Genomic DNA, 60,948 nt, shown 5'->3' with positions numbered 1-60,948 from the left:
TTCTCTGCAAGAATACTGGTATGCACTGCCATTTCCTTCTCCAGGGCATCTTCCCAACCTAGGGATCAAACCTGCGTCTCCAGCATTGCAGGTGGGTTCTTTACCGCTGAGCCAGCAGGGAAGATGCCTATAATAGATAAGGAGGCACTATTCCAGTGCTATGTCGGGATGGAAGGAGTACCAGGCAGGTGTGCGTGGAGGGCATCAGGCAGGAGAGTGAAGGGGCTGAACTGCGTGATCTTACCTGCCTTTCCCAGCAGACAAGGAGGCCAATGGGCCCAGCTACCTACACACAGAAAACCTGTAGTAGCTCAACGAGGCCTTGAACATGCGCAATGCGCGACGCACGACATCCCTACGTCACTTGACAGCGCAAGCCTTGGCGCGCGGCAGGCACGCGCTGGCTCAGGCGCGGGGCCGGGAGTGCGGGCCGAAAGGACGGTTGGTGATTGGATGAGGCTTGCGTGAGGCGTCCGCCCCGGTCCTGTGGTGACTCCACGAGGCGGCTTTTGAAAGACGCCCTTCTTGCCGCGTGGCTCTCGGGCCAAGCTGTCTGAAGTGAGAGGTTGAGGCTGGGAGAAAGAAGCAACGGCGTCGTCGGCGGCCGGCCGGCGAGCCCCCGGCCTGCGACCTGGCCTTCGGCTCGGTCAGAGCTGCCCGCCAGCGAAGTCCGGCCCGCCGGGCAAGAAGGACAATACCGGTGGGTGGGAGTTAGGCTGGGGCTCAGGAGGCCGCCAACCGGGTGGCCACTGGAGGGCTCTCAAATTTTTTTTCCTTTTTTTCCCCCTGACCCCCGAGAAAGACTTTTCACCAAAAACCACGTCGTCCCTCCTTTCCTCCTTGTAGAAGTTCTTTGGGGAGGGGTTTGGGAGACAGTTCTGTCACCATATAACTGGTCATAAAGCAGTCATGACATCATGGAAGCGCATGTCATGGGAGTGTGTGTGTGTGAAAAGGCCATGTATGGGAATGTGGTTGTTTTTATTTCAGAGTAAGTATTTTTAGTTTACGTAGTACTTTTTAAATTTTCTGCTAATTTTCTAAACAATTTGTAGGTGAGAAAATGTCTGGCAACAATGACTGGTTTCAGAGTTCTCGGGTCCCTAGCTTTGCCCAGATGCTGAAAAAGAACTTGCCAGTTCAGCCATCAGCCCAGACGGTAACAACACCCACAGGATATTCCTCGGAAAGTTACAGCCTGTCAAACATGGCATCCAAGGTTACGCAAGTGACGGGTACAAACTCTTACATTTGTAATAATGCCTAAGTTCTGTAAGATTCTGGGATGTCCAGTCAGTTTTGATGAGCTTCCGGTTTCACTGTTTCCAGAATATATATCCATTTACCTGTGGCCATGTCCCAACTAAAACTTGGATTTGACCCCCAGCCCAGTAGAAATGCTTCCCCTGGCTGTTCACTTAATTGTTCTTTACCACTTGAGCACAAGACCACTTCCAATATGTCTTGCCTTTTTGAAGTGAGTCTGTGTTTATGCCTTTCAGGAAAGAACTGGATTTATAAGGGGTTGTATTCCACATATCACTTACTGTAGTGTTAAGTGGAAAGCCAGGACACACACAGTAGAAATTCAGTTGAACTCAGTTTAAAAGGTAAAAATAGTGAATTGAAAGCAGACTCTAGGTTCTGGTACCAAATCTAACTACATTCTAGGCCTCAGCGACCTCGTGTAAAAATGACTTAGCCTCTGAAGACCTTGACATCACTGAAATCCTGATTCTTTGATATCACTTTATGCTTTGACAATAACAGCACTTTGCACAATAGCCTTAGTACTCCAGAAGGTATATATATAACAGGTTAAACTTCTTTAGTAGTAGAAGCATTTTTGATGAAAAACACATGTGACTGTGTGTGTGGAATTGTCTTCCATTTTAGGGAAGGGTTTAGTGCTTTTGCTTGTCTTATTACTCTTTTTAATTTAACCAAATTGACAAGCATAAACATTTATTTTTAGGTAATTTTCCAGAACCATTGCTTTCAAAAGGTCTTTCATCTATTTCAAATCCTGTCCTTCCTCCGAAAAAAATACCTAAAGAATTTATAATGAAATACAAACGTGGAGAGATAAATCCTGTATCAGCCTTGCACCAGTTTGCACAAATGCAGCGGGTTCAGCTTGACCTGAAGGAAACAGTGACAACAGGCAAGTAAAAAGTTGTATCTGGTTGTTACAATACTAGAAAATATTTTCCTATTAAAAGGAGAGTATATATGTGGCACTAAATTAAATTATTTTCTTTATTCACCTAATGTCAGGGTTGGATAACTACTAGTATGTTTTGACAAGGATACGTCATAAATGTTTATATTCATACTTTAGCATTTTGAAACTCTAAATTTACTCATACAAAAATTTTAAAATCACTGAATTCTTATTTTTTGTGTATGGCTAGTTAAACGGAAATCTCATCAGCCTTGTAGATTATTTTCAGGTGTAACTAGGTACTCCGTATAGCCTAAACATGCTTTTGTAGGGATGTTAAATATTTGGGCTGATTATTTTTATGAGTATTCTGTGATGATGATGCCTGGCAAGAATTATAGTCAAATTTGGCTTCTGAAATACAAAAGTTAGAAGGGAAAATAGCACTTAGGTGACTGATTCTCTTTGTGAAGACTTGCCCGTGACTTAATTTCTCATTCTCTCTTAAACTGTCCCCCACCAGAAGGTCTATTACCACCTTGGGCCTGTGGAAAGCTACAAGAGTAAAAGATGGAAAGAAGTTTCTGATTTCTTCACCTTATGACTAGTGATTAGGAAAAAAATTAGGAAAGTGAAGGGATGAGAGAATAAAGTGCTCTTAAGAGGCATTGACAGGCTAAAAGCATGTAAAGCAAAGGAGCACAGTCTTTAAAAATCTTCATTATGTGTGCACACATTATCAAGTAGTTTCCTTTCTTTAATTTTCTATTCCTGATACTGTTACCAATAGGGATCTCAGAGCTACTATATGTAGCAGATTGTCATAGTGAAGCCAAATTTCTAGTCATTGATTTGGGTGAAATAGCAGTACATTAACAGGTGACCAAGAAGGGTGGAGTTTTCCTGGTCCTGTCACTGTAGGTTGGATAACGATGTGTTCAATACTATAGACTGAATTTTTCTGTAATTAGTTAGCTTTCTGCCGTTCTGTTAGTCAACTCTTAATACCTCTGCACCACCAGGGAAGCCCTAATTGAACTAAGCAAAACTCAAGAACACAACCCAGTGATTGTTCATAGTGTTCATTTTATGTGCATAGTACTGTCGAATTACCTAATTCTGTAGATTTGATAGAAAAACCACAGTGTCAGTATTTTTAAACCAGCTAGGTAGTATGGATTTAGATGATGGTAAAGTTTGAGAACCTGGGGCAGAAACAAAATGAAGCTTAAAGTCTCATCTCTCTGATTCAGGATACTTATTAACAAATTTCATGCGTAGTATCTCAAACATAAGAATCATCTGGGCCGCTTGTTAAAAATGTGAGTCCCAGGTTTACTTAATTTGGATTGGAACTCAGGTGATCATGAAGGAAGAAATTTGGGAAACTGAGATCATAGATGTTGGGAGGAAAGCAGTTTACCCTGATACAGTCTGGAGTTACTTATAAAATCTTGTTGTACATTTTAAGAACCTAGCAGTTAATGGAGTATGTGAGAAAATAATAATAAAGAGGCTTATGTCGAGTGACAATGTACCTAGCCATTTGTAACCAAAGTAGAGACTTAAGTTTCTTAAAGGCCTCCTATACTTCCCCGGTAGCTCAGACTGTCAAGAATCTGCCCACAAGGCAGGAGACACGGGTTGATCCCTGGGTTGGGAAGATTGCCTGGAGAAGGGCATGGCAACCCACTCCAGTATCCTTATCTAGAGAATTCCATGGAGGGAGGAGCCTTGCTTGGTGCAGACCATGGGGTCACAGTCAGATATGACTGAGCGACTAACACTATTAGAAAGGCTATAGTCTGAATACCAAAAAGTAAAATTAGGAGAGGATTCCATTTCATTTTTCATCAGGAAAATATTAAAACTAGGTAAATATAATTGTGTAAAGATACTTTTTCTGGGAATTTTGGATGATTGAACAGTTTCATTCTTTAGAATATCTTTTTTATTATTGTTTATTTTGGTTTCCCATGTAAATCCCCACTATGCACCCTAAAGCTGTGATGGATTTGGATTGTTTCTGTGACTCTGATAGAAACATAGGATTTCTTCAAAGGAATTCCTTCTGTTCTGGAGCTTATAATAGTATCAGGATACTCAGAGGACAGGAAAAATTCAGCTTCATCCGTACTGAGGTTTGAAAGGAGACATGTTGCCAGACGCTCCGCATTTTCCCTTTCATTGATCATTAGATAGACATTTGAACGCCTACCACTGCCAGGCATTATACAAGACACTGTCTCTCTGTGTGTGACATGTACTCTAAAGTTGGCCCTATTGTTGATGCTGAATCTGAAGCCACACTAGCTGCTTGAAGTTTTCCTCAGAACAAGTTTAGGGGTCCGATTATCAGCTATACTTAAAACTGTATTAGCCCTACAGAAAAACTGTCAAGTTGAGATTGTTTAATGAAGTTGTACTGGAATGTTTTCCTATGTAACAGACATCTTTCGCAAGATCATTCTCTGAAGTATTACAACTTATTCTGAGTTACTTTTCAAGGTAATGTTTTGGGACCATATTTTGCTTTCTGTGCTGTGGTGGATGGTATTCAATACAAGACTGGACTGGGACAAAACAAAAAGGAGTCTAGATCCAATGCAGCAAAATTAGCTCTTGATGAGCTTCTACAGCTGAATGAACCCGAACCAAGAATTTCAGAAACATCAGGTAAATATTTTTTATTATAAAGTAGTGTTGTAAAATGTTTCATTTTCCAAAAGGGTCATCTGAAAGATTTACAGTAATGAAGTTACTTGCCAACTGCACGATAGAAGTAGCAGAATTTGAATTATTTCTTTCCTTTGCTGATTGCTGAGTTATTTGATAGTAGTTAAAATGCTCTTGTATATTTTAGCATCAAAGATATAAACCTGTTGCTGAACTGTCTAGTAACTTTGTTGATGGGTTTGAGTACTGAAACTTAGTTTCTTCTTTAATTTATTGGATTCTTGTTATGTTCCTAAACTATACATTTAACATGGACAGGTTTTTATGCAATTTTTGTGACGTTTGCTTGTGTTAAATTTGATAATGTTAGGATTGCTTGAGAAAATAAGGGCCTAAGGTAACATAGCAAGTAGGCTGAGAGTGTAAACTCCAGAAATAGATTGCTCAGTATTGAGTATTGTCCCTGGACAGATAAGTTGTTTGTCTTCTAAGTCTTAGTTTCATCATTTGAAAAATGGAGACAAGGATAGATACCTCCTATATCTGTCATTTTAGAATTCAATAAATAATGCATGCAAAGCCTTTAACCAGTGCTTGGTGAAGAGTAACATAATCAATTAACAGAGGTTCTTATTAATCAATTTGAAGAATATATGTGTTAGCATAGTAAACAGTAAATAGTATTTTTCAATATTCATTCATTTTGATTTTTTTAATTTATTCATTTTGGTTTTGATTTCATTTAGATTACATTTTGTTTTCCCTATAAATGAAGCAACTTCATTAAAGAAAAACATTTAAATTTGATTTAAACAGTGACAGTTGACTTTTTAAATTCAAATTATCACTTTATTTTATGACTGGACTTTTTTTTGTTTATAACTTGTTAATTGTAATATTTCTTTCATAATACTTCCCTTAAGGTCATTTTGTTCTTTAAGTTCAATCTGTATTTCATATATTTTAATTTTTCTGTTTAAGTATAACAATTATTTAATAATTAAAAGTGATCTATTTTGCCACGTCTCAAATTTGATGTGTCTGTTTCATTGTTTTAAAAATAGTTTGTCATAGTTTGGATTAAATAACTACTTAGAAAGTATTTTGTTAATTTTCATATTTCTGTTCACTATATTTCAGATTTATTAATTTTTTTAGGGCTAGATGTGATTTTGCTGTCTTACATATATTGGTAGCTTATTAATGGAAAATCTCTCTATATGATGATTTTATAAATTATCAACCCACTTAGGTATGTGCCCAGAAATATTTTCCCTGTTTCTTTCCAACCATTGCATGCATTCAAATCACTAATCTGTGGTTTGAAGATCTGCTATGTTTCAGACAGTTTTCCCAGGATCCATCTGCCAATACACAAGATGCAGGAAATGTGGATTCGATCCCTGGGTCAGGAGGATTCCGTGAAGGAGAAAATGGCCACCCACTCCAGTATTCTTGCCTTAATTCCATGGGCAAAGGAGCCTGGTGGGCTATAGCCCATATGGGGGTGCAAAGAGGACACGACTGAGCACACACACATGCATGCATGTTCCAGGGGCTGTGATAAACACTGGGAATCTAGACTCGAATAAGACCCATCTTATACCCTCAAAAAATTAAAATACTTGGTTGAAATCCAGTTAAAACATATCTACAGAATTTTCCAATTTCCAATTACTAGAAAAGGATATTTATAATTGGTTTCTCATGAAAAATGCATTTCCCTAAAAGTTTTCAAAATGTTTATCTAGGGCTAGCAAATCTTTTGCCCTTTGGCTACAACGTTTAGTTTCTAAACATTTTTATTTTCCTTTTTTGTGAACATTAAAGTAGCATTTTCCCATCTCCAGTGATAGCATTTTAATATTCAACATTGTTTTCTCAAAGAATGATAGAAATGCATTAATTATGACTAAACTTTCTTTCAGTTCAGTTCAGTCACTCAGTTGTGTCCCGCTCTTTATGACCCCATGAACTGTAGCACACCAGGCCTCCTGGTCCATCAATAGCTCCTGGAGTCTACCCAAACCCATGTCCACTGAGTTTTGAAAAAGTCCAGTTTGTCAATTTTTTGTTTGTTTCCTGTGCCTTTGACATCATGTCCAAGAAATCATTACCAGATCCAGTGTCATGAAGCTTTTTCCCATATTTTCTTATAAGAATTTTTTAGCTTTAGCTCTGATGTTTGAGTCTTTGATCCATATTGTGTTAATTTTTATATAATAGTGTTTTCTAAGGGATCTGACTTCATTTATTTGCATATGAATATGTAGTTTTTCCAGCATCATTTTTAGAAAAGACTGTTCTTTCCCCTCATTAGACTTATTAGAAAAAAACCCTGATGCTGGGAAAGATTGAAGGCAGGAGGAGGAGGGGATGACAGAGGATGAGGCGGTTGGATGGCGTCACCAACTTGATGGATTTGAGTTTGAGCAAGCTCCGGGAGTTGGTGATGAACAGGGAAGCCTGGCATGCTGCAGTCCATGGGGTCTCAAAGAGTCAGAAACAACTGAGCAACTGAACTGAGCTGTCATTTCCCCTATTGAATGGTAGTGGTGCTCTTGTTGAGAATCATTTGAAGGCCTTTAAAAAAATTTATTTCTGCTCTCTCTATTCTATTTCATTGGCCTATATGACATTACCACAGTTTTGATTACTGTCACTTTAGTATTCAGTTTTGAAATCAGGAAGTGTGAGTCCTTCAACTTTGTTCTTCTTTTTCAAGAATACTTTCCCTGTTTGTTTATGGTGTTTCAAAATGTAGACCAACTTGTACAGTCACATTTTCTTATTTATTGAAAGCATTTGTGCTTGATAAACAAGATTAATATCTTTAGTTTTCATTTCACCCACTGAACAGATGGGAAAAAATCTATCTTCCTCTGAGTTTTTAGAGTTCTGCTTATCTAAAGTTCAGAGTGTATATATCTAACTATAGTCAACATTTACTTAACTAATGTGAACCCCAAGATAACATTGTGAATCCTTCTTTGTTAATTTCTGTGTTTTCAACCAGTTTTTCATTTTACTCAAAGTGAGGTCCAAAGTAGTAGTTCTGTTTACTGTCTTTGTCTTTATGAATGATTCTTGAGAGATGCTAACTACTTTAGTTGAACCTTTGCTCCTGGACTTTTTCCATTTAAACTTTACGATCATTTTTGTCCCTTTGATTTAGTGTCCTGCTTTTTTCTTTTTTTTCCTGGATTCCCTAATTTGGAACCAAATTAGAAAGCTATTGCAAAGAATTGGGTAAAAAACTTAGAAAACTTTTTTTTCATGTCTTTTTTATTGTGCTACTGACACAAAAGAATGAAATTGTTTCTGAATTATGTTTAGACCTTTAAGTTACTCATTTAACAAGTTCATTTAAATAAATAACTTAGAAAACTTTGAATGAAGTATTCCCCTACAAAATGCTCTTGTAAAATAACATTAAAATGATAATTTTTGCTTACTAAATTAAATTTTTGATAGAAGATTAAATACAAATGTCTTACAAATGTTTTACCTGGTATTACTGTGAATATAAAATTATTCATAAGCATTTAAACTAGGGTTTAATTTTAACCGATTTTCAGAATGTTGAATCTGTTACAAAGCAAGCTATATAGTAGCATAAGAATAGGGAACCAGAAATGTATAATTTGGTGTTTGTATAATTGATTTCAGTATAATAAAAACATTTAGAAAGCTGAGCTAATGGATAATTGATGGCCTAGAGTTGACAGAAGTATAAAGAAAAAACAATCATTCTTGGATTGTTGTTTTATTACAGAATAGTATTATACCTGTCCTTTTGAACATTTAGGTTTCATTTTTCCTTATGATTTTGTTTTATTTACAGGTCCTCCTCCTATCCCTGCAGAACCTATTGTTTCACCTGAACCAGTATATGTTTCAAAAGTACATTATGGTAGGAAAGTCCTTTATGATAATTTTTAAAAGAAGATTAACCCAATTAAAATTATAACAGCATACAATTAAAATATGCATAGGTATGAAAATGTGCATTAGTATTTTATTCAAACCTGTCACACTTCTACAAAGATGAGTATTTCCTTCCATACTCTGCTAAAAATTAGACAAACAATAAAATTGGAGAGGAACAATTGAAGAAGTGGCTTTTTTCCTATAAAGAGATGACATCAATATCATGTAACTGCCTTTTTGAAAATTCGATGCTTTGGTGGGCTGGTCATTAATGAAATCCAGTAGCTTTCTGGTGCTTGATGGTTGGGATATTCATTTCAAATAATCTGTTCACTTTCTTTTAATGTTAGTTGTTACTCAAGCTCAAGAAAACTGTAACTGCAATTGAAGTTACTAGTTGTGTGACCTAGAACCACTTACTTTTCTCTGTACACCTTAATTTCTCTACCTGTAAAATGGCTACAACAATAACTGCCTCATAGGGTTATTGTGAGGTTTAAATTAATTTATGCATGTACAAAATCTTGATCAGTGCCTGGCCCACAGTAGGTGCTCACTAAATAGTAACTACTATTATTTTATTGTAGTATTTATTCTATTCAACACTATATGGTGACTGTTGTATTCTTTTCCCATTCGATTGTTAATCTCCTGAAAGGCAGGAAATTATCCTTAATTTCTACATTGCCTACATAGTAGTAACACTTCAGACTTTAAAATTTAGAGTATTTGCAAAAGTAAAATGAAGAAGAGCATTTCTTTCTTTGTCCTTTCCAGGTCTGAGGATTAGGATTTGAAAACACTTTTCAGGCTTGGTTTTCCATGGTCTTTTTGAGACAGAAAAAGCCTGTGTACATTTGTGTGCTTGTTTCAAGTAAAAGGACTAGACCAGGGGAAATAGGCACATTCAAAAGGCAAAATCAACCAAGAGTTAAATATATTCAGTCAAATATTGTCACTTGATCAAATGATCATAGGAATTGATGAACAGAAGGACAGTGAGTGATCATTTCAACAGGAATGATCTCTTAATATTGAAAGGGGCTCTAGTCTTTTCAGCTTCGATGGACATTTTTAATGAATAGTAGAAAGAATCCTAAGTTGATGATGGGCAGATAATACAGATGACTGGTACCCTGAGTATGTGGTTAACAATGTGTTTACAAAAATACATGAGTAGAGTCAGATTTGATAGGCTCAGGTAAGGAGTTAAAAAGTTAAAGATTAACAGTTCTCTGTTAGGAAAGGGAGGGACAAATACCATTCTTCAGGCTTATGTGTAAACATAGGAGTTGAATATTATCACTTTGAAGAACAGATTTGAGATACATAAAAATCTCCTGAACAGCTCCTTTTGGGCCAGTTATGGAAGGTATCATTTTCTCACAGCCTATCTACTTTGCCATATTTTTGCTGGACTGTATCTTCACTTAATATAATGATATTTTGGTTCTGAAGATAGATTCAGGTTCCTTATGATACTAAGGATCACTTGAAATTAGCAACTGGAAATCAAGGAAATGGTGTTAACATCATATATGTAATGCTTTATCTCATCCTTCACGTCCAGTGATTTGTGAGAACATTTTATTTCCTCAGCAAGCAGCACACATGTATAGGAAAAATGGTATTGCTCCTTATTCATATGCATGCTAATTATAGTCACAGGATTCATTATTTCCTTCAACAATCAGTTACAATCAAGAGCTGTATCAGTATGTTGTTAACTTCTAAATGTTCTTTATAATATTTAGGTGCAACCTTTTTATATGCAGTGAAACATTGTCCTGCCACACACATAATTCTTGTTCTGTCAGTATTAATTGCAGTGTATTTTTCTGTTCTGTGTCATTGCACAAAATAATTGCTAACTATATAGTCAAAATCAAAGTCACTGAATCTTGTCCGACTCTTTGCCACCCCATGGACTATACAATCTGTGGAATTCTCTGGGCCAGAATACTGGAGTGGGTAGCCTTTCCTTTCTCCAGGGGATCTTCCCCCACACAGGGATCAAACCCAGGTCTCCCGCACTGCAGGCAGAATCTGTACCAGCTGAGCCACAAGGGAAGCCCAACCATATAGGATGTGATGAAGCAAATTACATTCATTCTTTGGAACCATTAAGAAGGAGGGTAGCACTAATGTCTACCTTTGAATAATGCCCAAGACCAGTTGCAGAGTGGATTTTAGCATGCCCAGTTTTAATTTTTTTAAGTAGTATATGTTTTTATTTATTTATATTTTTGTTCATCAAAATATCCATCCTGATAATAGTGGTTGCATTTGGAGAGGAAGACTTCTGAATGTACGCCTTTTATATTGCTGTTGGAGTGAAAAAAAGGTTTCATTTTAAAATATCATTAAATGAGTATGCTTCTCCTGTTTCATAAGATGTTGGTGATAAACAGAGCCAAGTTGCTGAATGCTTCTCATTCATATTTTTACTATACACTATACACTTTTACTAACATCAAAAACTAATTTTTATGCCGCACAATGGTTTTGCAAAGTTAAATGAAATATATGCTAGCATGCAATTGTAATAACTTGCACCTTCACACTTTGTGGTTAGATAAAAGAATATAACCAGTAGTTCATTCTTCTTTCCCTCAGAATTTCATTTTATGATTGTATTTATGAAGTTCTTTAACTCTTTTTGATGTGACTTTACCTGTTTTTGCTAAGAGAGCATTGACAGTATTAACAAAGAAAAATTCGAGTTTGACAAATATAAATAAACTTGTAAATGGCCTGAGATTAGTTGTACTAAGACTAATTTAAAATTTTTATCATTTGTGTGCCTTTTTAATATATTTATTAAGCAGGTAAGAAGAATTTCTATGAAAGTATGGGTTTCATATATATGCAATGCATGAGAGCAAAATTGTGTCATTACTTTTTTCCTCCGAAGATATCATGGACTGCAAACCATTTGATAAGACTACTTAGCAGCCATCATGCAACATCAGGAACTTTCAGTGGCTTAGTAAACAAGTAAACTTTGAGAAATACTCTATTAAGTGATTCTGCAACCTCTCATTCTCTAGAATAATGATTCTTCCCTGGGGATACACAAGCATATATACACAAAGCAATAGGTGGCCAAGGTCCTATCTCAGAACTTCAAAACTTTCATATTTTTTAAAAAGTCTGTGGGTAAGTTTTGATGTATATTCTTGGTTATAACTATTCTGTAGTAATCCTAATTACTTTAAACTACCTTTATCTCCTTTCAAAGTCTGGGTTTTTCGTTTTGTTTTTTTTTGCTTTTTTTTGGTTTTGTAGGAACATGGAACTATATCAAGAGTTTAAGTGTTTAGTGCTTTTCAGTGGTTCTCAGTGGGGCAAATACTAAGGAGTATATTTTGATTATCACAGTGATTAGGGAAGACTGTTGGTTTTCATTGACATCATGCTTATCAGGCAGTGTGGGACAGTCCCTTATAACAGAGAATTGTCTTTTGTCCTGAATGACTTTTCAATATTATATCAAATACAAATCAGTAATCTAATTTGTAATACTTGCACTTCTTTTTTTTTTTTAACAAAAATCTATCCAACAGCTCAATAACTTGTATACTTTTAGAATGGAATACTTTAAAATCTCAGTCATGACATAAATTGTACATTTGCTTACATACCTCTGAAAATTAACTCATTCAGTTGAAAGGTTATTCTGGCCTCTGGGATAAAGCACAGTGTTCTTCAAATTGATGTTGCATTTGATTTTTTTTTCTAGAAGGGAGACATATTCAGTTTGCAAAGATTTCACAGATTGTTAAAGAAACATTTAGTCAACTAATTTCTAATCAATCAGACTATCTGAAATGTAGCAACTCATTAGCTGCTTTTATAATTGAAAGAGGTAAGTGTGAGTATTTGGTATGTGTTTATAGAAAAACTATTAAGTAACTTAATGATACTGTGGTAGTATATAATTAACTTTCTTTGCCCCTATTGATAGTGGTGCTGCATTAATTTGATATAGCCTTTTCTAGTAGGTGTGGGTTGTTAAACACACGTTCTCAAAGAGAGAAAGTATACTGAACAGGAACCAATAGAGAACTGCAGAATGGTAAAATACTTAACATTTTAATCAGTAACTATGTTGGAATCACTAGAAACTTGAAATCTAAGCTCATTATAACAAACATTGAGGACTCTATAAAAATGAACATTTTCTTCACTATCAAGTAATAAAAGATTAAAAATGAAAAATCATGAATCTGTTTTTTCCTGTAATTATTATAATGTGATTTCAATTACATTTTATTTTTTATCCTTTAATGTTCTATGTTGATATTAAAACCATTTGAGTTTTATATTCATCTCTGAATAAGACACTGTAGATGATACAAAAACAATTTCATATTTGGTTCCTATTCTTAAGGATTTTTTTTAACCTAGGTAGGAAGAGAAGATATATATGATTATTCAAGGGTCAACTTAGTTTGAAATCATGGAGCATGATACCTCCATGCTTGTTTTTTTTTTCCTCTCTCTAGAGATAGCTTTGGTTATTTGGGTGTTTTTATGTTTCCATACAGATTGTACAGTTTGTTCCTGTTCTGTGAAAAATGCTGTTGGTATTTTAATAGGGATTGCACTAAACCTGCAGATTGCCTTGGACAGTAGTATGGTCATTTAAAAAAATGATTTATTTATTTTAATTGGAGGCTAATTACTTTACAATATTGTGGTGGTTTTTGCCATACACTGACATGAATCAGCTTTGGGTGTACATGTGTCACCACGTCCTGAACCCCCTCCCACTTCCTTCCCCATCCCATCCCTCTGGGTTGTACCAGTGCCCCGGCTTAGAGTGCCCTGCTTCATGCATCAAACTTGGACTGGTCATCTGTTTCACATATGGTAATATACATGTTTCAGCGCTGTTCTCTCAAGTCACCCCACCCTCACCTTCTCACACAGAGTTCCAAAGTTTGTTGTTTACATCTGTGCTTCTTTTGCTGTCTTGCATATGGGGTTGTTACCATCTTAATTTCTTCCAGTCTTTGAGCATGGTGGATCTTTCCATTTGTTTGTTATCTTCAGCTCCTTGTCAGTATCTTACAGTTTTCTAAGTACAAGTCTTTTCCAAAACTCCTTGGTTAGATTTATTCCTATGTATTTTATTCATTCTGATATAATTTTAAGTGGTATTGCTTTCTTAATTTGTCTTTTTTGATAGTTCATTATTAGTATATAGAAATGCAGAAAATTTCTGTATATTAGTTTCATATCATGTAACTTTACTGTAACTTTACTGTATTAGTTGCAGTAGTTTTTTGGTGGAGTCTTTAAGAATTTCTGTATATAGTATGTCAGGGTTGGCAATTTTACTTCTTTCCATTCAAATTGTATTCCTTTTACTTATTTTTTAATCTGATTACCATCGCTTGGGCTTCCAGTACTATGTTGAATAAAAGTAGTGAGGGTGAGTATCTTTGTCTTAATCCTCTTAAGAGGACATTGCTTTCGGCTTTTCACCATTGAGTATGATGTTGGCTGTGATATGTCATATATGGCCTTTATTATGTTGAGGTACGTTCTATCTCTACCCACTTTGTTGAGAGTTTTTTGTTTTTAATCATAAAAGCATGTTAAATTTTGCTGAAAGCTTTTTCTGCATCTATTGAGATAATGTACTTTTTAGTTTTCAGTTGTTTATATGGTGTGTCACATTGATTGTGTATATTAAACCATCCTAGCATGCCTCAAATAAATCTCACCTGATTATGGTATATGATCCTTCTGTTAATGTATTGTTGAATTTGGTTTGCTAATAATTTGCTGAAGATTTTTTTACATATGTGTTCTTCAAGCATTTTGGTCTATAATTTTGTTTTGTGGTATTTTTCTATGGTTTTGGTATCAGCATAATGCTGGCCTTGTAAAGTGAGTTTGAAAGTGACCTTTCCTCTTTAATTTTTTGGAATAGTTTAAGAAGGACGGGTATTAACTCTTCTGTAAATGTTTGGTAGAAGTCACCTGTGAAGCCATCTAGTTCTGGACTTTTGTTTGTTGGGAGTTTTTATACTACTGATAAATTTCATTACTGGTGATTAATCTGTTCATATTTTGTTTCTGCCTTGTGCAGTCTTCAGAGATTGTATGTTACTAGGTATTTATTTCTTATTGGTTGTCCGTTTTATTGGCATATTATGGTTCATAGTAATCTGTCATATTTCTTGATATTTCTGTGGCATCAGTTGTAATTTAACCTTTTTCATTTCTGATTTTATGTGGCTCGTGTTTTTTTTAATGTATCTGAGTAAAGGTTATAAATTTTGTTTTTTTTGAAGAACCAACTCTTTTTTCCATTATCTTTTTTTTTTTTTCAGTCTCTGTTTCATTCATTTCCATTGTTATCTTTATGATTTCTACTAACCTTTGTTGTTCCATCGCTCAGTCATGTCCGACTCTGCAGCCCCATGGACTGCAACATGCCAGGCTTCTTGGTTCTTCACAATCTCCTGGAGTTTGCTCAAACTTCTAACTTTAGTTTTTGTTTCTTCTTATATTCTAGTTCCTTTAGGTATAAGGTTGGATGACTTGTTTGAAAATTTTCTTCTTTCCTGAAGTAGACTTATTTATTTTATTTTGGCTGTGCTGCATCTTCATTGCTGCACTGGCTTTCTCTCTAGTTGCTGTGAGAAGGGGCTACTCTCTAGTTTGACCATGTGGTCTCAGTAGTTGCAGTGCACCAGCTTAGCTGCTCCATGGCATGTGAGACCTTCCCAGTCAGTCAGTCAATCAGTTCAGTCACTCAGTCGTGTCCAACTCTTTCCCAGACCAGGGGTCCAACCCTTGTTCTCTGCATTGGCAGGCAGATTCTTAACCACTGGACCACCTGGGAAATCCCTAGACTTGTTTTAATTTCAGTCTTGTATCTGCTTTTGCTACATCCCATAGATTTTGGGTCATTGTATTTGCATTTTCATTTGTATATAGATATTTTTTTAATTTCCTCTTTGATTTCTTCAGAGACCCATTGATTGTTTAGTACCATGTTGTTTAAAATACATGTTTGTGTTTATGCTTCTTTTCTTATAATTGATTTCCACATTCATAGCATTGTGATCAGAAAAGATGTTTTATATTAATATGATTTGTCTTCTTAAATTTATTGAGACTTATTTTGTGGCATAGCATGTGATCTGTCCTGGAGATTGTTTCACATACACTTGAAAAGAACGTGTATTCCGCTATTTTGATGAAATATTCCATATATGTTCAGTTCTGTCCAGTCTGATGTGTCATCTAAGACTAGTGTTTTCAAATTAATTTTATGTCTGGATGGTCTGGCTATTGATGTAATTGGGGTGTAGCCCCCTACTATTATTGTCAAGTTCTCCCATAATGTTTATTAATACATTCTTTATGTATCTGGATACTCCTATGTTGAATGCTTTGCATTTACACTCGCCATGTATTCTTTTCAGATTGATCCCTTTATCATTTTATAGTGCCCTTTTTGATCTTTTTACTGTCTTTCTTTTTCTTCCATTTGCATGGAAAATCTTTTTCCCTTTCACTTTCAACCTGTGTGTGTTTGTAGATGTGAAGTGAGTCTCTTGCAGGCGGTAATGTGTATCTTGTTTTCTATTCATTCAGCCACTTTGTCTTTTTTATTGGAGCTTTTAGTCTATTTACATTTAAAGTAATTACTGATCGGTAAATACTTACTGACATTTTGTTACTTGTTTTCCGCTTATTTTTATAGTTCTCTTTTGTTCCTTTTTTCTCTTGCTCTCTTCTCTTGTGATTTGATGACCATCTGTAGTAGTTGAGTTTGAATTCCTTTCTCTTTTTTGTGTGCGTCTCTATTATAGATTTTTGGTTTATGCCTACCATGAGGTTCATATATTACTATAACTATATATATATATATATATATATATGAGTGATTATTTTAAGTTGATGATCTCAAACTGAGAAGGACTGGGTTATAGAAAGTCCACATAAATAGGAGGTGAAAAGAAAAATGAATGGTATTCTTCTGAGCATAACGTTTCAAAGAAATCTCAAATGGAGTACAGCAAAAAATTATTCTGTTGCCTTTTTTCCTAAAAGGCAAAAATTTAGACAAAGTATAATGTGAAACATCTGCCTTTTAAATTGAGATATTACTGAAGTATTTTAAAACTTTGCTTCTTAAAAGACTCTCAAACTTTTTTTAAACTTTTCATTTTGAACTGTAGTATAGCCAGTTTGACAATGTTGTGATAGTTTCAGGTAAACAGTGAAGGGACTCAGCCGTGCATATACATGTATCCATTCTCCCCCAAACACCCTCCCGTCCAGGCTGCCATATAACATTGAACAGAGTTCCATGTCCTATACAATAAGTCCTTGTTGGTTATCCATTTTAAATATAACATGTGTACCTGACCATCCCCACCTCCCTAACTGTCCCTTCCCTTCAGCAACCATAGTTCGCTTTCTAAGTCTCTGAGACTCTCTCTGTTTTGTAAGTAAGTTCGTTTGTGGAAGACTCTCAAACTCAATTATTGATATTTTTCCATATTTTTGGTCAATGGTTTTTCTAACTTTTAAATGGTAAAATAGAATTTTTCATTGAATTATAAGCCTAATTCACTCATTTAACCTAATCTCTTTTTATATTAATACCTGGCATTTATTGGGTTGGCCAAAAAGTTCCTTTGTTTTTAAGAGACAGATTTTTTTTACTTTCACCAAGAATGTTGATGATGTTGTTCAGTCACTAAGCAATGTCTGACTCTTTGTGACCCCATGGACTGTAGCACACCAGGCTCCTCTGTTCTCCACTATATCATGGAGTTTGCCCAGATTCATGTCAATTGAGTTGGTGATGCTGTCTAACCATATCAAACTCTGCCACCCCCTTCTCTACCTCCTCTCAGTTTTTCCCAGTACCAGAGTCTTTTGCAATGAGTCAACTCTTAGCATCAGGTGACCAGTGTATTAGAGCTTCAGGAACAGTCCTTCCAATGAATATCCAGGGTTGATTTCCTTTAGGATTGACTGGTTTGATCTCCTTGCAGTCTAAGGGACTCTCAAGAGTCTTCTCCAGCATCACAATTCAAAAGGATCAATTCTTTGGAGCTCAGCCTTCTTTATGGTCCAGCTCTCACAGCCATACATGACTACTGGGAAAACCATAGTTTTGACTATACGTACCTTTGTTGGCAACGTGATGTTTCTGCTTTGTAATACACTGTCTAGGTTTGTCATAGCTTTCCTTCCAAGGAAAGGTGTCTTTTAATTTTGTGGCTGCAGTCACCATCCACAGTAATTTTGGAGCCCAAGAAAATAAAATCTGTCACTGTTTCCACTTTTTCTCATCTATTTGCCATGAAGGGATGGGACTGGATACTATGATCTTCGTTTTTTCAATGTTAAGTTTTAAGCCAGCTTTTCACTCTCCTCTTTCACTTTCATCAAGAGGCTCTTTAGTTGCTCTTTACTTTCTGCCATTACACTGGTAACATCTGCATATCTGAGGTTATTGATATTTCTCCCAGCAGTCTTGATCCCAGCTTGCAAATCATCTAGCCTGGCAATCCATGTAATGTACTCTGAATATAAGTTAAATAAACAGGGTGATAGTATACAGCCTTGTTGTACTCCTTTCCCAACTTTGAACCACTCCATTGGTTCCATGGAACAAACCAGTCTGTTTTCCATGTCAAGTTCTGTTACTTCTTGACCCACATACAGGTTTTTTTAGGAGACAGGTGTAAGGTGATTTGGTATTCCTTGGACATCGGACCCTGCCTGGGCTACAGTCCATGAGATAGCAAAAAGTCAGACGTAACTGAGAGACTAACACACAAGGTGGTCTGGTATTCACAGCTATTTAAGAATTTTTCAGTTTGTTGTGATCAACAGTCAAAGGCTTTAGCATAGTCAATGAAGCAGAAGTAGATGATGTTCTAGAATTTGCTTGCTTTCTCCATGATCCAATGAATTTTGGCAGTTTGGTCTCTGGCTCTGCTGCCTCTTTGAAACCCAGCTCATACATCTGGAAGTTCTCGGTTTACACACTGCTAAAGCCTAGCTTGAAGGATTTTGAATAACCACCTTGCTAGCATATGAAATAACCACAATAGTATGGTAGTTTGAACATTCTTTGGCATTGCCCTTCTTTAGGATTGGAATGAAAACTGACCTTTTCCAGTGCTGTGGCCACTGCTGAGTTTTCCAAATTTGCTGACTTATTGAGTGCAGCATTTTATCAGCATCATCTTTTAGGATTTGAACTAGCTCAGTTGGAATTCTGTCACCTCCATTAGCTTTGTTTATAATAATGCTTCCTATGGCCCACTTGACTTTACAATCCAGGATATCTGGATCTAGGTAAGTGACCACATCATGGTTATCTGGATCACTAAGACCTTTTTTGTATAGTAGTTCTGTATATTCTTGCCACCTCTTCTTAATCTATTTTAGGTCCTTACCATTTCTGTCATTTATCATGCCCATTCTTACATGAAATGTTCCCTTGCTATCTGCAGTTTTCTTGAAGAGATCTCTATATATAGTCTTTCCCATTCTATTGTTTTCCTGTTTCTTTCATTGTTTATGTAAGAAGGCCTTCTCTGTCCTTACTATTCTCTGAAACTTTACATTCAGTTGAGTTTTCCCTTTCTCCCTTGCCTTTCATTTGTCTTCTTTCCTCAGCTGTTTATAAAGTCTCCTCAGACAACCACTTTGCCTTCTTGCATTTCTTTTGAGGATAGTTTTGGTGACTGCCTCCTGTACAGTGTTGTGAACCTTCATTCTGTAGTTCTTCAGGCATTCTATCTACCAGATCTGATCTCTTGAATCTATTCATCACCTCTACTGTATAATCATAAGGGATTTTATTTAGGTTGTACCTAAATGGCCTAGAGGTTTTCCCTAGTTTCTTCAGTGTAAGCCTAAATTTTGCATTAAGATGCTTATGATCTAAGCCACAGTCAGCCCTTGTTTTTACTGACTGTATAGAGCATCTCATCTTTGCTACAAACAATATAATCAGTCTGATTTTGGTATTGACCATCTGGTGATGTCCATGTGTAGAGTCATCTCTTGTATTGTTGTTAGAGGGTGTTTGCTATAACCAGTACATTCTCTTGACACAATTCGTCAGCCCTTGCCCTGCTTCATTTTGTTCTTCAAGGCCAAACTTGCCTGTTACTTCAGGTATTTCTTGACATCCTAATTTACACTCTAGTCCCTTATCATGACCTCTTTTTTGGGTATTGGTTCTAGAAGGTGGTGTAGGTCTTCATAGAACTGGTCAGCTTCAGCTTCTTCAGCATCCGTGGTCAGGGCATAGACTTGGATTACTGTGATATTGAATGGTTTGCCTTGGAAACAAACCAAGATCATTCTGTCGTTTTTGAGCTTGCACCCAAGTACTGCATTTCAGACTCTTTTGTTGACTATGAGAACTGCTCTGTGTCTTCTAAGGGATTCTCTCCCATAGTAGTAGATATAATGGTCATATGAATAAAGTTCTCCCATTCCTGTCCATTTTAGTTCACTGATTCTTAAGATGTCAGTGTTCAATCTTGCTGTCTCCTACTTGATCATGTCCAGTTTTCCTTGATTCATAGACATAACATTCCAGATTCCTATACAATATTGTTCTTGACAGCTTCAGACTTTACTTTCACCACTAGACACACAGCTGATCTGCTTTGGCCCACTTGCTTCATTCTTACTAGTTGTTCAGTTCCTCAGTCATGACCAACATTTTGCGACCCAATGAACTGTAGCAAGCCAGGCTTCCATGTCCTTCACCATCTCCCAGACCTTGCTCAAACTCATGTTCATTGAGTCAGTGATGCCATCCAACCATCTCACCCTCTGTCATCCCCTTCTCCTGCCTTCAGTCTTTCCTGGCATCAGGGTATTTTCCAGTGAGTCAGCTCTTCACATCAGGTGGCCAAAGTATTGGAGCTTCAGCTTTAGCATCAGTCCTTCCAATTCAGGGTTGATTTCCATTAGGGTTGACTGGTTTGATCTCCTTGCAGTCCAAGGGACTCTCAAGACTTCTCAAACATCACAGTTCGAAAGCATCAATTCTTTGACTCTCAGCCTTCTTTATGGTCCAACTCTCACATCCATACATGACTACTGGAAAAACCATAGCTTAGACTATACGTTCCTTTGTCAGCAAAGTAATGTCTATGCTTTTTAGTACACTGTCCAGGTTTTTGATAGCTTTGATCCAAGGAGTGAGCATCTTTTAATTTCATGGCTGTGAAATTAAAATCACTGCAGTGATTTTGGAGGCAAAAAAGATAAAAGTTTGTCACTGTTTTCATTGTTTCCCCATCTGTTTGCCATATGTGATGAAACTGGATGTCATGATCTTAATTTTTTGAATGTTGAGTTTTGACCCAGCTTTTTTTCTCTTCTCTTTCACCTTCATCAAGGAGCTCTTTAGCTCCTCTTCACTTTCTGCCATAAAGACGGTGTCATCTGCGTATCTGAGGTTATTAATATTTTTCCCCACAGTCTTGATTCCAGCTTGTGCTTCATCCAGCCTGGCATTTCACATGATGTACTCTGCATATAAGTTAAGTAAGCAGGGTGACAACATACCTAGACATACTCCTTTCCCAATTTGGAACCAGTCTGTTGTTCCATGTACTGTTCTACCTGTTGCTTCTTGACCTGCATACAGGTTTCTCAGGATTGCCCTTCACTCTTCCCCAGTAGCATATCTGACACCTTCCAACCTGTGGTTGGGGGCTCATTTTCCAGTGTCATATCTTTTTACCTTTTCATACTGTCAATGGGGTTCTCCTGACAAGAATACAAGAGTGAATTGCCATTTCTTTTTCCAATGGATCCTGTTTCTTCAGAACTCTTCACTATGACCCATCTGTTTTTTGGTGGCCCTGCATGGCATGGCTCATAGCTTCAGAGTTACACAAGCCCCTTTGCCACAATAAGGCTGTTATCCATGAAGGGCACTAAGAACTTTATTGAGGAAACTATTCATCATTTTGCTATACTACCTTCAGCCATTTTTCAGGCAATTTTATAATTCCATCTTTCCAAAATTGCTTTTTTTTTCTTTTTGAGCAAAGAACTATTCCAGGTGCTATTTACAGTCTTCCAAGGAATTGAAATTTTTTCCATTAAGAGAATTGAAGTTGCAGTATCTTGTAAATACAGTGAGTGAATCAGAACTTCCCAGCCAAGCTGTAACAGTTTTTGCCTGGTCATCAAATAGACAAGTGATCTAGCATTGTCCTGGTGGAAGATAATGCATTTTTCTGTTTATTATTTCTGGATGCTTTTCATCAAGTGTTGCTTTCAGTTGGTTTAGTTGGGAGCAGTACTGTTGGAATTGTTTGGTTTTCTGGAAGGAACTCAGAATAGAGGAATCCCACCATGTTCACAAAATCACTTTCTTTCAATGAAGACCGGCCTTTGGTGGGGTTGGTCATGGTTCACTTCACTTGCCCCATGATTTCTTCTACGTTATTGTATGGTGTCCACTTTTCATTGCCCATCACAATTTGTTTTAAAAATGGAATGTTTTCATTATGTTTAAGTAGAGAATCACATGTAGAAATACTGTCAGGAAGAGCTTCTTAACTTATGCTGACCCAAACATTAGAATGATGACCATAACCAAGCTGGTGCAAATGATTTTCAACACTAGATCTCGATATTTTGAATATTTTGGCTATTTCCCATGTGACATAATGTTGATTTTTCTCAGTTAATGTCTGATTTGATCACTATCATCTTCAACTGGTCTACTTGACCATAGAGAATTGTCCAGCAAAAAATCTTTAGCATGAAACTTTGCAAACCACTTTTGACTTGCTCGACCAGCCACAGCACCTTCTCCATACATGGGAGAAATCATTTTTTACATTTCAGTTGCGTTTTTATCTTTCTTGAAACAATAAAACATAATATGCCAAACATGTTGCTGTTTTTCTTCCATCTTCAGTATTAAAGTGGCTACCCAAAGATTTACCAATTTGGATAAATTTTTTTTTAATGCATGCTGATAGGACAGGTGTCACAATGCAATCTTAACAGTTGTCTCAAATGAAATTAAAGGCAACTAAGTACTGCTAGTGCCACTTTACAGGAAAAAAAAAAAACAACCTTTTGGTCAATCCAGTAAATGCTTAAATAACAGTTTGTTGAATATAAATATAAAAAGATGGTAAAGTAGAGGTGGAGGTTGAACATAGTGAAGAAGGAGGTCAAAATAATCTGCTACTGTTAACCTTTTCTTTTCAGCTGGACAACACGAAGTTGTAGCTATAGGCACAGGTGAATACAATTACAGTCAGTGCATTAAGCCAAATGGAAGAGTGTTGCATGATACTCACGCTGTTGTTACAGCAAGGAGATCTCTCCTTAGGTAAGGTAACATACATTTAATGCCATCAAATATTAATGCTCTTATATTAATATTAGCCTAAAGAATCACATATATATGTTATTATTTACAAGTGGAGTTTTACTCATCACTGAGCCAAGGATACGGTATTGTCTTACTTACCTAAGCTAGAAACCTTATATTAACTGCACTGTTTACTCAATGAATTTTAGTGTCTTCCATTATCACGACCTTATGAACTAAATTTTAAAAGCCATGCAACCTGTTTTTAAAGATAAAATATGTCTTCATTACTGATTAAAGTAATTTGAGAGTATAGCCATAGATGTGGACCAAGTAGGCTTAGTAATACTTCACCCCTGAATTAGCCATACTATCCAAAGGCAGAAATCAATGAGTTTCCACTCATGAAGGCTCTACAGTCTACCATATGGTAGAATATCAATAAAGTATTTTTTATACTGGCAGATCTCAGAGAGAAGGGGGCTGAGGTAAGCATGCCTAGTTTCTTTTTCCAAATTTATGAGTCAGTGCTCCCTATAAAAGGAAGGAGTATCTGATAGTGGAGAAATAAACCAGGAATTTTACTCTTTGGAGTTTCTTTTCTGTGAAAACACAAAAAGTGGGAAATAAGCATTATCTCTGGTAGTATTCAGCTTTTGTTCTCTTACATCACTGAATTTACTTTTCAGAAAACCTTTCTTAATGCAATTTTTCAAACAGGTGAGACTCAGATAATTAATACCTTCATTCAGTTATCAGCATACTGATTCCAGTATCTAATATTCATATCCAATTATTAGTGTATCCTGCTATATTAGGATTTTGTTCTTATTTAATTATGCATTCTCACTTTTTGTTGGTGATGTTTTCTTTAAATCGTAAAAAACATTTAGGCATACTCTCTTTTCTGAAAATCTTATGTATCTCTAATAATATGGAAAGAATCCTATAATCTTAAAAGGAAAGCTATTGGGAAGTCCATGAAAGTAATACAGCTCACTGAAAACTACCTCTTTTGTGTTTATTTCTTCCCATGCTTGGCACTGTCAGATATACTGATGATTAATTTTTATTACATATTTCTGATGATAGGATTACAATTATATTTTTTTGAGTAAGCAAAATAGTATTTGTCCCCTTGAGTTGTCTTTCAGGAAATCTGTTTCACTTCTAATTCAGTTTATGGGCTTCATTATGTTATTCCTATACTCTTAAATTTTTGTCTTCAGAATCACTAGGTAACAGGAACCATAATTGTTTGTCTGTGTGTTTGGGGGAGAGAAAATAGAAATAATGCAGAAAATTGATACTCCTAGGAGGCTGGGAGCAGAGATGTCTTGAGAAAAAGGAGGAATCAATAGAGAAATGGGTCTTTTGCAAGAAATGATAGTTGAGTACTTTTGAGTGGAGTGGTAGTCGAGGAATGATGCTTTAAGGCAGGTCACAGTGTAAACTGGGCTATAGCTGAAGACTTCTCAAGGGACTTACATCTTCATTAAGACAGATTATTTTATAATAAAACTTGATTTATAGGAACATTGCTCATGACATGAGTATGATGTTTAAGATACTTCATTTTTAAACATTCTTACTCAATGAAGCTCTATCTTTTACTTTAGGTACTTTTATAGACAACTTCTACTCTACTATAGCAAAAATCCTGCTATGATGGAAAAATCAATATTTTGTACAGAACCAGCTTCTGATCTACTCACCCTCAAGCAAAATATCAACATTTACCTCTATATGAACCAGTTGCCTAAAGGATCAGCCCAGATTAAGTCACAATTGTAAGTATATGGAAGCTGTTAACAGCAGCTAGGATGACCACTTATACATTCTGAATCCGTATATCAAAAGAACAAGTAAATTCAAATCCATCCATATTTTTCTTCCAGCCTTCAGAGGTTATTTGTAGGCTGCAAGAGACCACAAATTCATTCTCCCTCCCCTGCACTGTCTTACCTATTACTATTACTTAAATAGTCCACATATTTCACCACTTTCTTTTATATGCTGTTGAAAATCTTCTACTCCTTTCTGGTTGTAAGACTTTTTTATAAACTTTAGGAAGTATGGATTATGCACTCTTCACATACTAACACAGGAGTTAAGGAATGCAGTCTATTCCTCTATAGTCAGAACTTCATTGTCTTGATGAATGGGTAGCATCAGTAGCATATTTGAACAACACAGACACAAAAAGAAAGTAAAATTTACTTTAAGTCTGACCATCTAGAGATAATCATGGTTTATAGTTTGTTTAAAAGCCTTCCAGTAACACCTTTGAAAACAAGGGTGAGTGTTCTGTAGAAAAACATCAAGAAAAATAATTTTAGATTTTACTGTTTTTTATATTTTATTTGAAGTGAATCTTAAATATAAATTGTCAGTTTTCTTTTTTCATTCTCTAGTTTTGTCATTATTAAAAATTTTGGAGAAAGGAAATAACTCAAAAATTATGACGGGGCAAAAATCAGATTTTTATTTGATTTTAAGGGACATAAAAAAATGGCAATAATATGAAATTTATCCTTGTGGGAGCTCTAACTATAGGGTTAATTTCCACTTGGTTTTAATCTTGTGCAACAAAGTTATTCCATCCTGGCTTGCTTTGGGTTTGCCTCTATTTCTGTTACTGAAATTAAGTGTAACTGGCAAGTTACAATTCTTAGGTATATGCAGATTTTACTTCATTGGCTTTGATTTTTAAAGGAAGAAACTTTCTTTTCTTCCTCTAGGCGTCTTAATCCACATTCTATATCTGCATTTGAAGCCAATGAAGAACTAAGTCTCCATGTAGCTGTTGAAGGCAAAATTTATCTGACTGTCTACTGTCCTGCAGATGTTGTTAATAGAATAAGCAGTATGTCCTCAAGTGACAAGTTGACAAGATGGGAAGTGCTTGGTGTACAGGGAGCATTGCTCAGTCACTTTATACAGCCAGTTTATATCAATAGTATTCTTGTTGGTGAGTGAGATTTCAGTACCTCTTGGCCTCTTTTACTAAGTAATTATACTTTATTTATCAGTGTAAAATCAAATTTTGCATGCATGAAGCTTTTCTTAAAGTAAAATTCAGATCCACTGTTGTTGAGGTTTTCATTTCATGGTAACTTGTAATCACACTTAGTATAATATGACTTTTATCATCTTGTGAGAAGGCTAAGAATATTTTAAGTTAGGCAGTTATATGTATTCTGGCTTGAACATATGCTTTTGTTTGCACAATATCCAGTGTTTCCCTTTCTTTTGGAAGAAGGTGCTTTTTTGAACTTCTCAGGTAAGCTTATATTTAGTTATTTCTGAAATAAAAAATATTAAATGCCCATTTTGGTTCTTTGCTACTTTTATACTTTTTAAAAATGTGTTTGATTATGAGTTGGATTCTTTTGGTTTGTGAAGTAAGTGGGAAGTAAATAGAATACAAAATAAATGACATGAACTGATAATTAACTTCTTCCTTTGGTATTTATATTTGAATGGGTTTTCAGGTATTATCTCTTGTTTTGTAGTTTTCGCAAAGCCCTGAGAGCTTCAAAGCTTTAGTCACCCTTGAGAATCAATTTAAATTCCACTACTTGACTCTTCTTTGTTTACTGTTAATTTTTGGTAATGATTGCTCACATAAAAACTTTAGCTCATCATATGAGTAATGTTTTGTTTTTAGAAGGTACTGTTTGTTTTATTCTTGTGAGTTTTTTAATTGTTGTTCTGTGTATTTTATATCCATTTCTTTAAGAAGTTCTCTTATGGACTATTTTTTTGTAGTTGTATATATACACAAAATATTGTATTTTCTTGCCATTTTTGTTTGGCTTGACTTTATTAAATTATAAAAAGGAAATAATGATTATATAATTTTCTAATATTAAGCTTATTTTCATTAGTTTGGAAACTTGTTTCACAATTCAAAAGGGTTTTCAGTGAAAAGTCTTAACTTCTATCCTAGTGCCACAGCTGCCGTTTTACCTCTGTGGCATCCATTGTTCCTAGTTTCTTGTTTCCTTTCCAAAGATGATTTCTGCTTATACATTTTTAAAATTTTACACCAATGAGATAATACAGTTCACACTTTTCTGCATCCTACTCTTTTCATTTATTAATGTATCTTGGAAATTTTTCCCTATGAAGACTTTTTTCATTATTATTCATAACTCTCTTATGGTATTTTCTTTGTATAAATGTATTATAATTTATTTAACCAGTTGTGGGTTGATGGAACTTTAGATTGTTTCTAATCTTTTGTGGCTACCAAATGCTACAGTGAACCTTGACCTTTTTATGTTTGTCATTGACACAAAAGTAAAATATATGTAAATGTAAAATGAATTCCTAGAAATAGAATTGCAGGTCAGAAATACATGAATTTGCAGTTTTGAAAATTACTGCCAAGTTATTCTCCAAATTATATTCTCACTAGCAATATATGAGAGTGCCTCTTTGGAGTTACTTCTTATTTTCCAAATATATATTCTTATAGATGATTTATTTCTTAAATTGGATACCAGAATTATTCTTATGTTTTCTTTTAGTCAAAAAACTCTCAGACACTTCAAATTTTTCTCAATCTTCTTGAAGAAAGGCTATTTTCTTGATAAATGTCTACAGAATGGCTAATAAATATCTATGCATTCTCTAGAGTCACAACTTTGAAATGCAAAGCTTTCTTTGACTTTTGTGAAGAAAGATATTTTACAGTTTGTTATTTGTATAACATAACTTCATAATATTTTAGTCTCTTAAAAGGATGGACTCAAATGGATTCTTTTGAAATTATGTACTGTTTAGTGGTTTGGACTGGGGCTTAACAATTAGATCTCATAATTTGACTACCAACTTGTACATGGGAATGGGAACACCAGGAAGCAATAAAAATACTATTAAGACTTTGTAAAATTACTCCTGATCTCTTTCTTTGTGTCTTTATGGGACATATCTAGAGTTAATTAATTGGTGATCAGTCTGAGAAAGCCGAAACAGATTTTAATGTTTGTTAAAAATGCAGATTTCTCAGCCTCTTAAGATCTCTACTCTCTCTCTGGGGGATAGCCCCAGGAATATACATTTGTATAACGGACTTTTGGACTCAGAGGGAGAGGGTGGGATGATTTGGGAGAATGGCATTCTAACATGTATACTATCATGTAAGAATTGAATCGCAAGTCTATGTCTGACGCAGGATACAGCATGCTTGGGGCTGGTCCATGGGGATGACCCAAAGAGATGTTATGGGGAGGGAGGTGGGAGGGGGGTTCATGTTTGGGAACGCATGTAAGAATTAAAGATTTTAAAATTTAAAAAATAAAAAACTATTTAAAAAATTTAAAAAAAGGGCACCACCAGTGATTCTGATACAGATAACATGAATGGCTCATTGAGAAATACTTAAACTGTACATTTAAAAGTATGATATGTACAATTAAATGAATCTTAAGAGTTTATTGAACTAGTAAAGCTTCTCATTTATTATACAAATTCTTTTTATGCTATTTCTGATCATCTAACTCTAGTTTAAAAGGATCCAATAATGTGGGATATAGGATTTAATGACAATCTGTTCCATTAATTGGGTGCTCCAAATGATTTTAAAAATTACTTTTTAGAATTGAAATTTGCTTCCCTTTCACTTTGAACTAAAAGACAGTACAGATTAAATCTTGATTATTTGATGATAATGACCTTGTCCCTTTTTCTCTTGTCTTATTAAATCTTTTGCAGTTCTTTATTTTGATTCTTAAAAACGTAAGTTATTTTATCAATAATATATCAGTTACAGGTGAAAAGAGAATTATATAAAGACTTTTCATTTTACTTTCAAAAAGTTTTCATAGACTAATTTCATACCTTAGATGTTCTCAGATACTCATTTTGTCTTTGTTAATAGTCTTTCTTTTTTAAGAAAAAAATCTTAAACTTGCTTTTTTAAAAGGCACTATTATTTTAATAGAAAATAAAAAGACAAGATGTTTTTTCCTTTATGTATTTTCCTACCTAGCCATCACTTGTGTTACATATGATTTGTTTTTTCCAGATGTTCTGTAATATGTTGGTGATAGTGTCAAAATGTAATGCCTTAGACTAAATACAGTGTTTCAGATATGATATGAGCACTGTATAGTTCTGTAATAATGCTGTATTCCTTGATTTAGATGCTGTTTTTATTAATGCAGCTTCAGTTTCTATGGGCATACCTCAAAGATAGTGTGGGTTCGTTTCTAGGCCACCACAATAAAATGAATATCACAAGGGTGGGTTCAGTTCCAGACCACCACAATAAAGTGAATATCACAATAAAGTGAGTCACACGAATATTTTGGTTTCCCAGTGCATATAAAAGTTGTGTTTAGACTGTCCTATCATCTGTTAAGTGTGCATTAGTATCATGTCTTTAAAAAAAGCAATGTATATACCTTAATTAAAAACTGCTTTATTGCTAAAAAAAAGGCTAAATGTCATCTGACAACATGGGTTGCCAGACTTTCAATTTGCATCTCTGAAGTGCAGTAAAGCAAAGTGCAATAAGGTGAGGTATGCCTGCATTACATACTTCAGCAACTGTTTCTGTTGACTTATATTTGTTTTGTTTGAGTATGTATTTTGTTTTTGCTTTCTAGGTGATGGGAATTGCAGTGATACCAGAGGCTTAGAAATTGCTATAAAGCAACGTGTTGATGATGCACTCACTTCCAAACTTCCAATGTTTTACTTGGTCAACAGACCTCATATTAGTTTAGTACCTTCTGCATATCCATTTCAAACAAACTTGGAATATAAGTTCCTGAGTCTGAATTGGGCACAAGGGGACATTTCTTTGGAGATTGTGGATGGCCTAAGTGGAAAGATTACAGAAAGGTTAGCATTACTGATTTCTTCAAATGTCACATATTACTTAAGCAAAAGAATGTATTTTAGTACAATTTATAAAAACTATTTTAACAGTTTTAAATACAGGTTTTTGAATTTTGAATAATAATGATTATAATAGTTATTGGGTGTGTCTATGTTGCAGACATTATACTAATTTTAAAACTTTTTTTTTCCTGATAAGAAGACAGGCCTAGAGAGGTTATATAACTTATTGAAGTTACTTAGTAAGTGGTGGAACCAGCATTTGAAGTCAGTTTCCAGAACTGACTTTATTTCTCTAGTGATCATTATCATTAGAATTATATAATGTATTTGTTTTAAAATTTTGGTTTTCCCACTGAATCTGAATATCTGAATTTAGGGCTCAGAAATCTGTATTTTTGACAACTCTCCAAAATATTATTTATGTACACTTGAGTGTGAGAACTATTGTACAATCCTATACTGATTTCTTAGAAAAACCCTGTTATTCTTGTTTGTTTGTTTGTTTGTTTCTTTTTACAGATAAAGAGACTGAGATTCAAGCTAGGTTAAATATCTTTCTTAAAGTCACCCAACTATTAAGTTAAACAGCTAGGATTCTGATCTGAGTATTTTATTTCCAAAGTCTTTGTTCTTCTCCATAATACGTTATGCCTCTTACATATACCCTTGTAATATCCCTAACATTGATTATCAAGTAAAACTAAAATCCTTCTTTTATGTGAACATACATTTATAATGGACTAATGAATAATGTTAACAGTTTAAGTGCCTAAATTTGCTTTCTTTGTGAGAGACAGATTTAAATTAAGATCCCATACAAATGTTTCTTCAATCAAGTATGAACTATTGACTATTTTAACTAGTATAAATTATACTGTTTATGCTTTGAATCAGCATAAAGAAGGGTATCTCTGTTAATAACATACAAACAAAGCAGGTGTTCTATGAAAGACACTGAAAACAGTTTACTGAAAACATATTTTTAAACCAAAATTTAAATTAATATGAAATGAGCTTAACTCATTTTTTATAGCCAAATGCTGCTGCTGCTGCAAACACAGAGAAAACAAACACGATCTAATTATTCAACCCCAAAGTAGTACATAAGGCAAAAAACACTTTAGCAATATAATCCACAAGGAAGAACAGTTCTGAGTAATTGTGCAACAAATAACATGACGTGTCAACATTCATAAAGTAGAAATTACAACGAGGATAAATAGGATAATACACTATTAGTTAGTGGAGGCAATAATTCACCTCTTTCAGTTAGTGGTAGATTGAATAGACAGAATAATAAGAATATATCAATCTTAATAATGTAGATTTGATTAATTTCTTTAAAATTCTACACCATAAAAATATAAAATATACCTACTTTTCAGGAACCTACAGAACATTAACAAAAATTGACCATACGTTAGGCCACAAAGAAAAGTCTCAAATTCTGAAAAGTATAAGTGATGTAGACAGTATTCTCTGATTGTGATGCCATAAAAGTATAAATCACATAAAGTCAGAATACTTAGAAACTCCTTTCATTGGGCAAAAGAAGTTCTCTAACTTTTGACTCAAAGAGGGAATATAAAATGAAGCCATAGAATATTTAGAAAACAGGATGTTTAATGCATTGCATTTCAGAACTTTTAACTTATATAGCTAAAGCAAAGCTGAATGGAAAAGCCAGTTCTTTGGATATTTATATCAACAAATAAGGAAAATAGAGTGAAAAAATTTATAATACTAGAAATGTAAAATAAAGAGAGAACAGATGAAGTTAGAAATGATCATAAAAACTGATTCTGTGTGGGGAAAAAAGCACTGTCTAATCTCATATAAAATAATGATAAAGGAGTTATCACAGAGAAAATTTAAAGAAATCATAGGAAACTTCTTTGATCACCATGCAAATATATTTGAAAATATGGGTGAAATGCATACATTTTGAGGAAAAGTTATTTCTAAAATTGGTACACAAGAGGAGAAAATCTTACATTATTTTCTTGAGAAAGCTACCAAGAAGATGCCCTACCTCTTTTTCAAAGAAAGCAACATTTTGAGGTGGTTCAGAGGAATGTTTTAAACCTTTAAATAGCAGAAACTTCCAATGCTATCTGAAAAGATGGAAAAGATTCAAATCCTTTTCTGAAGCATCATTGATCGTGTATACATGCTCAGTCATATCTGCCTCTTTGTGACCCTATGAAGTGTAACCCACCAGGCTCCTATCCATGGTGTTTTTCAGGCAAGAATACTGGAGTGGGTTGCCATTTCCTTCTCCAGGGGATCTTATTGACCCAGGGACTGAACCATGTCTCCTGCATCTCTTGCATTGTCAGGCTTATTCTTTACCTCTGAGCCACCTGGGAAGCCCTATATCATTGGTTCTTAAGCTTGATAGAAGATTTCACGCCCACCCCCAAAAGTTATAGACCAAGCTCAATTTTATATCCAAGCAAAATTGCTAAATAAAATAATAAGAAGCAGAACCTTAGTGTATATTATGCATTACTAAGTGGCAATTTTTCTAGAACTGAGGAAAATAACATAATAAAAATACCAAATTAGAAACTTTTATTAATAAATTTGTTATATTAACTGATGTAGGGAAAAACACCATATTTCATCTTTATAAATTCCAAGAAGACATGCAGTACAGCTCTACAACTATTCTTGACAAAAGATGCCCAATAAGAAAGTAATAGATATTTTTGTTAAGAATAAAATACATCTCTTATTTGTCCAAATTGTCGTCATGATTCATGATGAAATCTCAGAGTCATTTCTACTAGCGTCCAAAACAGGACATTATTATTTACTGTTATTGTTGTTTAAGATGTTGTTTAATGCATTTAACAAAAGAAAGGAAAGACACAAAATATTGGAGAGGAGGAGGTAAAATGACTTTTTCCATATGGTATCGTTTTATACCTGAAAAGTCCAAGAGAATCATCTGAAAAAACACCACCAGAAAAAGGTATCATGGTGGAAAATTAATATATAGAGATTAGTACATTTTGTTAACAAGAGTATGTGTTAACTATTGCTGCATATACTATTGTTTTAGAGGCTTAAAACACCAACCACTTTTTACTGCTCCCAAATCCTTAGGTCAGCTGAGCTAGATTTGGTCAAGCTCTCCCATGTGTGCGGGGTCAGCTGTAGGTCAACTGTAAGGCAGCTTGGCTGATCTTAGAGGGACAGCTGGGCTCTCATCTTCTAGTAGACCAATCTCAGCAAGTTCATATGGTAGAGGAAGGAGTGCCAAGGCATAGAAACAAACTGCTTGCAGCCCAGGCTTGCAACTGGCACAGAGTATTTTATTGACCAAAACAAGTTACAAGGCCAGTCCAAATTCAAGGGGAGGAAGAATAAGCCATTGTTGTTGATGGAAGAATCTGAAAAATTATATTGTAAAGAGCATGCAACAAGAATAAAGGATTTTGGCAGTTTTTGCAATCTATCACAAAAACAACTAAAGAGAATATATAATGGGAGAGAGTTACAGAAGCAAGAAAGCTATGATATGTGAACCTATTTTTATTAGAAACGTAGAAAAATAAATATTTACATGTGTACACATATGCACGTATATATATATGAAGGGTGATGAAGTACATATATTTTACTTTTTAGGGAGTCAAATTGTACATTAAAATGTATAATTTCATGAGTTTATATATACACACACATATATATATTTGTGTATATATGTATACACACCTGTGTAACCATTACCCCAGTCAAAATTCAGGATGCTTTCTTCATCTCAAAAAAGATTTCTATTCCCTCATCTAGTCAATCCCTGGTTCTACTTATCTTAATTTGGATCACTATCTTAATTTGGATCACTATAGATTAATTTTGCCTCAAACAGTAGAAATGTTCCAAATATCCATCTTTTGCTTTAATTCTTAATGTAATACTCTGATAACATACACTAATTTTATAAAAGAAATTAGCTTCAGAAAGCAGTTAAATATTCAGAATAATTTTATATAGAAAATTTCACTATCTTCTCTGTGCATAATTGAGATAAATATACATTTTGTATTGACTGTAATCCCTGTAAGTGCTAACATAAATCATTAAATAATGATTAGTGATTGTTTCATTCTTTTCTACTTTAGTTCCCCATTTAAAAGTGGTGTGTCAATGGCAAGTCGGCTTTGTAAGGCTGCAATGTTAAGTCGATTTAACCTGCTTGCCAAAGAAGCTAAAAAAGAAGACATACTTGAAGCTAGTACATATCATGCAGCTAAGGTAAGTCTTTAAAAGAATGAAATTGATCATTGAAATAAAAATTTTAAGACAATAGTACTGTGGTAATTTGATGATGATACATAGCAAAATAATGGTTAAATAATTCCTGATATTGCCATGTAGTGGTAAAATTAGATTTTAAATGGATATGTTGGAAATTGCATATGTGAATAAGTTTTACCACTTTTAGTAGCTTCCTCAGTATGGTATGTACCAACCTTGGCAATATTGCTAAAAACATGCTGGTCATACCCAGAGAAACAAAAAGGTAATAAAATCTCTTTTGTGTATGATATTAACTATGTTAGCTATAGTATTTCAGTATTCTAAAATAATGCATTACTATATTTACGTAAATTACTTTGCTTATCTTCCTAAGTTGTGAAACACCTTTGAGTTTGTGATTTGGGCTTAAGTGATATATAGAGAGCCTTTTATATCTTTAAAAATACACTTTTTTAGTATTACAAACATAATGCATATTTGAGTAGAGAACTTGGAAATCTTTCTTAAATGCAGATGGGAAATATTAGCTTATAATCCTACCTATTATTCCAGTATAATACTCCTAATCTTATAAGCATGTTGTTTCATTTTCTTGTCATGTATTTATATTTTTTGTGTATGTGTGCATGTGTGCACTAAGTCACTTTGGTCATGTCCGATTTTTTGTGACCTCATGGACTATAACCCAACAGGCTCTGCTGTTCATGGGATTTCCCAGACTAGAATACTCAAGTGGGTTGCCATTTTCTTCTCCAGACAATCTTCCCAACCCAGGGATTGAAGTCACATCTTCTGCTTGGCCGGCAGATTCTCTACCACTGAGCCACCTGGGAAGCCCTATGCTCATACTTGATGTGCTTTTTAGTTTTTTTTATTCAGTATACTATGAACCGAGCCGTGTCATAGTATGAAATATCCATGTTTTCAAGTTGTGAAATACATATTGTTTTTTATCTAATTTCCTTTTCAGTAATAATATAGTATTGTATGAAAGTCTTAATTTCATCTATATCTTAATGCTCAAACTGTATAATGCTCAAACCTGTAAAGCAATGAATACTAATGGTAGGTAGTTTGTATATAGACACATTTTTAAGTATAAAAGCTTACCCTAGACAATTTCTGACTTTGGCTGCACAAAGAGGTTTCAAGTCATCTCTATTAAAAAAAAAAAAAACAGAAATTGTGATAAAATTGGATGAATTAGTCGAGATAAAAACCCTTTTCACAACTCTGGAAATTGACTAAAGGCAGACAACACATTGGAAATTGTATAGTCTTGTAAAACTTAGAACTCTGGGAAAGAACAGCAGGAATTTGTGAAACCTTTGCCCAAAGGTGTTCCTGTTCTCTCTCCTTTCTCTCTGCTAGTTTGAATGGCAAGAACTCTAGTTTTATGAGATTGAAAATGCCACCAAAAGTAGTAGATTTTCTGGACTTGATTTTGGGCAAGAGGGTGAGCATTCGTCACTTTTTCGACTAAATGTGCCAAACCTGATAGGGAGAAAAATGGCAAAAATCAGTAACTGATGCAAGGTTGCAGTCCTTGTTGGAGCAAGTGGTATACAAAAGAGTATAACAGGTAGATACTGGAAATGAAAGAGCCATGGAAGAGTTGAAAGAAATTCTCTATATATCCTTGGGTGACCAATAAATTACACTCAGGTGCAAATGAGACTCAAGAGAACCCAGAAAAGAGTTAAAAGTGTGAAATAGAACTGCCTGCAATATTAAATACACTGTACCACCCATCCCTCCCCAAATTAATTGATCAGAAGAAGGTAGAAGTCTTACAAGTTTAAGGTGTTGAGTGTAATGCCTGCTAAAGTCATTTGCTTATCACTAAGCAAATCATTTGCTTATCACTTATTTGCAGTTTATCACAATAAACTGTGGAAAATTCTGAAAGAGATGGGAATACCAGACCACCTGACTTGCTTCTTGAGAAACCTGTATGCAGGTCAGAAAACAGCAGTTAGAACTGGACATGGAACAACAGACTGGTTCCAAATAGGAAAAGGAGTACGTCAAGGCTGTATATTGTCACCCTGCTTATTTAACTTATATGCAGAGTACATCATGAGAAAGGCTGGGTTGGAGGAAGCACAAGCTGGACTCAAGATTGCCAGGAGAAAGGTCAATAACCTCAGATATGCAGATGACACCACCCTTATGGCAGAAAGTGAAGAAGAACTAAAGAGCCTCTCGATGAAAGTGAAAGAGGAGAGTGAAAAAGTTGGCTGAAAGTTCAACATTCAGAAAACGAATCCCATCACTTCATGGAAAATAGACGGAGAAACAGTGGAAACAGTGTCAGAATTTATTTTTCTGGGCTCCAAAATCACTGCAGATGGTGGTTGCAGCCATGAAATTAAAAGATGCTTACTCCTCAGAAGGAAAATTTTGACCAACCTAGACAGCATATTGAAAAGCAGAGACATTACTTTGCCAACAAAGGTCCATCTAGTCAAGGCTATGGTTTTTCCAGTGGTCATGTATGGATGTGAGAGTTGGACTGTAAAGAAAGCTGAGCGCCGAAGAATTGATGTTTTTGAACTGTGCTGTTGCAGAAGACTTTATATATATATATAAATTTATTTTAATTGGAGGTTAATTAGATTTGGGAGAATGGCATTGAAACATGTATAATATCATATATGAAATGAATAGCTAGTCCATGTTCAATGCATGATACTGGATGCTTGGGCCTGGTGCACTGAGATGATCCAGAGGGGTAGAGAAGACTCTTGAGAGTCCCTTGGACTGCAAGGAGATCCAACCAGACCATCCTAAAGGAGATCAGTCCTGGGTATTCATTGGAATGACTGATGCTGAAGCTGAAACTCCAGAACTTTGGCCACCTGATGTGAAGAGCTGACTCATTTGAAAAGACCATGATGCTGGGAAAGATTGGGGGCAGGAGGAGAAGGGGGCGACAGAGGATGAGATGGCTGGATGGCATCACTGACTCGATGGACATGAGTTTGAGTGAACTCCAGGAGTTGGTGATGGATAGGGAGGCCTGTCATGCTGCGGTTCATAGGGTCGCAGAGTAGGACACGACTGAGTGACTGAACTGAGCTGAAGCTTTGCAGATACATGGTAACTACTAGGAAACCAGGCTAAAACAGAAACTGGAAAGAGACAGTACACACCATAGGTGAAAACAGCTTACTATTTCAACATGCAGAAAACAAAAACAAAACCTTATAGAAAAATAGAATCCAGAGTTACTATAATATATTATCCAAAAAGTCTCTTTCACCCCAAAATTATGGGGTATGTAAAAGCAGGAAAGTAAAATAAAATCTATACTTAGAAAAGAAACTGGTTTTGAGAGGATTCCAGTTTTGAATACAGCAAAGTCTTCAAAGCAACTGTTATAAATATGTTCAAGTTATTAAAGGAAAGGGTAACAATGTTTCAGTAAATAGGTAATCTCAGCAGAGAAATAGAAGCTCAAAAGAAAAGGCAAAAGTCAAAAAAACTCAAAATTCAGAAAAAGACCCAGATGAATATTCTAGGACTGAAACAATAAATAATAAGTGAAATGAATAATTCTCTAGATGGACTCAACAGTACGTGTGAGATTGCAGAAAAATATCAATGGGCTTTGAAGATAAATCAAAATAATTTTAAAGGACAGATGAAGCAAATAAAAGAAAATTTTACAGAACTTCAGAGATTTGTGGAACAATGTTAAGTGTACCAACTTATGTTTACTAGAAATTCTAGAGAAAAAGAGAAAAGGATCAACAAAAATATTTGAAGAAATTACTGAAAAAAATTTCCATATTTGATGAAAAACATTAGCAGACCCAAGATGCTCACAAAATCCCAAGAAAAAAAAAAAAAGATTCACATCTAGATACATTACAGGCAAGCTGATTAAGACAAAGAGAAAATCTTGAGTTTCTGTGCATTACCAGGATTATGTCAGTATCAATCTGAAGTAAACTATGGTAAGAAAAAGAAGCATATTGTAATTCCTGAAGTAGTCATGAAAGCAATAACTTGAAAGCTATTGCTAAAATATCAGCAGAGGAATTAAAATACTGTCCTAAAAAATGTATTTTTAAAAAGACTAGAAGGCAGTAAAGCAGCAAATAAATAAAAGACACAGGACTTGGAAAATAAGTAATGACATGGCAGACATAAATCCACTTATCAATAATTATTAAAACATTAAATTTGAATATTCTAAAACCTCGAAAATGACAGAATGATCTCAGTTTGTTTCTAAGGCAAACCACTCTACATCACAGTAATCCAAGTCTATGCCCCAACCACTAATGCTGAAGAAGCTGAAGTTGAATGTTTCTATGAAGACCTACAAGACCTTCTAGAACTAACACCAAGAAAAGATGTCCTTTTCATCATAAGGGATGAGAATGCAAAAGTAGGAACTCAGGAGATACCTAGAGTGACAGACATGTTTGGCCTTGGAGTACAAAATGAAGCAGGGCAAACGCTAACAGAGTTTTCCCAAGAGAACACACTGGTCATAAAAAACACCCTCTTCCAATAACACAAGAGATGACTACACGTGTGGTCAATACTGAAATCAAATTGATTATATTCTTTGGAGCCAAAGATGGAGAAGCTCCACACAGTCAGCATAAACAGGACCTAGAACTGACTGTGGCTCAGATTGTGAGCTCCTTATTGCAAAATTCAGACTCAAATTGAAAAAAGTAGGGAAAACCACTCAGTCATTAGGTATGACCTAAATCAAATACCATATGATTATACACCAGGCTTCCCTGGTGCCTCAGAGGTTAAAGCGTCTGCCTCCAATGCGGGAGACCCGGGTTCGACCCTGGGTTCGATCCCTGGGTTGGGAAGATCCCCTGGAGAAGGAAATGGCAACGCACTCCAGTATTCTTGCCTGGAGAATCCCATGGTCGGAGGAGCCTTGTAGGGTACAGTCCATGGGGTTGCAAAGAGTCGGACATGACTGAGCAACTTCACTTTCACTTATGATTATACAGTGGAAGTGACTGATTGAAGGGATTAAATCTGACAGAGTGCCTAAAGAACTATGGATGGATGTTCGTAACATTGTACAGGAGGCAGTGACCAAAACCATCCCAAAGGAAAAGAACTGCAAGAAAGTGAAGTTATCTAATGAGGCTTAACAAACAGCTGAGGAAAGAAGACAAGTGAAAGGCAAGGGAGAAAGGGAATGATATACCTAGCTGAGTGCAGAGTTCCAGAGAATAGCAAGGAGAGATAAGAAAGACTTCTTCAGTGAACAATGCAAGAAAAAAAAAAAAAAGCAATAGAATTTGAAAGACTAGAGATCTCTTCAAGAAAATTTTAGAGATACTAAGGGAACATCTCATGCAAGGATGGACACAATGAAGGACAGAAATGGGAAAGATCTAAGAGAAGCAGAAGAGATTAAGAAGAGGTGGGAAAAATACACAGAAGAACTATATGAAAAAGGTCTGAATGACCCAGATAACCATGATAGTGTGGTCACTCTCCAAGGGCCAGACATTCTAGAGTGTGAATTCCGGGGCGGGGGATGGGGGGGTGTCTTAGGAAGCATTATGATGAACAAAGCTAGTGGAGGTGATGGAATTCCAGCTGACTATTTCAAATCCTAAAATATGATGATGTTAAAGAAAAAGTAAAAGAATTCCAGAAAAACATCCACTTCTGCCTCATTGATTACATTGATTACACTAAAGCCTTTGACCGTGTGGATCACAACAAATTGGAAAATTCTTAAAGAGATGGCAGTACCAGACCATCTTACCTGCCTACTGAGAAACCTATATGCAGGCCAAGAAACAGCAGTTAAAACTGGACATGGAACAATGGGTTGGTTCAAAATTGGGAAAGGAGTAGGTCAAGGCTGTATATTGCCACCCTGCTTATTTAACTGATACGTAGACTACATCATGAGAAATGCCGGGCTGGATGACTTACCAGCTGGAATTAAGATTGCTGAGAGATAACTGCATATCAACAACCTCAGATATGCAGATGATACCAGTCTAATGGCAGAAAGTGAAAAGGAACTAAAGAGCCTCCTGATGTGGATGAAAGAGGAGAGTAAAAATGCTGGCTTAAAACTCAGCATTCAAAAAGCTAAGATCATGGCATCCGGTCCCATCTCTTCATGGTGAATAGATGGGGAAACAATGGAAAGAGTGACAGGCTTTATTTTCTTGGGCTCTGAAATCACTGCAGATGGTGACTGCAGCCATGAAATTAAAAGACACTTGCTCCTTGGAAGAAAGGACAAACCTATATAGCATATTACAAAGCAGAGACATCACTTTGCTGACAAAATTCTATATAGTCAAAACTGTGGTTTTTCCAGTAGTCATGGATGGATATGAGTGCTGGACAATAAATAAGGCTGAGCACTGAAGAATTGATGCTTTTAATCTGTGATGTTAGAAACTCTTGAGAGTCTCTTGGATTGCAAGGAAATCAAACCAGTCAGTCCTGAAGGAAATCAACCCTGAATATTCATTAGAAAGACTGATGCTGAGGCTGAAGCTCCAATCCCTTGGCCATCTGATATGAAGAGCTGACTCACTGGAAAAGACCCTGATGCTGGGAAAGATGGAGGGCAGAACGGGGTGCCAGAGGATGAGATTGTTGGATGGCATCACGGACTCGATGGACATGAATTTGAGCAAGCTCCATGAGATATTGAAGGACAGGGAAGTCTGGCAGTGCTTCAGTTCATGGGGTTGTTAAAGAACTGGACACGATTTAGGCACTGAACAACAACAAAATGTCCTAGAAAAGACAGAGATTGTCATATCGGGCAAAATGCAAAATCCAGCTATATGGTCTCTGCAAGAGACATGTTACATTAAAAAATACAAGTAGATTGAAAATAAAGGATGAAAAAATGACATACCATGCAAACAATAGCAATAAATTAGCTGGAGTGTGTATATTAATGTCAAACACACATCAAGATGAAAAATAATATGAGAAACAAAGAGTAACATTTTAGTGGTAAAAATACACTATTGTTGTTCCAAATGTTGTTAATATACAACAGGTAAATATTGCTATATGGGTAAAACAGTGGAACTTCAAAATATATAAGCAAAACCTGTTAGCATTTAAAGGTTAAATGGACAGTTCTGCAGTTACAGTTGGAGTGAAGTTGCTCAGTCGTGTCCGACTCTTTGTGATCCCATGGACTGTAGTCTACCAAGCTTCTGTGTCCATGGGATTTTCCAGGCAAGAGTACTGGAGTGGGTTGCCATTTCCTTCTCCAGGGGATCATTTCTGACCCAGGGATCAAACCCAGGTCTCCTGCATTGCAGGCAGACACTTTACCCTCTGCAGTTATAGTTGGAGGTTTTAATTAATATTCTTGTCTTAGTAATTGATAGTACAACTAGAGAGAAAATCAGTAAGAATATAGAAGGCTTGAATAATACTGCAGTCCAACCAAACCAAACACTATTTTCCGCACAACAGCAGAATATACCTTCTTTTCAAATACACATGGAGCATTCTCCACTACAGACCATGTAGGCCATAAAGCAAGTTCCAATAAGTTTAAAAGTGTTGAAATCATAAAACGTATGCTGTAACTACTGTACAATTAAATTAGAAATCAACAAGGATAAAAATAAAAAGAATATAAGAAGGGTTTAGAAATACATAGCTTTAAGTGCTTATTTTAGAAGGGAAGAGAACCATAAAAATCAGTTATTTAAGCTTCCACCTAAAAGAAGTTAGAAGTTAGAAGAGTATATTTAAAAAAAAAATAAGAGTGCTTGCTTTGACAGCACATATACTAAAATTGAAATGATACAGAGAAGACTAACATACATGGCCCCTGTGTAAGGATGACATGCTAATTCATGAAGTGTTAAGTATTTTAAAAAGAGGTGAAATAATATAGGATAGGTTGGAAGGTAGGTAAAAACAAAACAGGAAAATAAACAGAAAAATCAATGAACTCAAAAGTTGTTTCATTGAGAAAAATCAGCACAGTTGATAATCCTTTAGACTGAGAAATAAGAGATAGCATAAATGATCAAAATCTTGACGGAAAGAAGGGTCATCACTGAAGAGCCCAAAGAGCTAAAAAAATTATAAGAAAATATTACAAACAACTTTTGTCAACAGATTAGACAAGTTAGATGAAATGAGGACATTCCTAGAAAGACAAATTGCAAAACTTGACTAAGAGAACATCTAAATTGAACTAATATAAAGAAATTATATTATTAATTAAAATTCTTTAAAGAAAAGTGAAAGTACAGTTATGAATTCACTTGTGAATTTTATCAAATATAGAAGCAAAGATTAACATAAATCATACAAAAAGTACTTAACAGAATAAAGGAGCAGCGAGTGCTTCCCAACTCATTTTATAAGGCAATATTAAAAACCCTGATACCAGAAGTGGGCAGAAACATTATAAGTGAAAACTATAAATCAGAATCTCTTAGGAACATAAATGTAGAAATTCTTCATAAGATATTGACAAACCAAATCCAGCAACATACAGAAACGATTATATACAAAGGAGGTTTATTCCAGAAATGCAAGGGTGATTTAACACCAGAAAATCATTTGACATATTATGTGAATATTTTTAAATTCAAAACCTGTTTGTTTGTCTCAATAGATGTACATAATGCATTTGACAAAATTTAACACGTATTCACAGTAGAAACACTGAACAAATAAGAAATAGAACTTGCTCTACTAGATAAAGGGCATCAGTGAAAATCTGCAGTTTACATGACAATGCTGAAGGCTGAATACTCTTTCCCTTTGCCCCAAGAGTGCTCTCACCACTTCTAGTCAACATTGATCTGTAGGTTCTAGCCAATGCAGTAAGGCAAGAGAAAGAAAGAAAAGGCATCCAAACTGGAAAGGAAGTAGAAAAACTGTCCTTATTCCTAAATGATCTTGTATGTAAAATATCCTATGGAATCTACCAAAAACAAACAGCTATATCGTGTGAATTTAGCACACAGTATAAGAACAACGTAGAAGAATAAATTGTATATCTATATGTTAAGAATGAACACTCTAAAATTAAACTGGAAAAAATAGTTTTTTCCATAAGAGAGTATAAAATATTAGGAATAAATTTAACAAAAGAACTATAAGACCTGTACATGAAAAATAATGAAACATTGCTGAGAGAAACGTGTAAAGACCTAAAAGAGAAATGTACCATTTCATAGATTGGAAAACTCTATTTTTAGAATGTCAGTTCTCTCCTAAATAATCTGTTGATTCGAGGCAAGCTCTTATCAAAATCTCAGTAAGCTTTTGTATAGAAGTTGACAAGCTGATTATAGAATTGATATATAAACCCAAAGGACATAGAACCAAAACAATTTTTAAGCAAAATGGTAGAGTTAACCTACCTAGGTTCCACAATTTAACATAAAGCCACAGTAATCAAGAAAATGTATTGATTTAGCAATAGACATAAAGATCAATAAACAGAGTAAGAGGCCAGAGATAAACCCACACACTTACAATCAATTGATTTTGTGCAGAGGTGTCAAGGGAATTTAGTGGAAGAGAGGACAGTCTTTTTAACAAATGGTAATAGAACAGTTGGGTATTTGAGAACAAATTAACCTAGACTTACATCAGTTATGCAAAAACCTCAAAATGGATCATAGAACTAAGAGAGCTAAAAACTATACAACTTGCAAAGAAAATGTGGGAAAATATTTTATTTTCTTGGGCTCCAAAATTACTCCAAAATGACTGCAACCATGAACTTATAAGTCACTTGCCCCATGGAAGGCAAGCTATGACAAACCTAGACAATGTGTTAAAAAGCAGAGATGTCACTTTGCCAACAGAGGTCCATATAGTCAAAGCTATGGTTTGTACATGTATAAACCATGTACAAACTACAGGTACATGTAGTAGTCATGTACAGCTGGGAGAGTTGGACCGTAAAGAAGGCTAGGCATCAAAGAATTGATGCTTTTAAATTGTGGTGCAGGAGAAGACTTTTGAGAGTCCCTTGGAGAGCAAGATCAAAACAGTCAATCCTAAAGGAAATCAACCCTGAATATTCATTAGATGGGCTGATGCTGAAGCCCCAATACTTTGGCCACCTGATGTGAAGAGCCAACTCATTGGAAAAGACTCTGATGCTGGGAAAGATTCAAAGCAAAAGGAGAAGGGAGCAGCAGAGGATGAAATGGTTAGATGGCATCACTGACTCAATGGACATAAGTTTGGGCAAACTTCGAAAGGTAGTAAAGGACAGAGGAGGCTGGTGTGCTGTTGTCCATGGGGTCACAAAGAGTCGGACACAACTTAGCAACTGAACAACAACAAAATTTGTCTTCCTGCATTAGGCAAATTTTTCTTAGATATGGCATCAAACATGTAATCCATAAAAGAAAAAATTGATGGAGTCCAGAATTTAAAACTTGCATTTCAAAAGTCATCATTAAGAAAATGAAAATACAAGCCACAGAGTGGAAGGAAATACTTAAAATCATACATTTGACAAAGGTCTTGGATCTAGAATAAAGAACTCTTACAAATCATTAAGTGGACAAACCATTCAACTTTTCCAAGTGGCAAAGAATATCTGTGAATGGCTAATACACGTATAAAGGTGCTCATCCTGATTAGTCATTAGAGAAATGCAAAACCAAACCACAGTGAGATACCACTTCACGCCTACTAAAATCCAAAAGTCTGGCTGTACTGCATGTTGTTGTGGAGAAACTAGAAACCTCTTTCACTGCTGATGGGAATGTAAAAGGTTTTAAAATCCTTTGGAAAACAGTTTGGCAGTTTGTTTTGTATACTTACCATGTGATCCAGTACTCCCACTGAAAAGAGAAGCAAAAACTTATATCCACCAAAGACTGGTACATAAATGTTTACAGCATCATAGTTTATAGTAGCCAAGCCCTGGAAACAACACAAATGTTCATCAACTGGTGACTGCATAAGCAGTGTGATATATCTATTTGATGGAATACCAATCAGCAATAAAGAACAAACTGATACATCAGACAACAGGAATGAATCTGAAAATGGTATGCTAATTTAAAGAAACCTGACACAGAAGAGTACATGCTGTGTTAATCACTCTCTATGGAATTTCTATGAAAAGCAAAATTCTGGAGACAGAAAGTAGATTCATAATTGCCTGAGACTGGGGCTTACAAGTACAGATTGACTGTATATGAGCACAGTGGAACTTTTTGCATGTAATGAAATTATTTTAAAACTGGACTGTGATGGTTGCACACCTATATCAATTTCATTAAAATGACCCAGAAAGATGTTATGGGGAGGGAGGTGGGAGGGGGGTTCATGTTTGGGAATGCATGTAAGAATTAAAGATTTTAAAATTTAAAAAATAAAAACTAAAATTAAAAAAAAAAAATACCCACATCAAACTGAACACTTACATGTAGAGGGTAAATTTACCAATTGGTGAATTTACCAGTGAGTGAATTTATGGTATACAAATTATACCTAAATAAAGCTGGTTTTTATTTTTTAAAGTTTATCAGTATGTTTATCTATTTAAAAAGTAAAAGGAAATAAGCCAAAATATTAGTTCTAGTTATCTATAGTTTGAGAATTGTGAGTTTTTTTTACTTTTTGTATATTCTTTTTCAAGTTTTCTGTAATGAGTATCATTACTCTTTTAATTACAAATATTAAAAAAAGAAGGAAAATTATCTCTTAGGAGTGTTGAGAAGGATAATTTTTAGTTTCAGAAACACTACTGAAGGAAATGGAAATGCAGAAAGATTTTTCATAATATTTATGTTAAACTAAAGAAAGATGATTAAGGCTAATTAATTACTTTTCATAAGCCAAATTCTGCCTATATTCTATAATTTACTATTTTTTCTTTCTGTAGCGTATGTCTGGATCCTATCAAGAAGCTAAAACTTTGTTGAAATCCTACTTACAGCAACATGGCTATGGCTCCTGGATTGTGAAATCTCCCTGTATAGAGCAATTTAGTATGTGAATTAAGCAATCCATTGTCATATTAAAATTCTTTTTTGTGTGTGCTTTGACTACTAAAAAATTTTTTTTAATATTGGTGGTTTTCAGCTTTCAAAATCAGTCTTGCTATAGCAGTGTTCAGAGATTGCTGAAAATTCGTAAATATTTATGTCAATTTACGTTGAAACATTTGAACTTTTTTTTTAATAATTACCTGCTTCATTATGTAGCTATTTTGTATTTTTTATAGACATTACAAAGCCATTACCATTTTGTAATTTAAAAGAAAATTTCTTTTAATTTTGTACTTTAAAGTTACTTGTTCAGCAAAGATATTCACTGTGTCCTGGTGTCTCACTCAAAAATTTTTTTAATTAAAAATTGGAATCCAAGAATACAAATAATAATTCTTACTCATTTGTTGATTAAAGCAACAGACATTTGAATGTCTAATATTTGCCAATAATCATAGTAAAAAATAGTAATTAAAACATCATTTCTCATGTCAGAAAAATTTATGAATTCAAATTGAACATAAAAATTCAGAGAAATGTTAACCATGTTAGGGAGTACTTTGATAAGTTATTCTGATTAGTAAAGGATTATTATAAATGTTTTAAGATTACCTATTTTCAGGTCTCTGTAAAATCCATTCAAATGTTATTCTTTATAATTTAGTAAGAATTTCTAATAATAGGTCAATAAAATATTGTTTAGCCTTATATTTGTTTATACAGCTAGATGAAAAGAGAATGTTTAGTTACTCTTGGTTAGGATATATATCTTTAGTAAAATTGAGTTTGTTCTCTTAAAATCTCTTCCTTAGATTAAATCACAGACGGATTAAACATTGACTCTCAAGACTGTTCCTCTTAGCTTGGATCTTTATTAAATTACTAGGTCTCACTCCAACTCTAGCCAAGATGAACTGTTATAATTTCTGATAAGATTAATGTAGGGTCTTTGTTGTTGTTGTTTTTTAGTTTTGGGGTTTGTTTTTTGTCTATTCTAAAAGTATAATTGAGCTTAGTTGATGAACATTGAAGTCATCCTGGATGGAAAGACATACATGTCTTTCAGTAGACTAGATTCTATATTTATTAATAGGTTGAATCATGTGAAATTGCCATTTTGGGGGAGAGGGTAGGTAAATGATCAAATATTTGCAATTTTATGTCAGCATACATATATTATTATTAATAATAAGTTTAATTTCCATCAAATAGATGATATTTAGTGGGTTTTTTTTTCTGAATTGGTATTTCCTTGTTAAGTCTTTTCAGTTTCTTGTCTGGGTTGATTCCTTCCACAGCTAATTTACAGCCTTTATTTCTATTACTTTAACCTCTCTTTGATAGTAAATTTCCTGTGAATATACAGCATGTTTCATCTTTTCTTGGCTTTTCACATTTGTGGATATTTTGCTTTTGTCTAAATTAGGAAAAGCACAAAATGGTTAACTTTTGCTTAAATAGTGAAAGATCATGTTAGACAATTTATTTCCTCGAGAAAAATTTTTAATTTTAAGGGTTAGGTAAAATATATACCCAGCTATTTTACAGACAGGATCCAGTAAGGACCACTGATTTCTTCAACAAGTGGTCACTGAGTGTCTCTGTACATTCAGTTCAGTTCAGTCACTCAGTCATGTCCGACTCTTTGCGACCCCATGAATCACAGCACACCAGGCCTCCCTGTCCATCACCAACTCCCGGAGTTCACTCAGACTCACGTCCATCGAGTCAGTGATGCCATCCAGCCATCTCATCCTCTGTCGTCCCCTTCTCCTCCTGCCCCCAATCCCTCCCAGCATCAGAGTCTTTTCCAATGAGTCAATTCTTCTCATGGCCAAAGTACTGGAGTTTCAGCTTTAGCATCATTCCTTCCAAAGAAATCGCAGGGTGATCTCCTTCAGAATGGACTGGTTGGATCTCCTTGCAGTCCAAGGGACTCTCAAGAGTCTTCTCCAGCACCACAGTTCAAACGCATCAATTCTTTGGCGCTCAGCCTTCTTCACAGTCCAACTCTCACATCCATACATGACCACTGGAAAAACCATAGCCTTGGCTAGACAGACCTTAGTCGGCAAAGTAATGTCTCTGCTTTTGAATATGCTTATCTAGGTTGGTCATAACTTTTCTTCCAAGGAGTAAGCGTCTTTTAATTTCATGGCTGCAGTCACCATCTGCAGTGATTTTGAAGCCAAAAAAAAAAAAAAAAAAGTCTGACACTGTTTCCACTGTTTCCCCATCTATTTCCCATGAAGTGATGGGACCGGATGCCATGATCTTCATTTTCTGAATGTTGAGCTTTAAGCCAACTTTTCACTCTCCACTTTCACGTTCATCAAGAGGCTTTTTAGTTCCTCTTCACTTTCTGCCATAAGGGTGGTGTCATCTGCATATCTGAGGTGATTGATATTTCTCCCAGCAATCTTGTATTTCTTCCAGTCCAGTGTTTCTCATGACGTACTCTGCATATAAGTTCAATAAGCAGGGTGACAATATACAGCCTTGACGTACTCCTTTTCCTATTTGGAACCAGTCTGTTGTTCCATGTCCAGTTCTAACTTTTGCTTCCTGACCTGCATATAGACTTCTCAAGAGGCAGGTCAGGTGGTCTGTACATTATGTCTACTTAATTTATATATGGTATTTTGAAGTGGAGAAAGATTGTATCTCAAGAGGGATAAGCTAGATAAAGAATAAAGGAGATGACATTTAGTAGAAGGCGGTCATTTAGCAGAAAGTGTAGGATACAGATGTGAAACCCAACATTGGCTATTGTGACTCTGACGGTTATAAATTATTTAATCTTTTGTAGCTCAGGTTTTCTTTGTTTGCAAGAGTGAAGTTGATTCTAGTGGTTGTTATTCTTTGTTCAGGGATGGAAGCTTGATAGAAAGGGCTTCAGGGTTCATCAAAAGTGGAAATGCTTATTGTTTTTTCTCTGTAATATATATTGGGTTGTACAAAATGTTTTGCTTGAAGAAAAGCAAGCTTCTTTTCTAACATAAATCATAAGTAACATTTAGTTTATAAGCATTCTGAGCACAGTATTTAATTTGTAAGCACAATAAAATATTTGTGGCAGATATTTGTCAAAGATTTTTATTAAAAAGTTGATAATTATGAAATACATTTATGCAGCAGGAGCAGGATTAAGATATTTTTCAATACAGAAAGAAAATTTACTGCAAAATTCATTTGTTTTAAATGTTATGTTGGGAAAAGCAAAGCTAGACTTCTAAACCTCTACTTCTAAAGGTGCTCAAAACCCATTAAACTAATTGCATCTAAGTTAAAGTCCTCTTTTGAGCTCTAAGGTTCTGTTATCTGAGGCAAACATTGAAGGATGCATAAAATTTAGAAGGCTGAAATTAAAGAGACAGAATGCATTCCACTTGGAAATCATAAAGCAAAGATTAGAAGGGAAATGTTAACAGTGTTTGAGTCTAGAATTTAGAACACAGGATGGAAGATGTTGAGAGATGAATCTAGATGTTCTCAGTTTGGTAGGCAGAGGGAGTTCGAGAAAGATTTCTTATAGGAAAGTGACCTACACTGAAACACAGTTTCACAACGTCTTCTTTGTTTGCTTATTATGGAAATTTTCAGAGATACAAAAATAGAAAGTAGCACCCATCACACCAGCTTGTTAAAGCATGGCAATCTCATTCTATATGTACCTCCTAAAGATAGATTATGTTAGAATAGGTATCAGATATTCATCTGGAAATACTTTGATTTGTATCTGTAAAATATGAACACTCTTTAATACACAATTCAATTAGTGTACCTTAAAAATTAATAGTAATATATACATTGTTGGAATCAAAATCAAAATTACATCCACGTATTGGAGTTTAAATTTTTGTTAAATATCTATTAATCTACACATTTTTTCTCATTTTTTTCTTTTAACTTAGTTCTTGAAAAAACTGGGTCCTTTGTAGAGTTTCTCACAATCTTATTTTTGCTGCTTTTATCTCTGTGATATCATTTAACATTTGTCTGTCCTCTGTATTTCCAGAAAACAGTAAATTCAGGTTTAATTTTTTAGCAAAAATACTTTACAGGCAGTGTTGTGTGCTTTCTGTTAAAAAGCTCTCTGAGTTGTCTGTCTATTGTGATGTAGCCACCATCTATGAGTCTTGTCTAAATCCATTATTTAATTAGGGATTGCAGATTATACTCAAATTCTCTCATTACCTGGAATGCTTTGACTTTAAAAATGTCCACTTCTCAGTTATTTGGTTACTGAGGTATAGTTGGTACAGAAAAGAATGGATTATTTCTCTTTCTTTATGTTTTTTAACTAGTTAATTCTCTGTCATCCTTTAAAGTTGACCAAACAGTGCTTTTTACCATCATTATGATTTTAAACATGTCTCCTAGTCTATCCACATTGTTGTAAATGGCATTTTCATTCTTTTTTATTGCTGAGTAGCATTCAGTTTTTTACTGCTGGGTAGTACTCAAATTGCCAACATCTGTTGGATCTTAGAAAAAAGCAAGAGAATTCCAGAAAAACATCAACTCCTGCTTTATTGACTATGCTAAAGCCTTTGACTGTGTGGATCTCAACAAACTTTGAAAAATTCTTAAACAGATGGAAATACCAGACTACCTTACCTGCCTCCTGGGAAACCTGTATGCAGGTCAAGAAGCAACAGTTAGAACTGGACATGGAAAAATAGACTGGTTCCTAACTGGGAAAGGAGTACAATAAGGCTGTATATTGTCACCCTGCTTAATTTATATGAACAATACATCATGAGAAATGCTGGACTGGATGAAACAAGTTGGACTCAAGATTGCTGGGAGAATCAAGATTGCTGGGAGAAATATCAATAACCTCAGATATGCAGATGACACTACCTTTTTGGCAGAAAGCAAAGAGGAACTGAAGAGCTTCTTGACAAAAGTGAAAGAGGAGAATGAAAAAGCTGGCTTAAAACTCAGCATTCAAAAAATGAAGATCATGGCATCCAGTCCATCACTTCATGGCAAATAGATCAGGAAACAATGGAAACAATGACAGGCTTCATGTTCTTGGGCTCCAAAATCACTGTAGATTTTTGGCTACAGCCATGATATTAAAGGACACTTGCTCCTTGGAAGAAGACCCATGACAAACAGCATATTAAAAAGCAGAGACATTGTTGCTGACAAAGGTCCATCTAGTCAAAGCTGTGGTTTTTCCAGTAGTCATGCATGGATGTGAGAGTTGGACCATAAAGAAAACAGCACCAAAGAGTTGATCCTTTTGAACTGTGGTGCTGAAGAAAACACTTCCACAGTCCCTTAGACTGCAAGGAGATCAAACCAGTCAATCCTAAAGGAAATCAGTCCTGAATATTCATTGGAAGGACTGGTGCTGAAGCTGAAACTCCAATACTTTGGCCACCTGATGTGAAGAACTTACTCCTTAGAAAAGACCCTGATGCTGGGAAGGAATGAAGGAAGGAGAAGGGGACGACAGAGGATGAGATGGTTGGAGAGCATCACCAGTTCGATGAACATGAGTTAGAGCAAGCTCCAGGAGTTGTTGATGGACAGGGAAGCCTGGTGTGCTGCGGTCCATGGGGTCACAAAGAGTCAGACATGATCATGTGACTAAACTGAACTGATTCTACTGGGGCTTCTCTGGTGGCTCAGATGGTAAAGAATCTGCCTGCATTGCAGGAGACCTGGGTTCGATTCCTGGGTCAGGAAGATCCCCTGGAAATAGGAATGGCTACCCACTCCAGTATTCTTGCCCGGAGAATTTCATGGATGGAGAAGCCTAGTGATGGGGGTCACAAAGAGTATTTTATTTGTGTGTGTGTGTGTGTACATTTCACATCTTTTTTATCCATTCATCTGTCGATTGACATTTAGGTTGATTCCATATCTTGACAATTATATATAATGCTGCTATGAGTACTGGGGTACATGCTTCCATACTTTTTTCCCAGTGGCTGCACCAGTTTGCATTCCTACCAATGGTGTATGGGAGTTCTCTTTTCTCCACATTCTAACCACTGTTTATTATCTGTGTGCTTTTTAAAAAATACTTCTTTCTTTATTTGGCTGCACTGGGTCTCTGTTACTCTGTGAAGGCTTTCTCCAGTTGTGACAAGCAAGGCCTACTCATTGCTGCAGTGCACGGGCTTCTCCTTGTGATGGCTTCTCTTGTTGTGGAGCATGAGCCCTAGGGTGCATGGGCTTCAGTAGCTGTGAAGCATGGACTTAGCTGCCCCACAGCATGTGAGATAGTCCCAGATGGAACCTGTGTCCCCTGCACTGGCAGGTGGATTCTTAACCACTGAACCACCAGGGAAAGTCCCTATTTGTGTGGTTTTTGGTGATAGCCATTTTGACAGGTGTGAAGTGACAGCACATTGTCGTTTTGATTTGCATTTTTCAGATGGCTAGCGATGTTGAGCAACTGTTCATATGCCTGTTGGCCATCTGTATATCTTCTTTGGAGAAATACCTATTCAGGTCTTCTGCCCGTTTTTTGATCAGGTTGTTGTTTTGACGTTGAGTTGTAAAGAGTTTGTTTATTTTGCATATTAACCTCTATGGGTCATACTATTTGCAAATATTTCCCCCCCATTCATCAGTGTCTTATAGCTTACCACATACAGGTCTTTTTCCTCCTTAGGTAGGTTTATTCCTTGGTATTTTACTCTTTTTTATATGATAAGTGGTATTATTTCCTTAGTTTCTGTTTCTTGTTTGTGTGTAGAAATATAACCAATTTCTGTATATTAATTTTGTATCCTTCAACTTGATCAAATTCATTGATGAGCTCTAGTTGTTTTCTGATGGCATCTTTAGGATTTTTGATTTACTATATAGCATCATCAAGGCTGTATATTGTCACCCTGCTTATTTAACTTATATGCAGAGTATATCATGAGAAATGCTGGACTGGAAGAAACACAAGCTGGAATCAAGATTGCTGGGAGAAATATCAATAACCTCAGATGTGCAGATGACACCACCCTTATGGCAGAAAGTGAAGAGAAGCTAAAAAGCCTCTTGATGAAAGTGAAAGAGGAGAGCGAAAAAGTTGGCTTAAAGCTCAACATTCAGAAGACGAAGATCATGGCATCTGGTCCCATCACTTCATGGGAAATAGAGGGGGAAACAGTGGAAACAGTATGAGACTTTATTTTTTTTGGCTCCAAAATCACTGCAGATGGTGATTGCAGCCATGAAATTAAAAGACGCCTACTCCTTGGAAGAAAAGTTATGACCAACCTAAATAGTATATTCAAAAGCAGAGACATTACTTTGCCGACTAAGGTCCGTCTAGTCAAGGCTATGGTTTTTCCTGTGATCATGTATTGATGTGAGAGTTGGACTGTGAAGAAGGCTTGAGTGCCGAAGAATTGATGCGTTTGAACTGTGGTGTTGGAGAAGACTCTTGAGAGTCCCTTGGACTGCAAGGAGATCCAACCAGTCCATTCTGAAGGAGATCAGCCCTGGGATTTCTCTGGAAGGAATGATGCTAAAGCTGAAATTCCAGTACTTTGGCCACCTCACGCGAAGAGTTGACTCATTGGAAGAGACTCTGATGCTGGGGGGGATTGGGGGCAGGAGGAGAAGGGGACGACCGAGGATAAGATGGTTGGATGGCATCACGGACTTGATGGACATGAGTCTGAGTGAACTCCGGGAGTTGGTGATGGACAGGGAGGCCTGGCGTGCTGTGATTCATGGGGTCTCAAAGAGTCGGACATAACTGAGTGACTGAACTGAACTGAATATAGTATCATGTTATCTGCAGACAGTGACAGTTTTACTTCTGCCTTTCTAATTTGGGTAATTTTTATTTCTTTTCTGATTATTGTGGCTATGATTTCTGATACTATATTGATAAATGGGGCAGGAATGGGCATGCATGTCTTGTTCCTAATCTTAGAGGAAACGCTTTCAGCTTTTTACCGTTGTACTGATGTTGGCTATCAGTTTGTTTTATATGGGGTTTATTATGTTGAAGTAGTGCCTTTTATAACCATTTTGTTGAGAAAACTTATTATAAATGTATGCTGAGTTTTGTCATAAGAGATTTTTGCAGTGCTTAGATGATCATATGATTTTTATTCTTCATTTTACTAATATAGTACATCACATTGTTTGATTTGTCGTTATTGAACCATCTTTGCATCCTGGTAAAATTCTGTTTGATCAAGGTGGTATGATCTTTCTAAAGTGCTTATGGATTCAGTTTGCTAATATTTTGCTGAGAATCTATGTTTATCAATGATATTGGCCTATAATTTTCTTTTATTGTAATATCTTTGATTTTGGTATCAGGGTGATGCTGATCTCATAGAAAGAGTTAGCAAGTGTTCTTTCCTCTCCTGTTTTTTGAAATAGTTTGAGAAGGATAGGTGTTATCCCCTCTCTGAATATTTGGTAGTAGTTAACTGAAGCCATCTGGGTCTGAACTTTTACTTATTGGAGTTTTTAAATTGCTGATTCAGTTTCAGTATGGTAATCATCCTGTTCATATTTTCTGTTTCTTCCTGATTCGGTTCTGGAACATTGTAACTTTCTAAGAAATTCCCCATTTCTTACAGCTGTCCATTTTGTTAGCATTTGGTTATTCCTGGTAGTCTTTTATGATCTTTTATATTTCTGAGGTATTGGTTGTAGCTTTCTCTTTTTCATTTATGATTTTATTGATTTGGGTTCTCTCCCCCTTTTTTCTTGGTAAATCTGGCTAAAGGTTTATCAATTTTATTTATCTTTTCAAAGCACCAGCTTTTAGTTTCATTGAACTTTTATTTTCTAGTCTCTGTTTTTATTTCTGCTCTGAACTCTGTGACTTCTTTCCTTCTACTGATTTTGGGTTTTATTTGTTTTTTCTTCTTTTCCTTTAAGTTTAAGGTTATGTTGTTTATTTGAGATTTTTGTTGTTCCCTGAGGTAAGCTTGTATCACTAAACTTCCCTCTTAAAACTGTTTAGGCTGTCTCCCATGAGTTTTGGATCATCATGTTTTTGTTTTCATTTGTTTCTAGGTATTTTTTAATTTCCTCTTTGATTTCTTCAATGATCCATTGGTCATTTAGTAGCATATTGTTTAGCCTCCATGTCTTTTGTGTTTTTTTCAGTTTTTTTTTTCACTTGTAGTTGATTTCTAGTTTCATAGCATTATAGTCAGAAAAGATGCTTGATATGATGTCAATTTTCTTAAATTTACCTATGCTGCTTTTGCAGCTTAGTATGTGATCTCTCCTGGAGAATGTTCCATATGCACTTTAAATTTGTATTCTGTTGCTTTTGGATGGAATGTTCTTTTTATATCTAATGTTCATTTGGTCTGATGTGTCGTTTAAGGACAGAGTTTACTTATTGATTTTCTATCTGAATGATCTGTCCATTGATGTAAGTGGGGTGTTGAAGTCTCCTACTATTACTATGTTCCTGTCGATTTTTTTTTCCTTGTACTTGTTCGTATTTGCTTTATGTATTTAGGTGCTCCTATGTTGAGTGCGTATATATTTACAATTTTTATATCATCTTCTTGGATTGATCCTTTGATCATTATGTAATGTCCTTCTTTGTCTCTTGTAATAGTCTTTATTGTAAAGACTGACTTTATTGTAAAAAAACTGACTTTATTGTAAAGTCAGTTTTGTCTGATATAAGTATTGCCACCCTGTATTATTCCCTAAGTATTTCTTTTGATTATCGTTTGCATAGAATAATACCTTTTTCCATTGCCTCACTCTCAGTCCATCTGTGTCTTTAGATCAGAAGTGAGTCTTTCATAAGCAACATATAAATGGGTCTTGTTTTTTTTTTTTAATCTGTTCAGTCACTCTTTTTTGGGGTGTGTGTGGGATACTTAGCAGCATGTGGGATCTTAATTCCCTGATCAATGATTGAACCTATGCCACCTGCATTGGAAGTACAGAATCAACCACAGGACAAGGGAAGTCACAGCCACTCTGTCTCTTGATTGAGCATTTAGCCTATATACATTTAAGGTAATTGTTTCCCTGGTGGCTCAGGTGGTACAGACTCTGCCTGCAATGCAGGAGACCTGGGTTCAATCCCTGGGTCAGGAAGATCCCCTGGAGAAGGGAGTAACTACCTACTCTAGTATTCTTACCCGGAGAATTCCATCGACAGAGGAGCCTGGCTGGCTACAGTCCATGGAGTCACAGAGTCAGACAAGACTGAGAAACTAACATTTCACTTCATGCCATTATTTTAGTTGTTTGTGGTCTTTTCTTTTTCCTTTTTTTTTTTCATGCTTGTGATTTGATGACTATCTTTAGTATTATTTTTGAATTCCTTTTCCTTTTTGTGTGTGTATCTATTATAGATTTTTGGTTTATGATTACCATGAAGTTTTTATATAGCAGTTTTATGTACATGTATATGATGATTTTAAGTTGCTGGTCTCTTAATTTTAAATGCATTTTAGTAGCCCTGCATTTGTACTCAACTCCCATTATGATTACTGTATTTATATCATATTTTACTTCTAATTGTTTTGTGTATCCTTTAGCTGCTTATTGTGAATGTATATGATTTTACTATTTTTGTCTTTTAACCTGTCTACTAGCTTGGTGTGTGTGATTTCCTAGATTTACTGTATGTTTGCCTTTACTGATGAGTTTTATTGTTTCTTAATGTTCATGCTTCTAGCTCTCCTTTTCCTTTTCACTTAGAGAAATTCCTTTAACAATTCTTATAAAGCTGGATTGGTGGTAGTGAATTCTTTTACCTCTTTCTTATCTGTTAAACTTTTGATATCTCCGTTACATATGGGTAAGAGCTTTACCAGGTAGTTTTCTTGGTTGTAGGTTCTGTCCTTTTATCACTAAGCATATTGTGCCAATCCCTTCCAACCTGCAGGGTTTCTGCTAAAAAGTCAGCTGATAGCCTTATGGAAATTCCCTTATATGTTATTTGTTGCTTTTCCCTTGATGCTTTTAATCTTTATTTTTTAATGACAGAATATGTCTTGGTGTGTTCATCTTTGGGTTATTCCTGTGTGGGGTGGGACACCATGCTTTCTGGACTTGGATGTCTGTTACCTTTCCCAGATTAGGGAGTTTTTAACTATCATGTCTTTATATATATGTTCTCAGCTTTGTTCTCTCTTTTTTCTTCTTTTGGGACCCCTGTAATGTGAATATTAGTGTGCTTGATGTTGTCCCAGAGGTCTCTTAAGATGTCCTTATCTTTTTCCTTCTATTTTCTTTTTTCTATTCAATATCAAATCGATCAGTGATTTCTTACTGCTGTCTTCTAGCTTGCTTATCTGTTCCTCTGTATCATTAATCTACTATTGATTCTTTCTAGTGTATTTTTCATATCAGTTGTTATATTATTCTCTTTTTGATGGTTCTTTATATTTTCTAACTCTTTAAAAACTAACTTCTTGCTCTACATATCCATTCTTCTCCCAAGTTCTTTGATCATCTTTATGATCACTACCCTGAGTGAGGTTGCCTAACTCCACTTCACTTCATTCTTCTTCTAGGGCTTTATCTTGTTCCTTCATCTGGAACATCTTCCTCTGTCACCTCATTTTGTATAAAAGAAAAACTTAGGTATCTGTTAGGTTAGTTATGTTTCCTGACTTTGGAGAAGTTGCCTCCTATACATCCCAGCAGCACACCACCTCTCATCATCTGAACTATGTCTTCCCTCTGAGGGCTGCAGGGCCCTTCTGTTGTGGTGGGCTGACTATGTGGGTAGTCTTGTAGGTTTAATTGATCACTAGCCCAGTTGATTGCCAGGTCAGGCCTTGTACACAGGCTGCTGGCTTCTGGTTGGTGGGGCTGGGTCACATGGTGGCTGACTCCAGAACCCCAGGGGGCCTTGGGGCTAGTACTGGCTCCCTGGTGGGCAGAGACAGGGTCCAGAAAACCCCGCTAGTGAAGGACTAACTGACATGCAAAGCTAGGTCCTGGAGTCTGGTTGCAGGACCTAGGGGTCCCAGTACAGGTATTAGATTGTTGTTGTTGGGGTAACTGGTTCCTAACTCAGTTTGTCTTAAGTTGTAGAAGATCTTTTCTGGTGGGTTCCAGTCTTTTTCATCAATGATTGCTGTGTAAATAGTTATGATTTTGGTGTGCTCATGAGAGGAGTTGAGCTCACGTCCAGAGACAGCTGAAGCCTGGACAGTGGACTCTGTCCTTAGTCAGCCCATTATTTACCCTCATGTTCAGTAACACCAGTGTTTTATCTGTGCTATGATATGAAAAAGTTAAAAAGCAATATTCTAAACATTTTAATTTAAAAAGTGTATTGATCATATATTAAGTCATTGCCTATTAAGGTAGAACAGACATTTAATTATATGTTACAGAAACTTACAATTTTTTAGTTGGGAAGTATTTTTAGATAATTATATTTCATTTTGCACATGAGGTAAAGTGAGCATTATTTTAAGAAAACCTTAGATGAAATTTGTGAAAAATAATTTTAGGATAATATGTACATGTAATAGGTAATAAATACTTTAAATATATTGATGGGGACTGGATATGAATGTTGTCCAGCTTCACTTCATAGTAACAGTTAATGAAGGATCACTGTGACTTTCAAATGCAAGTTTATTTTCTTTGAGAATGAGCTGAAATTGATGGTTCCTAGATAAGATGACTATTCTTTGATGTGAGAAAGGAGAAAGAATATTGTTAAGTAAACAGGAAGCATGAGAATTTCCTCTTTAGAAATCTTTTGACCTTGATACCATACTATAAATTAAGTTGATTTAAAGTACACATTTCTAGTCTGTCACTTCTTGTGTTATAATAGATGTCAAAAATATTTTTGTTTAGTTTAATAGTTTTAGTAGTACCAAAAAAGCGTCCTGACTACCAGAACAGTATTTGTTTCTACAAATAACATGCATATTTCTGTTGATAAAAATTCTGCTGAGCCTGAAATCCCTTTCTTTATGGTATTTTAAATCTGGATTATTTTCTAAGCTATAATTTATATTGTTACATGACGGTAGAGCTTAAAAAGGTGTACTACTTCTAGAAAGTTGATATTGCCATTTAAGATCTTTGAATTACTTTGAGTTGTAGTTTAAATTGCACTGCATATATTAATATGTAATGTTTGTTAGTTTTGATCATCCAAGAAGCCTTTTTTAATACATCCCAGTAAATGAGGGTATACCAAGATTGGGTGTCCCAAAGTGGGAGATCTCAGGGCGTAGAATCTACGCTGATTGGAATCCAAACCCTCAAGCAGCAGCAGTTAAAGTATACAAATATATATAGTTCTGTGGCACCCTAAGCCCTACTGACCTCCCAGGGCCAGACAATCTGGAGATGTCCCCTGGGCAGCATTAATAAAAATCAGGGCTCCAGATGAGTATATAAGCTCCTTTCTGGGGAGATACCGTTGAACTGCAGCAGGGCCATGGGAGAGTACAAAGGTGAATTTCTCTGACCTTCGTTTCCTGAAAGCACCTTCATTCCTGTTGGTCAGTGGTCCCCATGCTTTTTGACACCAGGAACTGGTTTCATGAAATACACTTTTTCCATGGATGGTGGTGGTGGGGTGAGGGATGGTTCAGGCAGTAAGCAGATGGTTCAGGCCATACTGTGAGTTCAGTTCAGTTCAGTTCAGTCGCTCAGTCGTGTCCTACTCTTTGCGACCCTATGGGCCGCAGCACACCAGGCCTCCCTATCCATCACCAATTCCCAGAGCTTACCCAAACTCATGTCCATTAAGTTGGTGATGCCATCCAACCATCTCATCCTCTGTCATCCCCTTTTCCTCCTGCCTTCCATCTTTCCCAGCGACAGGGTCTTTTCAAATGAATCAGCTCTTCGCATCAAGTGACCAAAGTATTGGAGTTTCAGCTTCAACATCGGTCCTTCCAGTAGTGTAAGTGATGGGGAGCAAAAGATGAAGCTTCAATCTCCCGCCACTCACCTCCTGCTTTGCAACCCAGTTCCTAACAGGCTGTAGCAGGTGTGGCGGAAGTGGGTGTTGGGGACCCCTGCTAGATGTGTGCCAAACCCAAAGCCTACCCCTAAGGCCAAAAGTCCAGGACTAGCAAGTAGGCATCTTTCACAGGAAGTCTGGGGGTATATTTCAGTCTTCTGTCTGTGTAGTGCCTTGGCAGTGGGCTGCTATGAATTGTCTCTCCGATGTTACAGTCCTGTGGTACCCAAGAGTGCAAGCCTCCCTCCAGTCTCACCCCACTCCCACAATCAGACAATCAAGGGTGGCAGCTGCAAAAACCAGAGCATTAGAGAAGGGTATGAGCTCCCTTCTATAAGATATGAGTGAGTTTAATTGAGGCAGAGGGAGAGAATGAAGATTGCATCCATTGGCATTCCCTGAGAGCACCTCTGTAGATCCCTATAAGTGTGTCAAACCAGAAGCCTTCTCCTGAGACCAAAGCTCATGGACAAGGAAATGTGCCTCTTTGTCAGACAGACTGAGGATTTATTTCAGTCTGAAACATGTCCAGTGCCCTGTGTGATAGACTTCGAAGAACTCTCTCTCTGATTGGTACAGTCCCATAAGACCCAGGAAAGCAGACCCCTAGTCTCTAGAGATAGGTGGTCAAAGGGTATCCCCTATGTGGGAGCCATGAAAATTGGGTCACCAGATATAAAAATCCCAGGGCAGCAGGTATATGTGGAATCTCCCCTCCAGGAGATACTGGCATTCTGAAGCACAGCAGAGGGAGGGTGAGTGGTGTCCTTTGGCTTTAGCAAATCAGAATGGAAGCAGGAAAATG

General features: G+C 35.7%; 1 protein-coding gene and 1 non-coding gene across 3 annotated transcripts; both read left to right on the top strand.

The window, feature by feature from the left end:
- Positions 1-362: 362 nt before the first annotated feature.
- On the top strand, positions 363-46,285 carry ADAD1 (adenosine deaminase domain containing 1). Of its 2 annotated transcripts, XM_027980230.3 has the most exons (12): positions 363-700; positions 1,056-1,235; positions 1,976-2,164; positions 4,673-4,840; positions 8,685-8,753; positions 12,513-12,638; positions 23,024-23,147; positions 24,749-24,919; positions 25,871-26,100; positions 29,747-29,984; positions 34,115-34,247; positions 46,123-46,285. In XM_027980230.3, the coding sequence occupies exons 2-12, from the start codon at positions 1,064-1,066 to the stop codon at positions 46,234-46,236; spliced, it is 1,734 nt and encodes a 577-aa protein (XP_027836031.1). In that variant the 5' UTR covers positions 363-700; positions 1,056-1,063; the 3' UTR covers positions 46,237-46,285. The 2 variants fall into 2 exon arrangements, with proteins under 2 accessions (XP_027836031.1, XP_060256644.1); XM_060400661.1 differs by lacking the exon at positions 12,513-12,638.
- LOC114108927 (U6 spliceosomal RNA) lies at positions 42,013-42,123 on the top strand. The gene has a single exon (XR_003585653.1). It is a non-coding gene; the product is annotated as a U6 spliceosomal RNA (small nuclear RNA).
- Positions 46,286-60,948: the final 14,663 nt, after the last annotated feature.

This window comes from Ovis aries, chromosome 17, assembly GCF_016772045.2.
Source record: "Ovis aries strain OAR_USU_Benz2616 breed Rambouillet chromosome 17, ARS-UI_Ramb_v3.0, whole genome shotgun sequence".
Taxonomy (NCBI): domain Eukaryota; kingdom Metazoa; phylum Chordata; class Mammalia; order Artiodactyla; family Bovidae; genus Ovis; species Ovis aries.
The sequence above is the reverse complement of the archived record's forward strand: the minus strand, read 5'-3'. Positions and strand labels throughout refer to the sequence as shown.

Coding starts and splice junctions, on each gene's coding strand:
- ADAD1 (XM_027980230.3), top strand. CDS start 1,064: ATGTCTGGCAACAATGACTGGTTTCAGAGTTCTCGGGTCCCTAGCTTT. Junction 4,841..8,684: donor AAGAATTTCAGAAACATCAG/GTAAATATTTTT, acceptor TTTTATTTACAG/GTCCTCCTCCTATCCCTGCA. Junction 26,101..29,746: donor TATCAATAGTATTCTTGTTG/GTGAGTGAGATT, acceptor TTTGCTTTCTAG/GTGATGGGAATTGCAGTGAT.